The sequence below is a fragment of the Meleagris gallopavo genome, chromosome 3, assembly GCF_000146605.3.
Source record: "Meleagris gallopavo isolate NT-WF06-2002-E0010 breed Aviagen turkey brand Nicholas breeding stock chromosome 3, Turkey_5.1, whole genome shotgun sequence".
Classification (NCBI taxonomy): Eukaryota; Metazoa; Chordata; class Aves; order Galliformes; family Phasianidae; genus Meleagris; species Meleagris gallopavo.
In genome coordinates this window covers 48669372-48721838 of record NC_015013.2, presented here as the reverse complement: position 1 = coordinate 48721838, position 52467 = coordinate 48669372, and the positions used below count along the sequence as shown (strand labels likewise).

Here is a 52467-nt window from a genome sequence, read left to right as displayed (position 1 = left end):
AGAGGAGAGGAGAGGAGAGGAGAGGAGAGGAGAGGAGAGGAGGATAGTTCTGTTCAATAGAAAGAGATCTACAGAGCTGATCAAGTTCAACTGCCTGACCTCCTCAGAAATAACCCTGAAGATCAGTGTGAAGAGGGAATGATTTTTATTCGCTCCCATGAATTGTACCACACGGTCAGAGATACCCAACTTTGAAAAAGTAGTCTGGAAGCCTTTATTCCTTTTACATTTTGTTCCTGATCAGAATGAATATACATTAGACTAGCCCTTAGCATCTACTGTCCCTCAGGACTGGAGCTAATAGAAACAGCTAAATCCATTGAAAATGGAGACTTCAGAAAGGAAAAGAGATAAGCTATCCATATCGCTTATCTAAAGGAAGTGGTTGGAACATGCCTATTTTAAGCTAAATCCAGTTTCTAGTAGTATCTCCTCCATCAAATGGGAAATAATCTGTCTAAAATTATCTATTTGAGCACATGTAGGTGTAAAACAGATAAGTCACCTGCTTGTCCCAGGGACCTACTAAGACAGCAAGGCTGACAGGGCAAGGGTTCTTCCTGATCCTAAGGAAATCTCAGATCCTGTCAGCAGAGAAGTCAGTGCTCTAGCACCTCATGTCCTCCAGAAAATCTTCTAGCTGCATTGAAAATCTTCTCAAACAAAGTCTCAAATGACATTCCTGACATTTTAAATAGTCCAAAGAGCAGAACTAAGGAAATTAAAATGATTCTTGCCTCACTCAGGATTGCCAGGTCTGGCACCTGCAGTTCAGAGAGCCCTGCTTGAGGTACCTGTCAGTTGACTCGCATGGTCTCTGCGAGGGTGAAATGATGAGTGGTCAGCCTAGCCAGATAGGACCATCAAAGTCTATCATGGAATTCAGAGAATATGAGATAGTGTAAAGATTCAGCTAAGTCAGTGCGCTAAGGCAGCAGGGAAATCAGCCAACTGCATAAAATAAAGTAGCTTCTCAACTTCTCAACTAAGAAAAGAGTCCACTAATTTCCCTTGGCTAACTCAACCAGTGTCCATAAAAGCCCTTCAGATTTTAGCTCCATGATCCAGAGGATCCAAGAGAAAAGAAATTCGTAAAACGCTTGTTTATACCATCAAAATCCAAAAATCTTTAAAACTATCAGCTTTTTTTTTCTTTTCTTTTTTTTTTTTTCTCAAAGATCTTTTTCTTGAAACTATAAGCATTCATCTCCTTTCTTCAAGCACATTTCTTCATGAATAACCAGTTACTGAGGGAATTCCCTATGGGGCTAATCATCCTGCTTACAAAAGGGACCATGCTTCATGGTTAGCTGACCCTTCGCAACTGCAAAAGAAATGCAGCTTCAGCTCTAAGATGATTGTCCCTCCCTCTCATCAGCTCCACTCACACATGAACCTCTCCTCATATCAGTGCATTCTGCGTATTTTTCCTTATAGATTACCTCCTCCATGGGGCAGGGGTTATGTCTTAATATGTCTTTTTAAAGTTCATACAATCAGAAAGCTCTGATCCTGACTGAAGCCTCTTGGCCCTCCTGTAATATAAATACTATAGAATAGTTGAGGAAATTTCACGTCCTTGCTTTGAGGAAATCTTTTTCACCTCCCTCTGTACTCAATACCTTACTACTTATGTTCTCAGAGGTGGTTGCTACTGCATTTTATATATACAAACACATGTGCAGAACAGCAAGACAGAGGCATTTTGCCTTGAAAACTCTTTTTTGAAAGCATTGTTTGAAGCTGTTACATTTTGCCCAGAGAGATATAAATTAGTGGACAACATGTGGATGAAAGAATGAAGGGATGTAATAAATGCCACTGGTCGACATCTAACCATAGCTTGTGTTATGTATATTTATACTGCATCCAAAAACATCTATTAAAAGAACATTAAGGTTGAAAAGAAAGCACTGAAAAGTCAGGAAATGAAAAAATTAAGTTTGTCTTCATCCAGTGCTCTGAAGAATTTACATTATGAAGTAAAACATGGAACTTGAGGGGAACGGAAAAAGGAGGAGCATCTATCATTTTTGGACTTGGTATTTTTGAACTATGCCAAGAATGTCACAGCCCTACCACTTCTAACCCATCACAGTGACCATCACAAGACAGTTCTCCTGCCTTATCAGTTGCTTCCCACCTCTAAGCAGCCAGGCATTGGTTTCTCCCTTAAAACTGAGAAATAGTACCAACTGAGATTCTTTCTATCCGGCCCCATCCACATGTGGTTCTTGTTACCACTATGCCCATAAAAACCTTTTGCTCTTTCTCCAGCAGTTCATATTTCCTCCCTCTCCCTGCCTTTCTTCTGAAACCACTCTCTTCATTAGTTTCTTTCTTCTGTAAATACCCAACCAGAAGTGAAAGCACATAGGCATGGGATCTGCAGCATTTATTGCCTGGGAGGTAGTTCTGGAGGCCCAGTGCAGTGTTGGGTCAAGTAAACTGTATAGTGAGGAGGAAGAGTGCCAAGAAACAGCTAGGACACTGCAGTGGGAATCAGGCCACCAGGAGGCCTGAATTTCCCCACGTGGTTCCCCATAGAAACCATTGAAACCACACAAGACCAAATGATCAGAGCCAGAATTAGAGCTGTATGCGAAGATGGCTGTGAGGTATAAAGGTGAGAATATGGAAGTAACATTTCCTTTTTGTCCTACTGTAAGAAAACAGTGGGAATAGAGGGCTTGCATTAAATAACAACTGAAACCTGGAACAAATGGCCCTGTCCTGAATGAGGTAGGATAAGAGAAAGAGAAGAAGACAGATGTCTACATTCTCTGCCCCCGTATAAGCTTTGGACACTTTTAATGCTAATTTAATTTAATAATTTAATTTAATAAAATTAAATCAAATAAGACATTATTGAAAGAGTTTAATGGATGTAAAGAAATGTCTCTAACTAGTAAAGACACAGGGAAAGTGTAGAGATAAAAGGTGCCCCACATGTAGAACAAGCCTGCCATGCCAAAAGAGCTCAGCAGTCAGCTTCCTCTCATCCAAGCAGAGGTCTTCTAGAGACCAGTCCCAGCAGCGCCTGCTCTCTAGCAGTAGTGAGAGTGAGATCCTTCCCACAAACACCAGGAGCATACTCCCTATGAAGATCTCAGGGTCCTAGCTCTTTCCTCCAATGCCCTAGGTTTTCCTGCAGTGTGCACAACAACAGCAGCACTACCCCTGTGCACAGGAAGTGTTCACATGACTGCCGCTTTCTGTTTCTTCCTCTGTGCTGCACATATTCTCCTGCTGACTACAAAGCTGGCAAACCACCACAGTTTCTCGAGATTTCTTGCACCTTCTCCCACCTGCTGGTCCTTATTTTGGTGCATGCTGTTAGCCCAGTATGGGCAGTGTCCTGTACTCTTCTGTTTCTGACCCTGAATATAGCAATTCTGTGTCTCTTTGTATCCTGCCCAGTGTGCCATAGGACAGTCGATCCTTGGCAAGCTTCATTCTGATGAATCCCAGTGTTTTCTTAAAGGATTAATTTGAAATCTGCCAGTAATTACCTCCAGGTTGTTTTGATCACTGTCACAATCTTTTCAGCCCTCAGGTAGCCTCCAGAATTGCCAGACCTACTCTTCAGCCTGAGCCTAACCACAAGCACCCCTGTGATATTTCCTTCCTTTTCATTTTATTTAATAACATTCCTTCCCCATGTTTCATATTTACATGAAGCACCAGAACTGCTCGGTTTCTAAAATACAGTCTAACAATCAGTCTTTGCTGTCCAACACATTGGCAATCTGGTAGACACACCAGTTAATGATAGAAATAAGACTGCCTTCTGATTGTCCTCACTGCCTGCAGATACAGAAAGAAGCACCCTTCACACCTTCTCCAGTTGTGTTCCACATTCCCTGTTTCACACTCAGGCACAGAATGGACATAGTGTTACTTCTAAGGCTCTTCTGTTGTTCATTGCTTAACCCCAGATGACTGCATCTAACAGTAAAGCCTTCCACAATGCCCATCTGGACTTCCTCATGTGGGAACCTTGGCTCCTCCAAGGCATAATCTTCTGCATTGCTCAGTGTACTGCAAACACGTAAGCAGAAAAGGTTCTTCTAAACAAAACACAGGTTGTTTTTACTTTAAATGCTGACTTTAAACAGCAAATAATTTAGCCAAAAATAGACAGATTTATGTAGGGCACAACAAAAGCAACTCTAATTACGTGTTTTCAAGATTTTTTGATGGTCTGCCTTGGAATAACTTCTGGATTCTGTTTTGGATCATAAAGTGTTAGTAAGTGAATGTGGAGACCATTTCTGCAGCCTTCTTGAACCACCTTTCTGTGATTAATTATGGACAACACTGAATGATCGTACCTCTCCACCAACCTCTATGTTTCCACAGTGACTAACATGGTGATGTCAGTTCTCACTAATGTGTTTGCCAATTAGGAAGATTTAGTGTGGTGACTGAGGACAGTAGAGCGTTGGTGGCAAATCTGTAATTGTTCGAGTCAAATATCTGACAACCAGGTGTTAGAACAAGTGCTTTAGGTTTTATCCTTATGTGCATCTTCCTGCAGCACTTTGGTTTGGATGGCATCAGGACACATCAGTCACATCTTATTATGTCCCAGCAAATCACTTTCTGTCTCGTCATTATACTTAATCAACAAATCCAATGCCATGTGCCACACTCCAAAACATCAGTCAAGCTAATGCCACCAAGGGAGAGTCCTGATTTTCTTTGAATGGATGCAATGGACTGCTTCATCAAGACATGTGAGACCCCTATAAATGTCATAGGAATCTCTCTCCCCTAAAAAACTTGCAAACAGGAAGCAAAACAATTTGACCATGCAGACCCCTGACCCACATTGATGAAGAACAGATCTCCATCAACCTGACAGGCACACAAACGTCCAGTCCACCAAACCAGCCTGAGATATGTGCACCTCTGCTGGTGTGTGAAATACTTCAAATGCTACTCATAGGCAGCAGACTTCAGCTGTCGATGTCAAGGCAGTAACCCTGTAGCTTGCGTAATTGCCTCTGTACAGGAGTTCGTGTTCAGCCGTACCTCCCTCTGTGAAAAAGTTGAGCTGCAGGATAAGAGCTTTCACACAACCAGCTGCTGCCAAGCAGCAGATTAGCAGGTAATCAGTTGGCTGGTAGTAACTTCGTCAGCTCCCAGAGTCTTGCTGTGTGTTGAGGGCGAATGGTGAAGTGTCAAGGTAGGTGCGCAAGGGACAGAAGAAGATGGCTAAGGTGTGAGATTATGTTGGTTGTGGGTGAGAGAAGCAGATGCAGGATGGCCATGGGTCACTGGCTTTGGAGAGCAGTAGTGGGCAGAGGGTCTAGGAGGTAATGCAGCAGCCCTGATGTGAGGGGCTATCATCTTCACCAGAAAGTGTACAGAAGTTCTGACATGCCTCAGCCTTGTGCTGCTGCTACTCAAACATATGTGAAAGGATGAAAAATGGCAATTTCCATGAGTTCAGGATAATGCCAGGTAACCCATGCAAGCACCACACACTGCAAGCTATCAGCAAGCTGTCTGCGTCTCCAGCATGGATAAAAACAACAGCATCCCAGGCTGGCAAGCGATCAGGAAGCAATGCCAAGTCCAAGTGGCTTAATAAAGAATCAGCCGTATCAAAGCCATTGTGGAAGTTTTACTTCACTGCTTTTTAAAGTTCATGATTTTATTTTCATCCTGTGGAAGACTGCTACTGGGTTTCCTATTTGGAGTAAACCTAAATCCTAAAGTAAGAGATAGAGAGCCCTGCCTTATTCATTTCTATACGCACTGTGCTCACTGTACACACAATCACTCTGATGAGAGACAGTCGTATGCTTTGGCCACTTTATGCCAGCTACACAGACACAAAGAAACCATCCAGGGAAATAACTTTGACAGAGAGGGGTTTATCTGGCAGCATTTATCTAGCGCTGCTTCTGCATTCCCTTTTCAGGACCTCCCCTCCTCCTCCACCCCCAGCATGATGGTGGAGGAAGGGATTAGGGAATAGAGGGAGAAGACCAGAAAGGAAACATCACCGGGGAATACTAAGTCTTCAGCTTTTCTCTGCCTGACAGCAGTCCCTCAGCACTGGGGATGCAAGCTACAGCAGCCCTGTGAAAAGGATAAACCAGCCCCTACGAGGACCTGAGAGCAGAAAAATAGACCGACAACACCCAGTACTTCTGTGACATTCCTGAGCTGTACAAATCACTTGCCCAAGTCCTCACATATTGTCTCCCTCCTCCCAGCTCTGCAGCACTGCCACAGCAAATCCACAGCGCCTGGACAGCTGGTGATGGCTGGGATTTGGCCCGGGATGTGGATGTTATTTGGGGGGTTTGTTGCATTTTTATGTTGACTCACTGCATACAATGGGCCAATGTTGCTATCACCACATAACTGTCACACAACTTTTTTTTTTTTTTTCTCACTATTATTTTATTTATTCCTTTCTTCCCTTGCCACCCCGTAACAAAGAAAAGAAAATCCAGAATAGGACATGTGTTATTTAATATCTGTGTCAATGTCAGAATGCAGGCATGCTTTTATTCTTTTGCCTTTTGCAATGAATGTGTGATACCTGATATATTAGGTATTAATAAAGCAGACTGCTTTATACTGTTTATATTGGTAATATGATTCGCAATCATATCCCCAGCTGAGGGGGGTAGGAATGTAGATTTTTCCTTGTATATTATTGCCCAGCCATGGCTAATCAAGTATACGATATGTTCTGATTTTTGTGTATTGTTTTATTTTTGCTTGACTTTAATTAGAACCAGCTCTCTATATAGTAAGTAGATATATGAAAAAAAGAAAGGAGAGAGCAATAGCTAAAAGGCATAGAGAATGAAAAAAAAAAGAATAAAAAAGAGAACTCTATGGAATTTTGTAGCCTTGCACATCACAAAAATTTTACAACATTTAACCTATAATTGCCACTGCTTATGCCACCCATGCCTGCAACAGCAATCAGTCCCAGACATCTGCACAAGAGGCATCAGTACCACCCAGGGTGGAAGGTACACATCTGCATTAACCAAGGGGTAACAGCAGAAGGGAAATAACAAGGCCACGATAGCATGGAGTGGCAAGCATTGTCTTCTCTTGACTGTGGGTAAACACTGAGATTTAGAGACCATGAAATTTAGAGTTCAGACAAAATAAGCTTCTCCTGAAGCTCTGATACACATCTCAGAATTATGTGTAAGAAGTTTTGTGCTTCCCTTCGTCTTTCCTTATATACATACTTCCCGCAAGTTTTTTCCTGGATTATATTCAAATTCCTGCTGTGGCTAATGTCAGTGACAAAACTCAGATGTCATCAAGCACCTTCCCAGCAAGAGAAAATCCTCTTTGTCTGAATGTCCAGTGCCTCCCAAGGAACAACTAATGCTTCCATTAATTCAGTCAGCACTGACCCTAATTTGCTTGCTCCTGGATAGAAGATCTGCTCACATAAACCACTTGCACTAACTCCTAGGTTTATCCTGCTGAGGAAAATAGTGGCTGGCCTGCCTAGTATCACAGCATTTGATGCCTGTTCTGCAGGGCTTTTTGCATAACATCTGGGGAGCATCTACTTCTAAGGAAGTTTGAAAATGGTCCCTTTCATCAGCATCAGATCCCATTGTATTCAATGAGAGCTGCAGGTGTTCTGTACCACTTGGGGCCAGGCCCTTCATCATAATAAAAAGGCCAGATTTGAGCTGGAAGCTCTGTCTTTAAAACTGCCTGTAGTGTATTAGTAATCTGCTGAACCTCCTAGAGGCCCAGAGAAACCTTCTGCTGCGTTACTTTAACTCTTTGTGATTATTAGAACAGTGAGGATCTAAGAAGGGGCACATTAAATTCCTGTCACGTCATCTCTCTGAGTTGCCCAAAGACTAATAGACCCAACAAAACGTTTCTTGGGACCACAAAGTAAAAGGAGCTCTCTCTGTATGAGATTGCGTTGATTGTCAGAAGTGCCCGCAATGTTAAGATGACTGACAGTCTCTTCTTCCATTTTATTTTACAGTTTTTTTAATTTATCGAACACCTGGAGATGCTCATGAGACTATCCAAACCAGTTCTTAGCACCACTGAAGTGCACATTGAATGAATCCATTCCCTGACGATCTCTTCCCAATTCTGTGGATGGGGTTGGTGTTTAACACAAGGTTTGAGGCCATTTCTGTTCCAGCCATGGGAAATGCACTCAGTGTGCTTGCAATCCTGAAGGCACTGCAGTGACTTTTGTTATTCCTGGATAACAGGAAGTGAGCAGTGTCTGTGTGGAGACCACACAGGGAAGATGTGAGCTGACAACCAGACCCATTGATAGGCACCATTTGGGCATGGAGGTGTTTCTCTTGCAGAGCTCTCCTAACATCTCATAGTTGGATCATTTGCTACCAGCGATGTGTTGCGGACACAGATGAAGCTGGGGCATAACATCATCTGTACTACCAGCCAAGAAGTCATGTCACCCAGCATAGGTTGGAGTGGTACATTGGTGTGCTGGGATCAGCAGAAGGAACAGAGGCATAAAAAAGAGGCGAGGCTATTCAGGGAAGCCTAAATGCAATGTAGACTCTGTTCACATTGTATTTATTAAAAGCAAATTATTGGATCAGAGTGGTTGTTCAAAACAGTTCAGCTACATATTAGGATATGACCCAGGTCTTCTATCCAAATGAACATATGTATACACTTTTCTGAAGCTTGAAAGACGTAGGCAGTTAAGATTTAAGAAAGGGGAGAGATTTACTTTCCTGGGATAGGTAGCTGTTTATATTTTATTTCAGTATTCACATAAGTCTGTTCCTGTTGGATTCAGGAAAGACCAGAAACTGTAACCAACAGATCTGCATAGTGTCTTGGATAGTATGAAGATGAGGTTTGGAAAAGCTTCTGAGAAACTTCCAAATATCTATAGCCAAACTTTCTACAATTTGCCAATCTCTGTTATTGGAATATTTCTTCCTGTCAAAAGCTGTGACTTGCATAACTCAGAAGGATCCACAGAGTGATTTTCATTCCTTTTTCTCTTCCTTTTCCATCTCATGAGATTCTACATGTCATTTTATTATGAGCCAGAGGCCACATTACTGTGAGCTTAAGAAACAATTAGGGTTGTGGTCACAGCAACTTGCAGAGAGTGCAATGAATTAATAGCATCATGTTAGAACTTGATAATGATGCCATGTCACAGGTTTAGCACAGCATCACATTCAGTTTCTCTTATGCTAAAAATAGACCTGTAACAAAGCCTCCATACACTCCCAACCTTTGGGATTTGGCTCCCAGTATAACTTTTTGCAAAGCCAACCACTCTCTAACAGGCTGTGCCAAAATCCTGGATCAGAGGCCTATCTATTTTGGGATGATATCCTATTCAGATCCCAAACTTTTCCAACAGGGCCTTGTCTCTGTTTATAGAACAATAGCACTGACCTGGTGCCCACTGGCTGCAGGTCATGGATGTGCTGCGCTGCCTTGGGTTAGGTCTATTCCTCCAGAGGTCCAAAAGGAGCCTAAGACCTTGTAAGTCCGACTGACAAAGTCATCCACAGATCCACCAGAAATAAGATATAATGCAAGTTTTGCATCTTTGCATACTACTGGTTCTACTCCTTTAAAGAGTGGGAGAAGTCTTCAAGCTCAGAGTCTGGGTTGCTCATGGTTGAAGGCTTGAATGAGCTATCCCACTACAACAAGTACTACTGTTCATTCTGCCAACAACTCTTATTTAGCTTTATTGACAGAGCAGCTGCTTTTGCATCCAAGAGCTTCAGTCCAATATGAAGAAGGACAGAATTCTCATGGAGTTAATATGTTAAAGCATCCAAAAAAATCACCACACATGAAAACAAAGTCTTTTTTTTTTTGTTTTTTGTGGTTGTCATCTTTGGCATGAAAACATACTTTTTCCCCTTTACCCTTTGTGACTACAACTGAAAACTATTTTAAATGAAATTTTCAGGAATTTTTTCTCTTTATGTCACGCCTTCAGAAGTCTCAGAACCATGAGGTTAAGCTCATATTCCCTTCTTCTGCCCAGGTCTCAGAAGTTATTATGTGCTTTAGAAAGCACGTCTCTCTGCTATCCCTTTGTAGCTCAATGAGCTCTCACAGGAGATTCAGCTAGGCTGGGAACAATGCTCTGTCTGCCACTACCAAGAGAGGAAGGTACATTTTCAGGGACTGGGACATGGGAGCGCATTCTTCTCTTGTTGGTGTTACAGTTTTTTCTCCTCAAAGACACAGACAAACAGAGCATAGAAACTAGGTATGGCTCTGCATTAGGATATGCCTGACCTCCAGGGAAACCTGCACCTCCTTGGGGACTCAGCAGCAGCAATACCCCCCTCAGCACACCAATGCTTTGTCCCCACTCCCACCCCCTGCCCTCTCCTTGCTGCCTCGTGTTCTGCATGGCAGCCTCAGTATTTCAGAGCCGGTCCTCTGGTTGGACTTTTGTTTGTTAAGATGTATGTCCATTTCAAAACACATTGACAGAAGACATGAATTACAAATATTATGATGCATTAAGCTGTGAAAAGACAATGGTTAAATAAGAAAGCTGAGTGTTAAGGACCGCAGAAAATAACTGGAATTCCATCAAAAGGGAAGATGAATGAACAGAACTACACTGACATCTGCTGGCCCATACATCAGCGCTGGTATTGTTCGTGCCACCGAAAAATTGCCGCGGTGATAGGAATAAAAGAAAAAGACATGCTAAACTCAATAAATCCTTCAAACATACCTGTCACTTCAACCACACTTATCCACTACGTCCTGCCCTCCAGCACTCTCTGGTCATCCAGGCCATCATTTCAAAGAGAAGAAGTTTTTATAATTGCACAGGAATAGCATTTCTTTCTTTTTTCTTTTTCTTGTTTTGTTTTGAAGCAGACAAAATCCTTCATGTTACTGCAGCTCTGTGTGGACTGCTGGACTTGCAGCAATCCTGCACTGGCAGCCATTGTGTGCAAGGCTGGTTCTGTACAGCTTGCACATCAAATCCCATGCATATAGGACACCACACCCTGCAATGCTGCATCCCTGCAACCGCTAAGTTTGGTAACTGCAGCCCTCACTGAACTTGCTATATAAACACGATATGTTTAAGCACATAACAGAAGGTCATAGAATCATAGAATGGCATGAATTGGAAGGGACCTCAATGTTCATCTAGTTCCAACTCTACTTGTACCTGTCTGGGAGATCTTATAGAGAAATATGGAAGCAACCACACTTAAGAGTTCCGAATTTTGGCAGTTCAATTTATTAATTTATTTGTTTTGAATGAAGATGCACAATACTCAAATGTTCTAAAGTATAATTTTATATGTGGCAGAAATGCAGTCAATAGGGATGGATGCAATTATGTTTATCAGAAAACACATACAGAAGAGAACTGTGATCAGGCACATCTTGCTGCATGTTTATCCAATTTTACAAACTTTGTAGGGAGTTGTTTTACATGTGTGTTTTTTTTAATAATACTGAACCTTTGTCTTCTGAAGATGTAAAGAAAAAATCTTTGCGCCCCGTATCTTTTTTTTTTAATACTCATATATGTCAGAACACTTACATGTGGGAAGAAGAAGGCTATAAAGTCAATGATGAATCATTATTTTTCCTTTAATTTAGTGACTCCTCTATGTTTTGTACATATTGATAAGAGAACATAGTCATTTCTTAAAGCACAATCCTTACAGCTCAAATCAAAATATTGTCATATTTCAACGTATGAATAAATGTACACATTCTTTCTTCCCAGAAAGGTACCTTCACAAAACACTCTCCCTTAAAGAGTACGTTAACAATGATGTTCTATTGCTCTTACAGGGAAAAAAAAAAGTCTTTCAGAAAGCAGCTGATTCACTTAGAAATATGCAACCCTCACCCTCATTGTTTTAATCCTGATGATAAGGAGGTGGGGCTGGACGATCTGAAAAGGAGCACTTCGTTTCCCATCCAAATCATTGCTTTGGGATTTCTCTGGGTGGATTTTGATAGTTCCGCTTTTACTGCATGCAAAGCATCTTTTTTTGCACATTTAAACGAAGAGGCAAAAAGATCTCATTATTAAAAGAGCAGAGATAGGAAGAGACATACATTCATATATGAAAACATGAACATTTGTTCAAAGTTATTGTTCGTTAATCGCCACTGATGAATCAAAGGAAGCAGCTAGATGGAACAACCAAAATATGTTCTGAAAGACAGCTATAAATTGACTCGAATATTTTTGTTTTGAATATATTTTGCCATTTCCAACAGTAACAGAAATTTAGTGCATTCCTAAGAAAACATGTTTTAGGCTTACACTGCCTAAGCATATTCACTCCTCTCTGCTCTCTTCCTTATGGCTCCAAGTCAGAAGACCTGTGAGGTTTCAGTGACTTACCTTATCAAAGAGAAGGTAAATTGATCAAACGTTTTTTCTATCATAGAGTAACACGGAATTGCTGATAAGTTTTAGGTCCACTAGAGAGGTTAAACAAGAGCAGGAAAACATTATTAAGCTTGATACAAATAGAATCACTAACAGAGAAAAGGGTATGAATAGGAATGTCATCTCTCTTCCGACAGTGTTACGGTTTGAAGGGTTCTGAGTTTCTTTTCTTAATGAGAATACATTCTGTATTGTGCTAGACATACAAATTTTAAGGCTGGGGAAAGAGCACTTTGATTATCTGACATTTGGCATTTCTTTGCCAAAAAAACACACAAATGTTGTTTTCTAACTTGGAATCAAGAGCTGCTCTTGATTTGAACTATGCTGTTTTATAAAAGTTCAGTTGAGATTTGAAAACAGTAATGGAAATTGCACAAAAATAATACAAAACTGTTTCAATAATCAATTAGTCTTGCAGCTAAAAGTGCTCACCTTATCTCCAACATGATCTTGTCTCTTTTTCAGACTTATATTCTTCTTATTTCTTTGTCTGCCAGTCTATAGAGCCATCTATTATTGTGTTCCTGTCCCTTAAGAAATTGTTATCAGCCTATGGTAAAATTTTGGTTTTTTTCCATTGATAAGCTAAAAGGATCAAGTACCTTTGATCTTCCACTATAGATAGTGTATTTTGCATTTTTCATCATACCCACAAATTTCTTAGGAGATCTCTTCACATTTTCAATATTATTTTCAAGGTAATTTATTTTAGCAAGTAAATAATACAGAAGATTGGCATACAGAAGATCAGTCAGTGAAGGATAGCTAGATCAGCCACAATAACTTGACCATCACTAGGTAACCAACTCCACATAAGCCAGAAGTGAGCTATACTTTTAAAACAGTGTGACTTGTGCCATTATTTAGACAAGCAAAGTTAACCATCCAGACTTAACGAGTTATGGAGATATTATCAGTCTGGACAGATATTGTACAGATTGCGACTTAATCATCATAAATGAAAATAAATCATTATGCATTGAAGAATTTCTGGAGGTACACTACACCCAGCCATACAAATAAGAACTTGCACTGAAGTTATAGCAATGTATGGATTTTCAAAAATAAAGCAACACACCACACATCAGTTCTCAGATTATTATCTCAGATAATACATTATTTCAGATTAATGTGCCTTTACTGGCTCCAGAGAGAAATGTAGAGATAAATGCTGAAGTCTTGTTTGTTTGGAGTAGCTTAGTGATTCACTGTGCTTGGAAACTTCTTAACTTCTGTTAATGCAGATAATGGCCTTTGTTCTTTTGTTTGGCAAAGGTAGCCATGTCAAAAACACAACAGTTTCTGTCTATATTGCTCTGGTACTCCACATGCTTTCAGGTTTGTTTCAAGTAGTTTATTTTCATCCGCTGATGTCTGATCTCTTTTGACTGTAGTATTCCTAAAGATCTTGTGGTAGAGACATGGACTCCTGATAACAACATTCTTCATTTCTGTTTGAAGAACCACTAGTTGTGGCCCCTATGTGACCTTAGATGGTGGACTGAAAACCACTGTCTCCATGTTCTTAAAAATTGCAGGCAATGCCTATCCTTAAGATGCTATCTCAAATGCTGAGATCAAGAAGGCTGAAAGCCTGATGAAAACCTATTATAACCACTGAAGTTGTTCATTTCTTTCAACATAAGTGTCTCTTGACTTTCAAGGTGCCCCACATATACCATTACATAGTTCCTATTTGGTTGAAGGTTTGATCAAAAATAACCCTACACTAATTCTGCTATGTATTCTGCATTCCATTTAATTAAGACAATCGTGATTGTTAGCAGAGGGGAATTTCCCAGGACATTTGTACGTAGTTCACAATTAGCAAAAAACTGAAATGATGAATGTACTTGTGAATTTATGTGGTAGAATAGATCTTACATTTGCAGCTTTGGCATTTCTAATAATAGAAAGGAAAAAGAATCTCATGTCCTGTGTTGACTTCACAAGCGAAGAAATAACAGAGTTATGATTAGAAACGTTTCCTAGCTCATTTGGACACTTGTCTCCAACTCAGAGCAGCACCGCACCCACAGTTTCTGGGAATAAATCCATTAATGGATGAGTGAAAATGTTCAGCTTGTTGCAAATGTCTGCATTGAGTAAAAAAAAATGGCTAAGTTTGACCATGAAGAACCTCGTAATAGATTGGACACAGGTCCTGTCATGTAATAAAATTCAAAACACAATGCAAAATGCAGAAGAATGTGGACAGTGGATGAGGACAATGCTATTATTTACATTCATGCTCCCATGGTAAGTACAGAAGCTCTGTTTCCAGGGTTCCTGCTTCTTGTGTAGTTTCCCTGATGTATTTATATCTACAACAATGGCACACATCACTCCAGTGAAATCACCCGGATAGCATGTGGCAAGAGCCACAGTGCGGCTTCAGCTGGACTTCATTTCTCCCTGGACAATTGACCATGACACATAATACTGTATGCTGGGAGCTGACCTTATAACAGAGAATAAATCTAGTGCATCTGGGACACATCAACCATGTGGTATATATATGCAGATGCTGTGGAGCACGAGTGTAATATAGCTGACAGATGTTACATGGGATCAGCTACTTTTGTTCACTTTAGTGTCGTCTATTTGGACATGGTGATGTACACTGCCACAAGACTGATGAGCTGTATAACCATGCAAAGGAGAAAACCCACAATGCTTCAGTCACTGGGAAGGTGGGAATGCCACATGGTCTGGGAAAAGTCTTCTGGAAGGTAAGGCATGGTTTTGATAAAACCTTAGGGGTGCTTCAGGATGCTGAAATGCATCTATGGATGTGGCTGATGTCTCTGTGTCATCCAGTTAGGAGGATAAGCACATAACAAGCAATTATATTCTTCCAAACAAATCTAAACCACAGTGTAGTTCCAGTCTCTAATACACCCTGCAGCCATGGAATCCTAAATGTTTTCCAAAAAAACACCATTTGAATACCACATGTAAATCAATAGGTGGGTAAACCTATATCTGCCCACATCTCACTCAATAGCTGCCCCATACTGACAAAGAGACATTTAATGTCTCTTCTCTGATTTTGATACAGAAACAGTCCAGTTCTGATGCTGACACAGCGATCGAAGCGTGCACACCTCAGCCAACTAGTTTACGTGTGAAAACACATAGCAAAGTGGTTGCTGTCTTTGCCCTATGGTGTCTTACTTTTCACCCAAAACTAACCTAGTCAAAGCAAAAGCCTTGAAAAAGAAACAAATAAATAGCAAATAAATAAATAAATTAGAAAAGAAAAAGTTTCTCACATAAATAAATAGCAAACAAGAAAATAGTATTAATTCCATTGTTCTGAAGAAGCAGTTATTGCCAGCTTGCTACAATTGCCCTTCAAAAGATGACCAGCACAGCAGCAAAGAGAAGGGACAAAATACACCTGTCACCAGCCAAGTGGCATTCTGGTCCTGTACGTTCACTCCTCGCCCTCTGGCTTTTTCTTCCTCCAGGGTAGCAAAGCTTGATGATGCTCCAGGCTCCTAGTTCATGGGCCAGTGACTTTTCCTTCTATCACCCGCTGGGCCCCCATTATAATGAGAAGTTGCAGTTTTCAAGGGTAATACTTTGCATGCCATAGTTGTTACAGTTGAGGGGCAGGAAGGTCTGCATAAGAACACGCATGGCTAAGTGCAAATCTCAAATTATAAAAACACTGCTCCTAAAGTATTCATTTATTCCCGAAGAAAAACATATTGAAATTTGGAGATGAAAATAAAATAAGCTCAAAATTCATAAGAAGTATTTGGCTAATTCCTTTTTTATGAAAACCATACAGCGCAGATTTGCGGAACATTCACTTCTTCCATTGACATCAGTTGGAATTATTAGGTCAGTGCCTTTGGAAATCTTAAATCTGCAAAGAATATTTAACTTTCAATTAAACTGCTCACTCTAGTTAATTAAAAGGACAGTCTAGTCAAAACTTATGCTTAAAATATTTTCCATTCATCATGATGTGTCTTTAAATCTCATAAAACAGAGAAACAATCATTGTGAAAGTGACCACTCATGGAATTGTCAGCATTCCTGAAGTGTTTTATTAGTTTGCTGAAATTTTCCCTGATATTCTTCTTTGTTCTTTTCAGACATGAGAAAATGTATATCCAACACCTTTTTACAATTTTATTTTGTTTTAGTCCATTTTCCTCTCCCCTTTCTCTTCCATAGCAAAACAATAAAAAAGAAAGCAAACAAATGGAAAGGACAAGAAACTTAAAAAAAAAGAAAAACTGGAAAAAAAAGAATGAAAAAAGTTAAATATGAAAGTATTTTCATTTTGAAAGCAAATTAATAAAAAAACATCCTTATATAAGCAGGAATCTGAATGTTTGGAAAACAAGTCAATGATTTAATTTTTCAAATTTTCATAGATAATATCACTAATATTAACAGCATTTTGGAAAGATCACTTTCTTTTTTTTTTTTTTGCTTTCAATCAGCTTTCTGATCCTTGATGTGGATGTCATGAGTGACAGTATTCAGGAATTTTAACTGCATGCATTAACAAAAGGAAAGCTTATAAAGTAGCTAGCTTGCTTTTTACCTTTTTCTACTTTTCATAACTAAAAATAAAAAAATAGGAGTAAATTATTTCCCATGTTAAAAAGATGTCATTTTAAAAACCTGACCAAAATTCAGATTGAATCAAACATTATTGGATCATTAAAAACAATAGAAATAATGGATTCATCACAAGAATTCGTACATAGTGTTATATGCGTACAACACATTAATATTGAAGATTATATTAAAAAATAAAATAAACAAGCTAAAGTCTGGGTGCCTCTTCGAACCTGTCAGGAATGAACCTTCATTCATTGTTAAAGGTTAATTAAAATAACGCAGCCAGCTTGGTCCTGAGTTAAGAATACCTGCTCATCACCATCAGCAGATCTCGATTTCAGCTTCTTGTCTTCCATGGGTAGCATAATGTATTGTTTTTCCATGATTTATTTGTGTTGTGAGAGCTCCTAATGACCCCCTGGTGACACAGAAAGAGAGAAGGATTTGTCTATGACAGCAATGACTCTGAAATTCCAGATCTTCTGAGTTTTTGTCCAGTGTTCAGAGAGACAATGCTGTCAGTCTTAATTATTCTTGAAATGTTTGTTTCTGCTCCTATTTACAGGGTAGTATTAAAACAGCAATTAAAGGGATTTAAAGTAGAAGACTGGAGACTTGTGTGCTTCGAGAATTGCCACTCCAAATCCAGTTAGGAAAATTTCAGGTTCTGAGACAAATTGAGTGGGTCATTTTGCTGTTAATAATCCACAATGTTCAGCATGAAATTTGTTTCCCAAACTGCCAGCCTCCCTCATTCCTTTTCTCATTTCTTTCTTTCTTACCTTCCTTCTTTTTCCTCTTTTCTTCCTTTCTTCTTTCATTGCCTTTGGATTTTCTTTGTACAAACTTCTGCAATCAATTCCCTTTTGTCACCTGTTTTTTTTGTCCCTAACTCTCCCCCAGCATTGCTCCTCAGAGGCCATCCTCAGCAGGAGGATTTTTTTTCAGTCCACTTCCCACCACACCGTGTGATTTCCATTATATGTACAAATGTTTCAAAATAAGTTGTTTGACAGAAGAGTCAGAACAGCAAAAGGCTGCACGTTGCAGTCCTATGTAAAAATTCACTGCCAGAAGAAAAGTTTATTTGCAGCAACAAGATACGGAAGCTGCAGTGCACTCCTTTGGAGGATAGTCTGGCTCTTCTTCAGTAGCTTTGCCTTTACCTGGAGGGAGGAGTAACCTCACCAAGTTTTCTCATTCTGGCTCGGCTCCCCAGCACAGAGAAACTCACACCTAATTACTGGGACTTCAATCCTCCACTTGGCCAGCTGTGTCAAAGTAAGGCTGCCATGGGTTCCCAGGTGCTTGAAGATCTATAATTCAACCGCCATATAAAAAAGTCAATATTGGACAAAAGAGTGACATTTAAAAATCATAAAATAAGTAGCTTGGTATTTACCTAAGGTGCTCTTTTCTTCCCACAGTTTTATATAACATGTACTGGTGTGTTTATATTTCACTTGCTTTTTTCATGAGTGGAATAATTCTCCTTCAGCTTCAGAAGATACCTGCACAAGTATAGAAGTGTGGTCATCAAGGAGAGGCAACAGGGGATGGGCAACCTTGGAGAATACTGAATTTTTTATGTTCTGAAAGACATTAGGACTTCTGAAACTTGTGGTTTTCTCTATTTTAAAATAGAGTTTTGGTAGAAAATAATGGATCATTATCCAGGAAGTATAAAAACAAGATCACACTCTTGGTTTTAATGCATGAAGATACATTAGCTCTGTTGAAGGCAACACATGAATTCAGTGGGGCAAGGAAAAGTGGAACGGCTTCTTACTTGTTGGGCTCTGGTCCCATTGCTCTGTAAATATCAGCATTTTTTTTTCCACCTAAAACAACAAAGGATGCGTTAAGGCAAAATGATTAATTTAGTGAATATTGCATTCAATCATCTCTTTAGAAAAAATTGAAGTAATAGAGGAGTTGCTTATGAGTAAATCTAGTGGCACCTAACCAAATGTACATAAAATGGAGGCCAGTGGAGAGGTGCCGTGACACACCAGTTGGAACACTAAAGCAATGTGAAAAAAAAAGGAGGAAAATCAACCTGAATTTAGGGAAGGTCAGCTACTTTTCCTTCTTCTCCCATCTCTTTCTGCTGATCTTTTTTGCTTGTTTGTTTGCTTACATTCTCTTGTTTTTCCTTTCATTTCTTTCTACCATTTTATCTTCAGCTTCAATTATTTTCTATTGGACAACTAATTCTGATAAGCTGCTACCTGTACACTTTGATCATTATCTCTCTCATTTTCCTTTCATTTTTTCCTTTTAGCTGCTGAAATACCACAACTGAGGATATTGTTTTGCAGTGTACAAAGCATTGTTTTCTACAACTCCTGTTTCAAAGACCACTTACTTAACCAGCATGAGGACTCAAGCAGAGAGGAAAGAGATTGTATTTAGATTGTTACTTTAAAGATTTGATCTTTCACAGCTACTCAAAATACAAGGCCAGACTATTCAATTAGCAGCAAGCCATTTGCCATGGCTTGCTAATTAATTATTGAAACTGGAATCCGTCAGCAGTTCCTCATCTCTCCATACCTTTTGCTCATGATCCCAAAACAAATCTCAACAATAGAGCCAGGATCATGAGATTTCTCAGTCCTTGATCTGCCGACAAGGAGGAAGGGACAGAAACTTTCTTTATGTGAAAGCACTCAACCCAGACTAGGGAAAGCTTTTGCAGAAGGCAACTCCGAACTGGCCATGCAGAGGACAAAGACTATGGCAGCACTGTGATCTTCTCTCGCATCTCAAGTTCTAAATCACCACTCATTTCACCTGGGGATTATCAATCTTGAGAGAAAAGAAGGAATTTTCTAGGAAATGTCGAGGAAAGCTTTTTTCAAATAGTTATCCACTTCCTTTTCTGACACATGTTAGGAGTTTCCTGCTCCATTGAAAGGCTTCCATTCACTGATTGGAGCCTTCCAAATGGGCATCAGCCAGTACAGCACTGCCCGGCCAAGCAAACACTAGGCATGCTGACAGCCCTGACATGTCCTGTTGGTCAGCATTTGCATTTGTACTGCAGGCATCTCTCTGATCTGCATTACCATTCTGACCCCTCTTTCCTGTTCATATGCACTGCAACTGACCTTCACCAAGATACAAATTCCAGTTTACTTCACTTCAAATGCAAGAGTGTGAGTCAGCCCCCTGAGGGAATGGCAAGGAATTCATTATAGCAACACAAGAGAAAGATGTGGAGGAAGTAATGTGCTTTCTTTACACAAAAGGGAAAAGAAATAGATGGCGAGATCACCAAGAAAAGCCCAAGAAATCATGAGATGTAATCTGACAAACTGGCACTGAACTCAGTGCTTTTTGTCTGTAGGTGTACGACCTTATTAGGGCTTAAAAAATAAGCCAAGCCTTGTCTGATCCACACTGCAGCCTGCCAAGCAAAGTAACCGGTGCCAGAAGTAGAAATCTTCATGATCAAAATAAAGTCACCAGTAGTACAACACTATTGTGAGTGATATCTTTCAGAGAGAGAGAAAAAAAAGTCACAATTCTTGAGTCATAGAAATTAGAAGAGGGAAAGACTTATTCTATTATCTTGTCTGCCCCCTATCAGTGTTCCTTGGCCATATCTGCCACATGCTTTATCAGCATGATTGCTTTTCAAGAGTCCTAAAAAAAGAGGTCTCCATGTGAGTATAGGACCTTCCTGAAACCACACAGACATTATCAATCCCATTATCTTTTCCACAGGGACAAGGTATCAACCCTGCTTCTGGCTTCATCTGACTTAGTCACATTCCAGTTTTTCAAATTCCTTCCAAAACTATTTTACCACTCTCATATCCTCCCCTCTGCTTTCCTCAATAAAATGCCAGGAAGTGCAACACTGAGCTAAAAATCTGTCCACTTCCACCATAGATGAGGCTGTGTTTAGAAAAGTGCTCTGCAACCGAGGTTCTTAGCTACACAAGGGCTAGTTTTAACTGCCATCTCCTCAAAATGTAGCTGGAGAAGGGCGAAGAAAAAACAACATGGTGAGGCACTTGGCACAGGTTGCCCAGAGAGATGGTGGATCCCCCTCCTTGGAGACACTCAAGGTCAGGCTGGGTGGGGCACTGAGCGACCTGATGTAGCTGTAGGCGTCCTTGTTCATTGCAGGGGAGTTGAATGAGATGGACTTTAAGGGACTCCAACTCAAACAATCCTGTGATCTTATACTGGTGTGCTGGGCAGGGTGAAAGTGAATCCGGATTACCTTCATCAGGAATCCAGAAATCTGTATTAGTGCATAGAGCAATGTATCCCCTCATATTCATTTATATTATTAGCAATGAGAAATGCATGTTAATTTTTTTTTTTTAAAAAAAAGCTTTTTCGGTTTTTCTATCTCTTATGAGTCAACAAAAGGACGAAATGGGAAAACAGGACTGACAGACCTAAGTAGCAGTAATTATGTCCCTGCTAATTTTATTTACAATCCAAAGGAAAATAATCTTTAAAATATTTTATGCTTTTAACATAGTCAATATTTTTGTTTGTATAATTATTAACTTAGGGATATTATGATCCCAAATGTTTTGAGAAATAACTTGGAAATAGTTGTAGCATTGCACATTTTTACTGTTCATTATAATTTTTCTCTACAAAGTATGTCCAAACACTCACTTTCATTCTATAAGAATGATTACACCAGCCTAGAATATTCAAAAAGAATATTCCACTGACTACAAAGTGCTAAATTATGGCTAAATTCATTGCACAGAAAGACATTGTACAAAGGTTTTTTTTTTCAGAAACAGGATTCACAATGAGGAGCTAAATTCACAGTACAGCGCTCAGATGGTGGTTAAAAACTCTGCTAAGATCTGGAAAAGACCAATATCCATTATTAAACTGGCTCAGAGTTCGTATTTCTCAGAAATTAGGTGGTTTCTTCCCAGCATGGAACTTGGATTAAATTTTGTTTAAATTGTTTTAACTACTTTTCTACTGCTTGATTTTAGGACAGTTGTTCTTTAACATGTTGGTTTCAGGAGCGTGCAGATTTTTACACAGCAGATTGAAGCTGTGTTTTTATCTGTTGAGATCCTACTTTCAATTCCTTAGTACTTCAACCTATTTACCAGCATCTGAATAAATGGAAGAAAATACCAGAATTTTTGGCAGCTAGAAGTATCCCATTCCTTGCCAATACAGAAACAGGTATCACAGAACATAATTCATAAAATCAAATAAGGTGGGACTGGAAAAGATCTTACCGTGTCCTGACTGCTTTGGCCACTTTCCCAAGCATACACTCTGCCATGTTGTTCTCTACTCTTACCTGAACCTGAGGAGGTATGTTCTGCTATGTATACTATAGCTTGCTGATCTTTCAGATTTTTCAACTCCTTGATGGGAGTTTAGACCTGGACAAATTTGTTTCAACCAGACTTTACCAAATTTTGGATAACTTGAGAAATGTGGTTCCACCGAACTCAACAAACCATAGTCTTAGTTCTTTCTCTGCTTCCCTTTTTCTGGGAGATATATTTGTTCTGTTCCTCTTTGGATTTACAGTAAAGATAAGCCCTTGTCTGGTATTCTCAGAGATGGATGCCCCTTTCTATCTGAGATGTGTGTGGAGAGAAGTCATCCTTTGCCATGTCTCAGTGAAGTGGGAGGTGGTTTGAGGCAACTCACCTGAACCTCCAAGGACAAAAGCCTATGTATGCTTCCCAATCCTCAAGCAGATCTCAAACATTGCCTGCAAGATGCACGCAGTGGCATGACCAGTGTCAAGGATGTCATAGCAGAAGTGCCAAAAGGCACTTCATTTGAACTGGTAGGAGCTTTAAGCCCCCCAAGTTTGAACCACTCTGCTCAGGTCAAGGGGCTGGGAAGCACAGGTGGCTTCACAGTCATCTCCGTAGTACCTACCACAACTAATTGCATGTGCAGCTGAAAGCAATCATGACACTGGTTTCTATGTGTTATCCTCTCCCCAGGGCATGTGGGGGTTGCTTCCCACAGAGGTATGCCCCAATGGGAGTATTCCTTGGAGGAGTCACCCCTAAGGGCAGACTATAGTGTGGTTACCCGTAAAATCCCTGGCCTACCAACTAAAGAGATCAAACCGAAGGTCGTTTGTACTCTGGCAACAATGTTATGGACAGAGGACTGCTAGAAAGCAGCTTAGATTATTTCATTTTATATACACTACAGAACAAACAGCACATGCTTGCAGCTTTCAGAAGTCACTGGAGAACTGGGTCAGATTCAAATCAGCAACCTAGAGGTGAAAGTCTCCCTATCCCATTACCAAACCCTGAGACATCCAGTCCCCCATGCACATATTAATAGTTGATCATTATGAATTCCATGTTGGGATAATTAATTACTGCATCTGAACTCTGCCTTAGGAATTATTAGATCATTTGGGGCCTGTAATTTATTTTATTTAGCACTGTATGAAAATTGCCACTTTTTTTTTAAATCTCGATATTTTAGGCTTTGAGAACCACACAGTGTTTTCTGCAAAACGCAAACCACAAAACAAATATCTCTCTTATTGGGCCTGGAGTTAGTCCTGCAGGATTTGTTAGCAGGCTCAGATGATCGACGGGAGCAGCCATGCATCCAGATAATGAGCTGGCTCAAGGGATAAGGAACACACCAAGCCACTAGCAATGGATGTGGAAAAAGAGTCAGGGGAACGCCAGAGCATGTAGCCAAATGATGAGTCTTAAAGGTGGCTTCCCATATGAAATTAAAGGTTTTTGCAAAAGCAAATGCTATTTTTCTCTCTCAAAAATAAAATAAAATAAAATAAAATGGAAAACAAGGCACATTCTTTCCCAAAATGGATGTTCTCTTTGACTCCTTTATTTTATTAATAAGTCAAGATCACTTAGAAAAAGTGAAATTCTTCAGAAATGATTTAACCTACACTTTTGGGAAGCAGTGGTAGGTCTTGTGTAATGAGTCCTGAACTGCAATTGAGTACTGCAAAAATTTGATCCTTCATGCACAGGAGTGAGAATTCCAAAGAAGTTGTAAGAAGCCTATTCTATGCATAGAAAGGCAAGGAAAAGCACCTCCACCCTGATTCTACAGACCATTTGGTATTCTGTTCTTCGCTGCAGGGATTTGCCTTAGCTAGGTCTGAAATTCTCTTCAATCTAAGGGCCAGATTCTGACTCTCGGTACATTTGTGGAATTTATTCCTTGAAATATATATTTTATTTTCAGTGCAGTAGACTGAAATACTGTCTATTGATTTTTTGCAGCAGATGGAATACTTTGTGCTGTTTTCACTTGTGTCAACAATTGGTAGATATCTAACTATTGGATGAAAAAGTGTCTCAAGAGATAGAAAAATACAATCCAAGTTTGTTAACGATTGTAAGCCTCTACAAAGCTTCAACCTGGGCAAGATACGTCTGCTTTATAATAATGTTAAATGCAACTAATTTTATTTCCCAAAAATGCCTCAGGAAAATTATCTGCATGAAGCAGAAAACAGAAATACTGTCAGTTTTGTTTTCTACAGATATCCTTCTTCCACTATCATTCAATCACCTGCTAATAACTGACCCTACAGTTCTAGAAAATTCCCAGGAAACTTACAATATGTAATGCTTTCTCAGGGTTACATGCAAGATAATACTTGAGAAAATCCCGGTTTGTGCAAAAGATTCTGGAAGAAGACCTTGATTTGATCATAATTTGTTGGCTTTGGGTATTCTTACCATGTATCTCCATGTCATGTGGAATTAGGCCTCAGCTCTCATGCACGTTAAGCTTGTTGTGTAGGTTTGCAACCATGAAAGAACCACCAAATGCTGCGATGTCAAGTGCAAGTGGCACATCAACGGATACAAGTGTTTCCGCTAGTGCTCTTTTACTTGAGGATGCACGTTTTGTGTTTTCTGGGCAGATACTTGGGATTTTGAGATTATCTTTTCCTGAAAGAGACTCCTGGAAATATCCTCCTACATCTCTATTTTATTAAGGTGGTTTATTGTATTAAGATTTTGGCATGCAGAGCACCATACTGATAAACGGAAGGACAATCAAACACAACAAGCCTTGGCTAATTGGAACACCAAGTGACCAGCAAGACTCTGTCTCCCAATTTCAAGTCTTGTAAAGCACATCATAAAAGCTTCAGTAGAATCATTGTACTTCATTTTAACCCATTTGATAATACTTCCTGGAATACTATGGGATCTCTTCTGCAAACAATGAATCCGCAGTCACCCAAAGCTGTCCAGCAACACTGTCTAATACTGTACTACTGACGATAAGTGAGATGAGATTAAGTTTCTGTTGCATGGGAACATGCAGATCACTGAGCTGTTGATGTGCTTTCTTTCAACGGAAGGAAGCTACCTACTATGCCTCTGTGATGGGATTTGTACAGCTTTGGTATCAGAGTCAGATACATGGTCATGTTATGAAATCTTTTCTCAGTAGATTTCAACCTGTTACACAAGAGATAAGTTGTCATCGCTATTACTAAGCTGCTGAAAGCATATTTTGTCTAACTTCACCCATCTATCTCAATTACATTCCCATCAATTACTGATTCAATTTCCATCATCTTTGTGGTGTCTTCATGCTTTCATGTTTCTCATTTTAAGTGTTTTGGACTCTCTCATGCAGCTTTAAGACCTCTTATCACCCTCTGGGATTAATTCAGGCTTCCTTTTGTAAGGTTTTTCAAAGTTTATGGTGACATACAGGCGAACCAGAAGTTTAGACTACATGTAGCCAAAAATTCTCAATATTCTTTCAACTTTAAAAATCAAGCTTGAAATCCAAAGATGACAAACTGTAGCACATTCATGCTGATTTCTTCAAGCAAGTCTCAGAAAAAAATATATAGATACGTATATATACATATATATCAGTTTTTGAGTGTGGTAGCTATCATGGCTGTTTGTTGTAGAACTAGAAAACTCACAGGAGTTTTGGCAACATTGTGAACATTAACTTAATAGTCTCAGTAGTCTCAAATCCTGCAAAAGGGAAAGAGGTTAAACATACTGAAGGTTCATGTTTATGTTATTTAACAAAGAGGACCCCATCCTGTAACTCTGTTCTTTGATATTCAGTCACCTCTATCATGATTTTAGAATGAAGAACAATGCTCCAACTAGTCACGACCATTAATCCAGATGGGGTGTCCTGATCGTGCAGCCCAGAAGCTGTTGAGCCTAACAGAGTTTCTCTTAAGTGAAGTAGAGACTTTCTGAGTGCACAAGGGGGAGTCGTGGTTTCTGAGCTGGAAGTCTACTCTGAATCCCATATGCCATCAGTGTCGAGTTATATAAATCGATTTTTCAGGCAAGGTGATACTCCAGAGCCAGGTGACAGGCCAGAACAGCGGCTGGACTATGGGATGCTTAGGGAGGCTAGCATGGGTTTATAGAGCTCCAGGGTAGAGTGCTGAATAATACTCTTCAAGCCAGTAGGACATAAGCGCTAAATTATTTTTCCACTTCCCATACTGACAGGTCTCTGGAATCTGCAGGAATTCCCCACTCATCAAAGGATATCAGAGCACACAGTATGCAGCTTTCAGGGGTTGGCAACCTCACTTTTGTGATCTCTTGTAATGAAATTTAACCATAATGCTGTAAGAATAAGGAAATACAGCACTCACAGACAGTAAAACAGCAGATCCCTGCCCAGTGCCTGCACCACTCCTTCATCTGGCCAAAGATAATCACACAGACTTCGTTAAATTAAAACACTTTGCTGATTTATACATCGACTTGTGAGGAGGCATTTCCAATTACTTTGGCATTTGTATCTTGGACAAGCTGTTCTCTCAAATCACTCTGGCACATCATAGACTGCGCTACTGGTATGTTGCATGACCCTGGCACTATCAGCCCAGCCTGGCTAGTGTTTCGATTCAACATGGCACTAATGGTCTGGAAGTTCTTGTTTTCCAGATTAATGAGTGTCCTAAAAAACACTCAAAACTGGAAATGAAAGAATGTTTTTGAAGGGGAAAAAATCAGCAGAGTTAGACCTGCCCTTGTCTTTTCTTTGCATTTTCCTCATCTGCCTTTTCTCCAGCTGCTTATACAGAGTACTACTGTAGCGCAGAATATGACCCTTGGCTCAGGGAGCTCGCCACTGACATCTGACCCCTAGAAAGCCCTGCGGGGACCCCCAGGAGAGAATCCTGCCTGCCAGCCCACTGCTGTGAGCAAGGAGAAATGATTGAAATGGGAAAGGCCTCATTTGCACATCCATTGTGTGAGACAGTGAAGACTTTCAGTCAAAATTCAATTGAAGGTCAGAGTCGCTTAACCAACATTGCCCTCATCAGGAGCTGAGAGCTGCACCCACATGCTCTTGGTTCCCCTCCAGCTAAGCCTTCATGTTCCCTGACTGGGCATGAAATGCAGCGCAGCAAAGGTGAGAGCAAGGACTCACTCAGTCCACCTGAGCTGCTGAATGCTAGTGGTTCATCCTTGATGGTTCAGCAGCTCAGGTGGGTGCCTCAACCCCCACAGATGGTACATCTGAGTCCTCTGAGCAACTTCAGGAAGTGGCAAGCAACCTAGCCCCATTTCCATCTTCACCAACCCTAGGCTCCCCCCAGAGTGAAGTGGGGGACTGCAGCAGAGGATACTACAGGTCCATTCTGTCTTATTAGACATTAGACAGTGTGTGAGAGGGATGAATTTTAATGCAATTGTCAAGGCTGCATAGCAGGTCGGACTTTTTGTCTCGCTTACATATAAATGTCCAGTTATGATGGGCATATCTAAATTTACTGCAAACCCCATCCTTGGTTTCTTCAAGGCTTTGTTCCTTGCTTTTTAGAAGCAAAGCCTATCCTCCCTTTTTTAATCAGGGAGAGAGAGAGAAAGAGGAGTGAGATAGAGGGAGGGAGAGAATATCACCCAGGCCCTGCAGAAAGGTTTTAGAAGATTTTTACATCTCAGCATTTTTTAGCTTCACTATGCATTTTCCATTTTACTCAATCATTGGTTCAATATGTATACTGTGCTATTTAAATGTAGGGGGGGAAACTGACTAGCAGTTATGGGAGAAGGCAGAGCTGTCACAACATATTCCTGTAAAGCCATGATTTGTTTTGTGTTCAGTCACACATTGTTTGGATTTCAGCTCTTATTTCAGCCCTGGCCTTAGGGTTTTCCAAGCAGCGTTGAAAATCAGATACATAGAGTGCTACACTGAATCTGGCATTCTGTATTTCTACTGCAGAAGATGGAAGAAGAGTTTTGTAGATGGAGGGAGGGAAGGAGAGAGGACAAGTCAGTGCCTTATTATTTACAGACAGGTAATCAGAAATCAGTTTGTAGCTATGCAAAATGCCCACACATGTATGTCTGAGAGGCCATATGTTTGCCTTTCAGAAAGCTGATACCCCTCCCCAGCTGTTACAGCTCCCATCTTGCAGTCAGAAATGCTTAGAAAAAAAACTTTTGCCCACAGAATCAGGCAGAAAAGAACAGGAGCCTAGAAAGGAGATGGTTGCCTCATGTAGGTCTCACTCTTCCTACTGTAGAACAGCTGCAGCTGTCCTTGAAACACAAAGTCCTTACATGCTCCAATCAGGTGTTTGTGTCGCACCTCAGGCCCCAGAATTAGAATTCAGTAAGTATATACGCATTCACCGTAAACAAAAAGACTGCCAAGTCTGATGAGCTGAGCCATCTTAATGCTCAGATTTTGCTGGAGTCTTTTTTTGGTCCTTCTATACAGAAGAGTATCTACCACCAAGTCTACACAGACATGGTCTGGCAGAGGAACATTGTCCAACCGTACAGTTACTGTTAGCCTATTATGTTTATGAAACACACTTATATTTGGTCATTATGTGAGTCGTTCTCAGAATCCACAAGCAAAACCATTCTCCAGAGCAGTGATGAGACAAAAATGTCAACTGAGCTGCAGCGCTCCCGAGGGATCTGCTGCATTATGTCTTCTCAACATATTGACAATTTACAGTGCATTGTTTCTGTTCATAAAGAAAAGTGGTAAGAAGCAGGAATGAAAGACAAACACAAAAATAATTTTGAGACAGAGAGGAGGAAATGGGGTGGGAGGTGATACCTTGGCCTTTCAGTACTCCCTCATCAGCTTTTTTTCTTTTGGGATGGAGGTGGAGCATCATCCTTGAGAAGCACACAGAAGCCTTTACCAAAAGTACCGTGATTGTACCAAAATTAAGCTTTGTCTGTTTTTACCTTCCTCCTTTGTTCTAAGCAGAACTCAGAGTCTTCTGCCTTCTATTTACAGATGACTAGTCACTGCCCCACCTAACAGCTAATCAAAAACAGGAGAAGATCACAGCATCTTCCTTCTCCTCCCATCCCCTTTAAGCATACACAAATGCTGCGACTTTCCTTCTGACATTTTTGGAAAAGCCAAGGCAATAATAGATGTATCTTAAATGTTCTTCTCTCATTCTTTTTAGCTGTTGCCATTTAGACTTACTGCCAGCCTGCAAGGACACGGTCTCTAAGTGATTATTTTTTATTGCCACCGTCAATGAAATAGAGTAGCTAGGAAAGAAGATGCTGTGGTAGTTATTAATTCTGCAGAGAATCATTTTCATTGCCAGTGTCTTTTCTTGTCTTTTAATATTATTTTATTCAGGTGGCACCTTCTGGGGAACAAAAGCCTTTTGGAAAAGGAATGATCTGGAAATGTAATCATAATATTATAGCAAGGTGACCTCCAATGGTCTGTGCCAGGGCATCAATGTGAGGAAATCTGATCTTCTGGAAAAGCAGCAAAGAGCTTCCCAGCACTGTAAAGCACTATTCAAAGCCTCACCTTGTGACACTTGATATTGCTGCAGTCAATTAAGGCACAGGAATCTTCCCAGAAGACACTGAGTTGGCACAGGTAGTCTTATCCGTGACTTCAGCGGATTGTGGTTTTTTGTCAAATTTATTGAACATTATTAATGTTAGAAAATTATTTACCTGTCACAAAACTGTAAACTTACATAAAACTGTGTAAGCTTACCCAAAATCCATTCTCAAACTAAATCCAATCTCAAACTAAAGGATGCACACAATAATAATCTGTATTTCTATAGCATAAAATTACGTCACAAGTAAAATCTAAGTAATAAAAGGCTCCCATAGGCATAAAAATCATTTTCAAATAATAACTGATAGCCAGATCAGGTTATTTATCAGTTAGTTGAAGAGCAGCCTGTTGTGAAATGAAGCCAAAATAACCATCTAAATGATAGGTGGATTTGCTCTAGGCATTTTCAAATCTAAACAAATGTATTTGCTTTGGGTATTTGTAGAGGAAAATTTGAATTCTAAAGTTGAACTTTTTATTTAAAATTAGTCAGGAAACCTTAGTGACACAGACTAATTTTTGTGAATCTGAATCTCCTTGCTCTGCCAGGAGGAATTAAAAGTTAGCTGAGTCAGAAGATTCTCAATCCAAGTTAAATGAGGAAATACACTGGTATAGAAAAATCTTACCACTGCAACACTTCATATGCGTTGGATCTAACCATTATCTTTTGAGTGCAATGGTAAACGCACCATTAACCAAATGGGAAAGCTATTCCAATCAATTGGGACAATGGGAAGAGAATGAGCTTTTCATCCTGATAAGTGTTCAACAAAGTCTGAGTAGCACAAAGACCATGACTCATGGCTTGGTCCTCCAGTGAAGCTTTCATCTCTCAATCACTGTTCCTTTATGACATTCATACAAATGTATACAAACTGATGGAGAGATCTCAGTGCATTTCATCACACACACAAAAAAAGAACATGAAGGCGGTGATCCCTCATAGGACAAGGGGAAATGGCTTTAAGCTGTGTGTAAGCTAAAATGGAGAGGAAAAATACTGGCTACCAGTCATATTTCACTTTTCTATAATGCAGTTCATCCCAGAGTATAATACAAAATTTGCTCAGGCAGCCTCCAAAAGCAAAGTCCCTTGTCTGAAATACTTAGTTAGATTAGAGGTCTGTTTCAGTCATTAATTTAGCTGTAATTGTCTCTCTAGCTTTTAACCATATTCCGCAAGCTCTTTCAGGCCATCAAAAAGACACTTACAACAGGCTTCACAGTGAACTGATAGAAGCCCACTGCAATGCAGTCATCTCTGCAGAGCAGTGAAGGAAGCAACAAGTGGCATTTTGCACAGCTGAGTAGGAAAAAGTACTCCTCAAGGGCATCAGGGCAACCTCAGCTCTCAAACTACTGTAGGACTTCAGAGAGCACACAGGGTGAAAAAATATGATAGTAAGGCTGCTACTGGCTTAAGACAAAGAAAAAATTTCATCCAGCTGTAGATCCAGATCATCTAAAAATCTGATAGCAAGTGAAATGAATTGTATTTTGTCTGTGTAAAAGGAATGCAGACCTCAACAGATTTTACTATGAACTGAGCCTATGTTTCCAACTAATCAAATTATTTCTAACCTGTTCCTTACATCTTAGTATCACTTCTGCTGAAAAACAGTGATTGCTCTGTTTTTATAATGCATTCATCCCAAGGTTCACTTGTCCATCTGTTAAGTACTTACAAGTGTTTGTTTTAGAGGACTGTGTGTGTGCAGGTGATGAGAGAATTTCTACTGGTAGCTGGTAGTTTTATTGATGTTTCATCAGGTAATTATCTTTTCCTTAAAACTCCTGGCATGAAATATTGCAAAGATTGTTTTGTTTATTAATGAGTATCCATAACAGCAAGGCTTGATGTTCTTTTTTTTTCTTCTTTTTTTTTCCCCAGCATATCAAGGTCTGATTTAATTGCTATTAACAGCCAAAACCACATTCATATTAATGGATAAAAATCATGAGATGATGGGTTACTACTTACTAATGAACTCATGGTCCTACGAATCAGATAACAAGGCCTTAGGAGCTTGAGAAAGCTGCTTAGATAACACAAATAAGCACAGAATATGCTTCAGATTTTGAGCATTCTTACAAAGAAACCCAGTTCATAGGACTGCAACCACATGCTAAAACACAACAGTAATTCCAGGCTGACCTTATCTTTGGCCAAAAAAGTCCCATGAAGGCCTTGGGAATACCTGCACAGTAGTAGGGTGAGGAGGGAAAGAAGGTTTGGCTGTTGAAGCATAAGGAAATCTTCTTCTCAGTCTTGAAGCAAATAGGATACTTGCCATTAGAGAATGTGGGAAGACAGAAGAAGGATGTCTGGCACAGATGACCACATTCTGGTTTTGAAGTTATTCTTCTTGCATGAGAAACTCTGTGCAGTTTAAGGGGAAATCTCAAACCCTATAATATTGAGAACCACTTAGTATCAGCACAGTCATGCCAGCAGATGAGAAACTCGTTCCTTCCAGTGCCTTGGGATGAGCTGCCTTAGCAAGTTCTCCAGCACTGCTGAGTCTGGTTTTCTGCAGAGACAGCTCTAGCACTACAGGGACAGGACACAATAAACTTTCCCATGAAAAAACTGAGGAGCTTCACAGGAAACCAAGAAAAGGATCAGGAGCTTGGGAGTTGAATGGATGAAGCAGGAGCAGTGCTCTTTCTCAGCAAGAAAAGGAAATGAAGGGAGCACAGGAAAGCTCTGTGATCCTCTCGACAGAGCAGTGAATCAAAGCTAACAAGCGAAGACAGAATTCAATCAAAACACATGCTGGTGCCTGCATCATTATTGTCCTGTTACCTCATGATTTGCCAAAACCCTTTACCCTCATCTTTAGGAGCTTTGTTCACACAGATAGCAGATAAATAAAATTCCCGGATAGACAAATACCCACGCTGTCCTTGGGTGACTTTTAAAATATACCTTTTGTGCAAAGACACCAACATTTCTAAAGCTTTTGGACCCGTTCTTTCTGCAAACACAGAATACCTACTATGCTTTGTAGTTCCACTAGGTTGGTTAATGTTTTTTCATAAGGAATTCTAGCAGGAACCACCATTAGAGAAGGAACTTATTTCTTTGAACTGCTCTAAATAATATAAGTTTCACTTTCATCCCAAGAAGTGTTAAGGATGCACAAAAACACACGGGGAATTTTGTGCCAGCACCACTGATTATATTAGTTTCAAAAGAGAAATAAAATCTTACCCTGAAGCTTAGAATTATTAGAGTGAACAGCCAGAATCTATTATACTATAGAAATATCACACAGAGAGCATTCATGAAAGAATTCGCCAGACAACTTGCTATGATACAAAATTGTTCATTTTGTACACAGTCTCATTACTTACTTTCTTCCTTATTAATGAAGTCATAATATGTGGGTAAATTAAAAGTCTTTCTACTGTAACAGAGGAAAAAAATCCCCAAATTGTCTGCTGGGTTTTAGTTACATCACACTTTCACAACAGAGTTGAGTTGGTGTGGGTACAGGTCCCTGGTAGAAGGCAATCTCCTTCCTTCCTGATAGCATTAGCTTCCAAACAGCCATGGCATGAGCCAAATCAAGAAACTGACCTAGTTGGAAACTGGTTTTTGTCCCCAGCTTTCTTTTCCTGGATTAGTTTGCAGCCAGTAGGTTCCTTCACTCATTCCCTGTCAGCACAAGGGATGCCATAGGAAACGTGCAGTCTGGGAGGATCCTTTTAGTGGGAGCCCACAGCTGGGTATGTTGGCAACAAGGGATCGGGAAACTAAAGTTTCCCAAGGATGTGGAAATCAGCAAAGGAACCTACTCATACCACTGCAACTCGAAGAGTGTCCTATGAGCATCAGCCCCACTGCCTCCATCACAACATGCCAACGCTCCCTTTGAAGAGGCAGCACCAGACCTCCCCAAGGCACCAAGGCACACTCCAGCACTTCCAAGATCTCACCCATTTTCAAGCATTACGTGCATTGTGTGCCCTCTTTAGTCACCTTAAACCCTTTTCATTCAGTCAGATCTATCACTTCCTTGCATAACGCTGTTAATTTTATTTTTTAATAAGTTGCATTAAAAATGTTACAGCCAGCTTGAAATGTGCCTTACCATCAGTCTCTCCGGGCAGTTCTGCCCTAAGGACTCTGTATCACTCTGCTCTGAGTTCCTCATCACATATCAAAGGAACATTTTCATTAGTTCCTGGGTGACTCAGGAACCTAATTCCTGTTTTAAAAGCAACTTGGGAACTAAAATTTCTGCTAAAGTCCCAGGAAATTGACTCTCAGTCACTTTGACACTTCTCCATGCATTCCCCCATGGTTTTGTTCTTAATTTGTCTGGAATATAATAGAAGCAAATGAGGCACTAAGGAATTGTGCCTGATAGAGACACACATTCTTATGGAAACCGTGAAAAACAAAACAGGTTTCAAATTTTGTATTCCTCTAGGAAAAAATAAATCCTACACAACACCCTGAGGGAGTCCTTTTAAACTCAGCCTAAGAAAGGCAGTGTCTTTATCCATGCTTTAGGAACTGAGAGCACCTGCTAGGCAAAAGTGTATGTCTTGGATCCACAGCTGGACACAATGTGCAAAGGCAGTTTCCCTCTATTTTAATGGTAGTGAAATCAGGCTGAAAGTGAACCCCCAAACCCTCTGGTCAGCACTCCAGGCATGGCTCACCTCTACTTTAAAGCACAGATACAGCTTTGGCAAATGTGGAACAGAAATATATTTGAACCTAGGAGTAAATCTTCCTATTGTCAACTGTGTTTTTAAAGCATGAAAAAAATACCTCTACCTCTTTTTTCAGTCCACCTTATTCTTTGGTCATTTTACTATTTGCATATCTCATTGTTCAAAGAACTTGGATCTAAAGAAAAACACACCAAAAAAAAAATATTCTGAATATGAAGTGTTCCTTCTTCTTATCTCTATTTAGTGCATGGCAGTTAACACCCTTTTCTGGTAATTAGCAGAATATGCATCAAGTGCTCCAAAGGCTACTGAAGTCAGTGGATTTTTTTGCACCAACTTTGAAGGGTTCAGATCAGCCTCAGAGCACTTAAATTCACGTTGTATTTTCAATTCTCTCCTGCCCAGGCTGCTTCTCATGTGGAGACAACCTGAAATAGAAGTCAGCCTATTAACTGTTCTTCTTCCAGACCTCCTCAATACAGTCAGGATTTGTCATGATTTTAAATACCACATTTGTGGCCCTGATCTACTTTTTTGTTCTTATTTAACCTTTTGGATGTGCCTGAGTTCACACAGTCAGGGAGCTGCTCTTCAAAGATAAACAAATTGTTGGAGAACGAAGCAATGCAGGAAATTCACGTGCTTTGCTACTGAATTTAAGGGTGGTAGGCCGAAAAAGTCATTTCTTTTAGTGACCACAGTGGGTTTTATATAGAAGAAAGGTTTCATTCCCTAAATTGGCTCACATGTCATTGCTAATGAATGTCTAACAAAGATTCTTCTCTATAAAATGTGATCATTTTACACAGAAGATTTATCAGTCGAGTTCTTGGAGAGATTGAGGCATTGGAGTCTTTTAAAAGTCCATTTTTTAAGTCTCTACTCCACATATCGCTTTTATGACCTAAAAAGCAAAGGGACTCCACATGCTGTAGGGTTCAATTGAAATTATTGTTGGAACATAGGAATACAACAGTAGGACTGTATTCATCACAAGAGTTACACTTTTTGTAGCAAGAGCTCAAGAAAAGTCCACAAGGATCAGAGTTGTGAGCCAGCTCTTTCATTTGCTGGCTCTTTGTGCCATACTTTGTCTCTCCCTCTCAGCCGGCAAGAGGGTCACCTTGTGCAGACAGCCTTCTCCCACACTTGCCCTGCTAAAAGTTTTCTGGCAATTTGTTCAAAGGTTTCCCAGTCTTGTTAAAACACAAGCACTGGTACAGCCAGGCTGCCGGCTGTGAGCTGTGCAAGCCATGAGGCAGGGGAATTCACTTCACCCACTTGTGGCATTTAGTGTGGATGGGGTCAGGCATCGATGGTCAAGGCTCTCGGAACCTCCCTGCTCAGCAGAGGGGTGGGCAGCTCTAAAGTGCAGTTAGCCAAGAAAACTATCCATTTCACATTAAAAAAGGGTTGGAAATCTTTTCCTTGACTGGAGACCAAACAAGCCTTTCAAAACCCCCCTTGGCAGGCCACACCAGTGCACGCTGCAGCATTATCCAACAACAATAAACACACACATACACACGCATAAAAGAGAGACCTTGTGGCCACAAGCCATATGAAATGAAGCACTAGACCATGTCAGACCTCCCGCTGTATGTTTTGTGTTGAGGCAGGAGAGGTATAAATACCTTACTCCTCATGCAGTGTATTACAGCACTCTGGCAAAGGAGTCTTGGGTATTAACAAAAGCTTTATGCTACCATTGATAATAGTGGCAGAGTGAGAAAAGAGGAAAAATAGTAGACAAAAAAACTATACTTGGATGCCAAGTATAGCTGTGCAGTTGTGATCATTCAGAACTAGAACTTCTGTAACTTCAATGCTACCCTTCAGAAAGCAACAGTTTGCAATTGCTGCAGTTATTAGGCAAAAGGCATTGAGGTGTAGGATTTCTGATCCTTGGGGCACTGAGATTAAATTTGAGTACAAGCATAATCTTTAACAGCAATCTCATCAACCGCTCAGCATCCCAACCCTAGTCCCAACACACAGAATCATCTGTGTGTAGAAGCAGAGGGGCCACTGGCTGGGAGCTGCAAGGGATGATCAGGCAGCTCTCTGCAATGCAGGTCAGGACAATATGGAACAAGCATAACCCTCAATTACGTGAGATGATGAGAAGTACCTGCAGCTGGGAGGATACCTTTCAGCATTACTCTAGTGCACGTGAACCATTGAGGAGGGAGTAGCAACTTCCACCTTAAGCCTTTAGCTGCCAGTGAGCTACTCTGTATTTCACTTGCCCCCAAACCCAAGGAAGGAATGGTTACATCATGTCACTCATACAATGCCCAATTGCATTCAGCAAAGATGATGAGAACTGGTCTTACATACACAAAGACCAGGTATGTAAGTATGTAAGGAACTGATCGGAGAAATAAGAGATATTCTATATGGGCATAATTCCTGTTTTTGTTTGTTCCCCTTCATTTTGAGTGATACTAGTACTTGTGCATTGCACGTAAAAAGTCTCACAAAACAACAACAACAAAGAAAATTAATACAGAAGACATTCAGATTATTTGACTGTTATTGCTGTAATCTTCAGCTATGCTGCTGCTAGCAGCAGACACATGCTTAGGAACCATAACGTTTGATAAATAAATTACTATCATAAGCAAAGAAAAAGCAGTCTTCACCAAGTGATAGCTCATCTTAACCTGCTGCTGTCTGCTGCGGGATTGTAAGTTTTGTTGGATACCGTTAACAAAGCCTTTGGATTATAGGAAGAGAGGATAAGAGCAGAAGGCTGTTGAGTTTCAGAAACCTGCTCCAGACTGCATCCATTAAGACCCTAAGACAGAAGACAAAAGCGGCTGTTGCTCGTGAACACATTCTAAACACTTCGATTTTTTGAAAAAACTTACTTTGCATTCATTATCTTGGCTCTGATCCTCTCTTATTTAACCTCATCTGCCTGACTTTATATTCATGGAATGGATTTGTACTGCCTTGGACTCCATGCAGTTGGCTGCTGAAGTATTCTTGGACTTAAAAAAAAAAATAAAAAAGAAAGCATTTGATACCATTAATCATATTGCCATATGTAATAAATTGGCTGCCTGTGGTACATTGCCTCCAAGTGTCACATGGTTCCAATCGCAACTCTGCCAACTGAAAGTGGTTGCTGGAAACTCTGATTCTTCCTCTCAGGCACTCCTACGCAGGGTCCCGTCCCGCTTGTACTGTACATTAATGACCTGCTGGCTGCCTAGCAGCACCCAGGCCAAGAGTTACAAGTATGCACATGTTTGCAAGTGCTGCTGTACATAAGCAATAACCTGCTTGATATCAAAGTCACATAATTACAAAGCCAGCTTTTTGACAGCATTTGCAAGGTTCGAAGCCTAATTCAGTACATCTCTAATTTGCAGCTTAACTATCTGCCAGAATGAAAGGTAGAAAATCAGGGGGAAAAGTATTAAATTTAGCTGCATAAAATAATTCAGGGAACAAGAGCACTGCTCTTACTATTCAGCTTTTGTGACTGTCAGGGCTCTTGTCAAGTCACAGCTGGAATTCTGCAGATTTATAAGAACAATAGAATTATTCGGGGGAGAAGGTGGGGAGAAGGGAATAACATGCTATTCGTAGCACTTCAGCTAACACTTTGACACAGGTTCTTTGGATCTTTTTAAGTAGGCATGGACATTGGCTTAAGTAAATAAATAAAAAGCCCTTTTGATCCTTTACCAAAGTTTGCCTTGAATCTTTTCTCAGAGCAGCAAAAATAATCTATTGACTTTAGAACTGGGCCCAGAAAAACAGTATTGGTTTTGACCATTGTGAAGTGTCTCTATACATGAATGTTGGATGTGGTGAAGGAAAATGAGGCTACTGTAATGAAATAATTGATGACAATTTGCATTGTATTAGAGCCCTAGTTTGGAGCAGGGCCCCTCTGCATTAATTACAGTGAAAAGGCAGAACAAAATTCCTGTGTTCACATCTCCATCTGGTCTCTAGCCTTCTGGACTCAGTTCTTCTCTCTCAAATCTTTTTATTACTTCCTACCCTTAGTTGAAGAAAATACACATATAATGCTGCAGATGTAGGAAAGGAGTAAAAGAACACAACAGGGACATCATTCTCACAGGCTCTTGATCTGACCAGGGAAAGTAAGCTCTGTAAGACTACAGAGAGAAATGAAAATAATACTTGCAGAGGGCTAAGCCTTCTTCGTTGTCCAGATACTCAGAGCATAAACAAAGGACAGGTGCCAGTATGACTGATTACATTACATGCAGATGCAGTAATGTCAGAGTTAGCATACACTAGTAGCAAGGGCTGATGCATTCATATACTGAGTGCTAGCCTACACTGTACTACTTTGACTTATCTCATTATTCATCCTAGCTAGATTAATACTGCATCATTTTGTTGTCGTGCACATATAATGCAGAGGAGACATTACAACACCTACACTGGAAGACAACAGTGAACTAAAGCTCAACAGCACGAGAAACTTTGGTCTTGTGATATCTGCTGTTCCATCACTGGACTTTGGTCCTCGTGTCCTTGGCTGTGACCACAATGGGTTATATATAGAAGAAACTATAAACTGAGATTTAAAACTGAGGGCCAAACTAGAAAGAAGCACAGGAATTCAAGTTCACAAACAAATATTAATGACCCTTGTCTACTTACTTCAAGAGAAAGATGAGATTATTTTCCTGATTTTTCCTCAGCTTTGTTTGATCTGTTTTTCTTAGAAGACATTTCAAGTTAATACCTCACAGGCTTTTCTTTCCCAGGAAGTTTATCTGAAAGAATTTTTTCCTCAAAGGTCTTGATCTTTCAGGCCTTTATGCCTGTGTTTAACTCAACATGTGATAAAAATCCCAGTTGTAGGATCATTTGTGAGAAGAGACAGGCGTGCACAAAAATGCTTACAGGATCTCAGATGCACAAGAAAAAACTGTATAGTTGTCAAGTTGAAAATGCACGTTACTGAATCATGCTGTCAGGAAGCTGACACCTCTACAATGCTTGGTATCTTACTACCCACTGGTGACATTTCTGACTTTTTTTTTTCAAAGTTCCATGAGCCTCTCTCACAGACAGAAGCTCTTGAAAGAAGACTATGTGAATCCATGTCAGCTGACTTCACAAACATGTCACTTTCTGAAATGTATATAATCAAAGGCAAATTTATAGATGAATCCATAGGTACCTTACAGTATTTCAACTATAACAACCATACAACGTTATTTCTGCATTGCACCCAGTTGTACCTTTATAGGGCAAGCTTGTCAGATGAACTGAGCTATCCATGTTTACAATATTGTTTTGTTGTAATTTATACCAAACAGAAGATAACATTAACTTCAAATGAGAAAGAGCTTCCATTTTTTCAGTCTAGACTCATAGGCCTGATGGGATTTGGGTGCATGAGATCTGAGTATTGCTGGAAACCCCTAATTTACAAAGAAATGCAACTGGTACGTCAGCTTTTATTCGTTTCTCTTTGCCTGCTAAATACCTCACTAGCAGGTATACATAAAGTCTCACTCTAGCTCAGTGAGTAGCCTTTGAAAAAATGAAGGAAAAAAAGAGGGAAAAACAGCTTATAAGGCTGCGCAAGTATCACTCAAAAGGAATGAGTCTTAATTGGGAAGGTCTGGTGTAAGAGGAAAAGCTCTATCTACTATTCCTACTTTCGCCATTCTCAAGAACAAACACATAGGATTAGCACTGTTTGGGTTGTTTGTTTTCACAGACCTCTTGAGAAGAAGCTTTAATTTACAAACTCCGCAAGATCTGACTAATGCAGCAGCCCATTCGCAATTTGGGTATATGCGTGAATCATAGCAGAAGCTGCTTGGATGCACTCCAGTAAAATTTCATGCTGTTGATAAAATCCCTCACAGTCTCTGCTCTGAGGACATTGACTCAGCAAATAAGTTTAAAGATATGTTTAATTTTAAGCTCATGGGCAGGTTCAGAGAAGTCAACAAACCTTCCCTAAAAGTTAAGTGTTTTGATTTATTTATTATATTGGATTAAGACAAGTGTCTGCAATGCCTTGGTAATGCAGATTGATTCTCTGCAACAGCACCTGGAAGAGTAAGGCAGCATGTCTGGTCCTGTGTGATCAACAAGACAGACAGCCACCACCACCATATTCCTCCCTTATTATCCAAAGCAGAAGAGGCACACTTTTGTTGCAGTTCAACCATGCAAGAAGCACTACAGAGTAAGTACATAACATCATTAAGTGGATCAGTATAATAAAAGCTACAACCACCCCTCTCTCCTCCCCCCCCCCCCAAAAAAAAAAAAAAAAAGAGTTACTTCATGAGGTAGAAAGGAAGGAAAAAAGAAAGCAGCACCAAAAAATTTATAATTATTTATTACTTATAAATTTATCTACTACATCAAGTCTATTCCTTGTAAAGAGTACTATCTTTGAGATGTAACAGAACTTTGCCAATGGGATGCGTTTTTAGATTAACATGAAGGCTTACCAGTCAGGTTCTCAGTAATGACACACTGTAGTTATACAGCTTGGCCTAATATTATCTGAAAAGTTCACCTACTGACTACATGGGAAACAGAGAAATCTAGATCTTGAGTTGCTTTCAACTACATATTCTTTCACAAACAAAAGAGAAAAATTCAATGTCTTTAGATCAAAACAAATTTTTTAAAAATTGTTTATTTCACATTATCAATTATCCCCAACTAGAGAATGGTTGGGCTTTTCACCCGTTGTTTATCACAGGATGTATCCTAGCTGTCTCATACTGCCTTACACAGCTGTTTACGTATATACGAACAAATATATGCAGTGAATTATAATTTTTAGATCAAGAAAAACACAAAACAAACAGTAAACCCTCTAGGCTTCTGTAGAAGAAATTAAAGCACTTACTGAAAGGAAATAGTGGCATATACAAGGGCTTTGAATTTCAAATATCCTTCAAGAAGTTATTAAAAAAGAGACTATACTACTGAGAAAAAGACAAAATACAATGATATTTCTTGGTATATCCATTACAACTGCAAAAGAAATAGTCATTATATTAGCTTAGACTCAGTCATATTTCCATTTTTAACACCTTATGATTATTACAGGATTCTAAACTCCCAAAGAAGGCAACTCATATGAAGGATTTATTTTCACTCCAGTTTTGTCTTTCCTTGCTGCTGAAAATCTAAGAGAAATGTGCTGGGCTTCACCCCATTTGAACCTTCATGAGTTTAAAGTAGACTTCAGCCTGCATTTCTATAAACATGAAGATTGTCATTCATATCTCAAAAAAATCTGTATCTTAAATTCTAAACAGATGTGCTGAAGCTCAGAGCCTTTTAAAACATCTTTCTACTAGCAAGTCAAAATTCAAAGCAGAGTATTTCCTTTGCATATTTAAGGGAACTAGTGAAAAGTCTTCTGCCAAGCTTCTGGGAGCATCATTGCTGACAACATCTGCCTGGGAGCTGGCTGTTCCCAAATCATCATAGTCTTCATCCCTTGAGAAAAGTTCCTCTCTTAACACAGATCTCAGGCTGTCTTCCTCAGCTTGGAGATTGGCTTTTATCAGATGTCTTCTGGGACCATGATCTGCTGAACAGGCCAGTCCAGTACAGTCTTTGACCCAACACAGTACAGGTTCAAGACGCACCCAAGGGCTGGCAGACCTAGCCAGTGTTTTCACAGTCTTTCCACTGTTTCTCGGCACAGGAATACTAGACAGCCCCAGAGCTTCTTCACCAGTGGAGTGCACGCTGATAGCTGGGGGACGACTCATAAATTTGTAAACTATGGAGAAAGAAACAGCAATAGACAATGCTAAACATAATAATAATAATAATCAAAAAAATCAAGGAAGAGTTTGAGTCTGGATGTGCTTGCAACTCTCCTTCATTAAATACTTCAAGTCTCTTATACTGTTTCCAGGCCAAGCCTTTGAAAAGGCATATTGGTTACTTCGAGAATAATATGATTTTTCCAAGTTCACAAAGTTGTACTTTAAAGGAATTAGAAATTGCACTGTACTCCATTTCAACAGCCTCTACTGTTGTGAAAATAACTCTTAATTTTTTCCTAGGAAATGCAGAAAAAAAAAATCTATGCTCCAGAAAACATGGCCCAGAGCTAAACCCAGGGAATCAGGATCATTAAACTTTACTTGCATGGTTTGAGAGAACGTGTTATCCTCCCACTACACAGATATTATTTCCACTTCTGCAGCTGGTGAACAACGCCGCTCATAGCACAGGGAGCCCCCACTGATGCTATAGTAAGTGCTTTAACTCAGGCTTCCAGATCATACACATCTTATAGGAAAAATATCTATACTGAAAAATCTAAAAACATGTTCATCTGTTTACAACATGAAAAATTGTTTTTATTTTCTGTTGTTTAAGCAAAAAAAAAAAAATTGAGACCAAGTAATACAAGCATTTTGTGCACATCAGAAAGTGGTAGCACTTAGAGACAGGACAGCCACTGGAGTACCACCTGAAGATCTTGTACTTTTCTGAAGCCTTAATTCACTTTAATTATGTATGTATCCATGGGCAGGACGCACAAGGAATTATTTCACAGAAGCACAGTATTGTAGGGGCTGGAAGAAACTTTCAGAGATCACTGAGCCCAACCCCCTGCTAATCAGCTCCCTACAGCAGGCTACACAGGTAGGCATCCAGGCAGGTCTTGAATATCTCCAGAGAAGGAGAATCCACAGCCTCCCTGAGCAGCCTGCTCCATTGCTCCATTGTTTCAATAGCAGTCATACGCAGTTGAGGTCATATTAGAATTATTTCCCCCTACAAACATCCTCTTCTTGCTGATTACCTTGCAAAACCCTAGTTTCTTCTCCCCCTGGCCGTGCTGAATGCAGCTGCTTGCATTTTCTTCTCCGAAATCTAGCTTGCCGTGGTCTAGCACCCTGCTGGCCCTGGTTTCCTGCTGCATCATTCTCCTCCATAGGGACATGGAAATGCCCTAAGTTGTCTTGATGAGCCATTTCAGTGTGTTCCACCTAAAGCTAATAGCAAAGTTGCATTGAAAACACAGAACTAGCCAGGAACTCTTAGAGGACAACAGGAAAGAGGCTTCAAGAGCATCAAAAGCCAGATTTATTTTATATCTGGCAAGATAAAAGAAGCCAGAATAGTAAGTCAACACCAAAAGCCCTTTCCAAATACAACAGCAGCTTACCTTGTTCTCTAGCCTTAACTCTTTGTAAAAGAGCCTTCTTTTCTTATTCTTAGACAGAAACAAAAAGATAACCCCACTGACTTAGGGAAATAGAGGGGACAGGGACTAGAAGAAGGAAAAGGACCACTGGAGGAGGAGCTAGCACAGCATCTGATCATTTGTAATTAGCACAGCCTTACAGCTTTTCTGGCCTAATGAGATGAGGATAGCTTACAAAAGCGGTGTGTGATAATTGTGTTTTAAAGGAATATTGGATGAAAAATCTTCTTTGGTCCTTGAAGCAGGAGAGAAGGGTGATTTTTTTTTTTTTCCTGCTTGGAGCAGGGATAAGGAAGATGAAATAAATAATTTTTATTTCCTTATAATATGTAAGCATGTTCTATTATATTGTTTTTTAAGGTTTTCCTCTCAGTTTTTATCGTTCTGTGTGTCTGCTGCAACTACTACCTGAGTAGTTACTCCTTCTCTAACAGCGCTATTTGCTAGATTTTTGTCTGTTTTTCTGGAGCATTAGAGCCTAGTACAGCCTCTCTTAAGTCCAACTGGGCAGTAGATTTTCACTAGTTTGAATGTTTCTTAAGCTTCTTCTAGCACTTAGCGAATTCCTCTACTGTGTTTTACAACCCTCTGAGGGCTGTGACGTGTAACTAGAAGAAAAAAAAAGAAAAGATCTAACAAAAAGAAGACGCAAAGGATTTTTGCACTATCTTCTATGTCCTATGTATGAAGGGAAAAGGCAGTTCTGAAAAAAAGAAAGAAATTAGGCTGATCTGATTTTTTTTTTTTTTTAAGATGTCACATGTTTGCTAGCATTTGCAAATGGCAACTTGTTTGCATGAGGACCCACAGTCTATTATATCATCCAAAACACATGCGAGTGGGTATGCTTTCTAAAAGTACTGAAAGCTTGATGAGCTTCTAGCCAGTTACTGGTCATTTTGATATTTGTGATTATGATCAACAACTTGAAGAAAAACAATGTTAAACCCTATGTTAGAAATGTAACTACACTGGTAAATATTGTGTTTTCTCCTTGCTGTGTTTCAGAAGTAGCAAATTAAATGCAGACTTATTAAATGACTTGCACCAGACCACAGCAAGCTTGCTCAATTTCTGGCTTCTGCTATGTACGTGTTCAGCAGTAAAATGCTTTTTCCCTCCCCAGTCTGTCAAAGGCAGGAGCATTGTATCATGACTTACCACTGGGGAAAGTGGGGGTGAGCAAGGAATAGCAGCCACGAATTGAGGTGGGCGAATACTAGATGATCCAGTTCATATGACCTAATAGACTGTGTCACTGCCTTTGGGAGATACAAGCCTCTTGACACATGCCCTTGGCTGGAAGGTCAGAACAGAAAAGCCCAAGCTCAGAAAATGAAGCCCTCTAGCTGAGAAAAATTATCCAACCATGAATTGGCAAAAGCACATTTTTTCTTCCCCACCTTTTTTTTATTCCCAAATTTTCTGACTTGACATGTTGCTGTAGTGCACTTCACATTTGATTAAATTAGTCACATTGCATTATGCTGTATCAAATGTGACAAGTTGCAATGGAATGTGAGTGTTGTATAAAGATGCACAGGCATCAAATAGCTGCTACCTGCTTCTGACTAGCATTGATGTGTTAGCAGCAGGTAAGGGAGGCACACAAGGTCCAAATCCTTCCTTGTTATTAAATCACTCTTCTGCAGCTCATCACTAGGTTTTCTGTGGTTAATAACTATGCATCAAATGAGTAATCTGTTACTCTTACACCAAGAAACTCTTAATTATTTCTTCTGCATTTCCCCTACACCTGCTTGTGATAATAAAGAAGGAGGTATCTGGTCAGGATTCAGCCTGTCTCATACAAGCACACTGGCTACTGTAACTGAAACAGTATTAGCAAGATGCTGAATGTATAAGTAATTACAGCCTACAGAGAACAAGGCAGAGGCACCCTGTTTTTGCTTATGTAAATGCAGTCACTATTAGTCTTGGGCTAAAGGAATTACACCATCAGGAAATCCTAAGCATCCCCTGTTAATCTTTTCAGCTCAGCTCTCATTGGGTTCTGCAAGGAGTTAAAGCCACAACATGTACGTAGAGCATGAAGAAACTGTTAACGTTACTCTTCACCTTTCTTGGGGTAAATGCCCGTTCCCATGCATGGCAAAGTAGACAAATGGATTAGAGAAAGCTCTAGTTAATTTAATCTGATCTGTGCTTGTACAAATAGATTTGTTATCCACTGTCAATTTGATGTTTTATCTGGAATTCTTGCAGGACCTCTTGAGAAAGGTAAAAACAGCTCTATGAAGAGGGCTGGTTGAACTATTTACCTGCTCAACAGCCCCTAGCTCATCACTGTTCTTCTTCCATGTTCTCCAGATGTCAGTAACAGTGCCTAATATAGAGCAAATGGTTGACTCTTCCTCTGAAAATATTGCCTAAGCAGTTAGTAAAGCCTTATGGTTGAGTAATCCACACTAAAAGACCAGAAATAGGACGTACAGAGTAGGGAAGAACATCTATATTGTTGTCTCCACACATAACCTGGACTACAAGTTAAGACAGAGCAGTCAAATCAATTACACTAAGTCTTCTGATATCCTCCTGGCTACATGGCTTGCTCTATGCATCATTTTTTTGTATATTATATATGAAATATGTCTGATAAACTATGGAGATCTATCTTTGTCTTAATCATCTGAAGATGTAACTTTTTCTGCCATGTTTACAAGTGACATTTTCCCTCAAGTAGTACTGTGTTTGCCTTACAGTCCTGGAGGTCCTTCACTCCAAAGTTCTGGGTAGCCATAGTGTAGCAGAAAGCTCTCCCTGCTTGGACAATTTGCAATGAAAAGATTTTAACTAAATGGATGCAATGGGGACTCAAGAACTCAAGACTAGGAAGCCGAAGTATGTTAGTATAGCTGGAAGTGTCCAGGATCTCACTGTCAGTTAGTATGATCACAATGCACAATGCACCTTGTGTTTCTTCAGGAAGCCATGTCTTGTTGTTGTTGTTTTTTTTTTTCCTCACATCTTTGCTCTTTCTTGTCCTGAGAAGAGAACTGACTGTTTTTGATAGCATTTATGATGTGTGTCTTACAGTGGAAGCCCAATAGCCCAAGGTTTTTGGGCGCCACATTGTCAAACAAGTACACAGTTACCGTACAGTTGTGAGAAGAATGGTATGCAAGCTTTAATAATGAAAATTATATTCAAATCTCTTAGCCACAACTTATTTTTTCTGCTTTTTAGAGTCTGTCATATCCAAAAATATTCAATCCAAACAAGAATTTAAAAGCACATTCTGAATGTCCTGTGATACTGTTCAGAATTCCTTTTCTCCTAATTTCTAGCATTAATTTAAGCTAGATACCCACACTAAGTGAGTAAGTGAAAAAAAAAAAAAAAAGTAATGATGCTCAATAACAGATTTGTTGAACCATTTAAAACTTTGACTTTGTTTCAGGAGCATGGCTCTCCAGCTAAGAAGTCCTACTGACCTTACATAGGAAAATACCAATCAGTCTTCAAAGAGTTGAGCCCAGTAAGCAATTCTAGATCTGGACTTGGCTGTGTCAGACATAGGATATGTTTCTCTTTACTTCTCCCATACCCTGTCTAGTTTTGAATCACTTCCAGTGTGAGATCCAGAAAAGCAGAACCAATCCCATTCATAGTTTGCCCTGGCTTTCCTTTTCTGTCTATCATTTCTTCTTATTCAAATTCATACATATTTAACAGGTGAAATGAATAGCAAAGGTCTACTCTGCTGTAATTAATGCACATACGTAAAATCAGTGCCTGCATTGCTGACCTTTCCATTTGTCTAAACTTGGCTGAGTATAAAAGCCGTTTTACAATTTTCCATTGGTAATGACGTGTTTATGACTGTACTGGACTGTAGCACCTTCTATTTTCTGATGGATAAATGAAGTAAGGAGGGTGGTGATGGCCAAAGCAGCTCTGGATCTGAGCTAATCCAGGGCAGTACATTTACAGAGGTTTGAGTCTGTTCCACGATAGCTAAGTTGTGCCTTCAGCACTCCCTGGATTCAGCTGCTCAGGCAGTCCCAATTCTGGACTCTGGAAAGTCAAAGAAATACATCAAATATTTGGCTGTATGCTTGCACCTGCAGTATGTCTGGTGGGAGACAGAGGGCTGATGTTTGAAGCAAATTGAGGAGGATATGTCCCTGGAAGGGCAGCTTTGGAGAAGATTTGTTACACAAAAATGCTCTTGGTTTTAGAAAACATTGTCATCAGCTCCCTGTGAAGAGCAAGATCCATCTTAAGGCTGCTGAAAAGGAGCAATCTGGAGCTGCAAAGCACTGCTGCTATAATTTGCTGTCCAGCTTAGACATGAACTTCTTCTAAACCATGCAGAGCTTGCACTGAAGTTGTGAACAGTACAAAATGCAACACAAGATGGAGAGCATATCTCAGGTTGGTTCTGAACTAGAAACACTATTGCCTTCCCTCTAATCCGTGAATGAACTTACAGCATCATCAGGATGGACTAACTCCCTACTTACCCCCTTTCCTGCTTACTCTTTTCCTATGTACATCCGTGCAAGGAATTAGTCCAGTTGGACTTTAGCTAGTTTTGACTGCACAGGAACCTGGCATTTGAGCAGCAGCAGTCTGAACTGGTTTGGAGTTGCTGTAATGTATACCAGACTCCATGCTGATTCCAATCAAGGCCAAAATTTGTGAGGAGCACATCTGAGATGCAGCCTCTATTATTCTCCTTCTTGATGAGACACATCCATATTCACTGGCCAGGCAGCAAAGATGAGGGAATTTGACACTGCACTAGCAGCAAAACTCAGATTTTAAATGCCATTCAGCCATCTGATTTGCCAAGAGACGAGTATGAGTATCTCAGCACTGGGGAAAACAGAAGGGATGAGCTGCTGGAGAGGAGCTCTGCAGAGAGGGACCTGGGCGTCCTGGTGGACGACAGGTTGGCCATGAGCCAGCAGTGTGCCCTCGTGGCCAAAAAGGCCAATGGCATTCTGGGGTGCATTAAGAAGAGCGTGTCCAGCAGGTCGAGGGAGGTGATCCTCCCCCTCTACTCTGCCCTGGTAAGGCCTCATCTGCAGTACTGTGTCCAGTTCTGGGCTCCCCAGTACAAAAAAGACAGGGATCTCCTGGAAAGAGTCCAGTGGAGGGCCACAAAGATGGTGAAGGGCCTGGAGCATCTCCCCTATGAAGAAAGGCTAAGTGAACTGGGTCTGTTTAGCCTTGAGAAAAGACGACTGAGAGGGGACCTGATCCAGGTTTATAAATATCTGAGGTGTGGCGGCCATAGTGGTGAGGCCAGACTCTTTTCAGTGGTACGTGGAGACAGGATGAGGGGAAACGGACATAAGCTGCAGCATAGGAAGTTTCGCACGAATGTGCGTAAGAACTTCTTCACGGTGAGGGTGACGGAGCACTGGAACAGGCTGCCCAGGGAGGTTGTGGAGTCTCCTTCTCTGGAGATATTCAAGTCTCGCCTGGACACCTACCTGTGCGACCTGGTGTAGGGAACCTGCTTTGGCAGGGGCGTTGGTCTCAATGATCTCTAGAGGTCTCTTCCAACCCCTACAATACTGTGATTCTGTGATTAAACTTTTTCAACAGAAAATGGATTTGGGCAGATGAATTTATTTTCAGAATGCAGCCAAAAATTACAACAAATGCTGAAATTGCCAGAATGGAAAGCTGTGATATCCCCCTTCTTCACCCACTTGGTGTAGTCTGATAAGAAAGATGTTCCCCGAATGCTTCCAGAAACACATAATCTCACCAAACCTGAGGCTATTTGAGTGTTTTCAGGTACCAACGAACCTTGAGTGGCAGAGGTGTATCTGGGTGGACACACTAGGGAGAAGGTCCCACTGCCTTGGGAAGAAGAGTGGAAGGATTTCAGAAAATGTGTGAATTTGAATGGTTATAAAAATGGATAGGGAAGCTAGCATTTTGTCATTCCTAGGCTAGGAGTGTGGCTGCTAGAGTGCTGGGCTGCACGGGTAGTAATTAAGCATAGTTCATATAGGCCAGAAATTGAGTGCAGGCATAGAATCATGGAATCATTAAGACTGGAAAAAACCTCATCTAGTCCAATCATCCCTACCATGCTCAATAATCATCCCTCAGTGCCACATCTCCACGTTTCTTGAACACCTCCAGGGACAGTGACTTTACCACCTCCCTGGACAGCCTGTGCCACTGCCTCACTGCTCTTTTGGAGAATAAACTTTTTCTAGCATCCAATCTGAAGTTCCCCTGGCATAACTTAAGGCCATTACCCCTCATCCAATTGTTGTTATCTGGGAGAAGACGCTGACCCCCACTCAACACAACCTACTTTCAGAAAGTTCTAAAGAGAGATAAAGCCTCCCCTGAGCCTTACCTTCTCCAGACTGAACAACCTCTTTTCCCTCAGCCACTCACAGTAAGACTTGTACTCCAGACTCTTCACAGCTTTTTGCCAGTCTCTGAATGCTTTCCATGGCCTCAATGTTTTTTTTTTTGACGTGAGGGGCCCAAAACTGGACACAGTACTCAACCTCACTAGTGCTGAGTACAGAGGAACAATCACCTCCCTGCTTCTGCTGACTGCACACTACTTTCTGATACAAGCCAGGATGCTGCTGGTCTTCTTGACCACCTGAGCACACTGCTGGATCATGTTCAGCTGAATATCAACCAACACCCCCCAGATCCTTTTCCTCAGTGCAGCTTTCCAGCCACTCTTCTCCTGGCGTGTAGCAATGCATGGAGTTGTTGTGAATGAAGTGCAGGACCTCACACTTGGTTTTGTTGAAGCTCATACAATTGGTCTAGCCCATCAATCCATCCTGGGCTTCCTGCAGTCAAGAACAAAAGAAGGAGAGAGCAGATCTTCCAGGAAGCCCTTCAAGACCACTAAGGTGTGGGTCACTCACTGGGGGCTCTCTCTCCACCCCCTGCTCCACACTAGTGGCTGGGGTATCACAAGTTTGGTGGATCCAAGCCTTTGGGTTCAAATATACTAACAAGTTACTGTAAGGTAAGGAGGGACTACAGGGAAATAGTCTTGGCGAGTTTATGCTTCAGAAAGATTACCAAATTTCTCTGCATGTACTTCTAACGCTCATCTCTGTTGGGGACTACTACCACCAATGTGTGCCCATCCGAGTCCATGGGACAGAAATCCAGGATACCTCCAAAAATAGATCCAAAAAGGAGCCAAACACACAAGACCTCAGTGTCTTAGCATAGACACTTTCCTAAAGCAAAGGAGAGGAAATCTGGGTCAGAAGAGTTTCTTCCAGTGCTTAGCAAAGCCCCTCTCAACTGCCTCTGCATGCCAGCAGCCCTTCACCTGTTATTTTACACTTCATACCCATGAAGTAGATAACAGATTTGCTGGTAGATATTCAGCCAGTATGTGGGGAAGTTCTCCAATTTCTTACAGCTAGGCATCGAAACAGAATGCAAGCTAATCTGCCGGATATGGAATTTACATATACATGGACTTTAATATCAAGTGAGATGCACTTTGTGTGAACTCTGTAGCTCTTAAACAGCATTTTCAATTAATATCTGTTCAGTGGTTTTAATAGTTTTTTCCCATGATGTTTACAAGACTGTATGGCCTCTCTCTTTTGACTAATTAACACATTCTTAAATTCCTTTGACTACAGCTTTTCCTAGTCTGGTGAGTAATACTTTGATTTATCAGCTTCAGATCCAACTATTTGCGGGGAGGAGTCATATGCTCATTAAAAGTTATCTTTAATATTCTGTCCTTACATAGTAAGGCTACGCAGCAAGTCTTCGCTAAGTCAATTTATATTTTAAAAGCTGCCATTTTATTTGTGCTTTAATTTTACTGGTACCACTTCATGTGGGGAAACAGAGATAAATAATTCTGTCAAAAAGATGATGTCTCAGAAGACTTCAACTTTACTCCAACAGTCTAATTCTGCTGACAAGAAACAAATAGGACCATGAAAACATAGTTACCTTTTTCTCAGTAGACTCAGCATTACTTTGTGATGAAAACAACCATACAATCATAGAATAGCTTGTGTTGGAAAGAAGCTCAAAGCCCATCCAGTTTCAATCTCCTGCCATGGGCAGGGTTGCTACCCTCCAGATCAGGCAGCCCAGGGCCCCACCCAACCTTGTCCCTAACACCTTTAGGAATGGGGCAGGCACAGCTTGCTGGGCAAAACCATTGCATGAAACCTACTGGGAAAAAAAAAGACAAAAACCAGGATAACACTCTGTACCATCTACCACAGCTTTTGTCAGCAGAATTGTGAAGAAGACTTAGAGACCCAGTTTTCCATATTGGAAAAGCTAATCACAACCTTTACAAAAACACTAGATTAACAGCTGATGCCTTCAAAACAAAGCTTCCCAAATTCACAGTTATAGAGGGAAACAGTGTCTGATTCTCCTCACAAGGCATCCTCAATACTGACTGCAACTCTGAGTTTCTCAAGGTGCAACCTGTACCTTCATCACAGTGTATGTTCTGGGGCCATGTTGTCAGCCATGAACTTCTGGCTCTTTTAAATTCTTCATTTCATTGCCCCTCTATTATGTTTAAAAGTTTATCCAAAAGAGTAGTCAATTAAAGTTCTATTAAATCATAGAATAATCAATGTTGGAAAGACCACTAAGATTATCTAGTTCAACCATCACACTCAGTGCAACATCTACCCTTGAAGTAGAACTACTATGTAAGAGGAGATCTTTGCTTTATGGAGGAAAA

The 52467-nt window shown here is 40.3% G+C and overlaps 1 protein-coding gene and 1 long non-coding RNA gene across 3 annotated transcripts; both read right to left on the bottom strand.

Annotated features, from left to right (window-relative positions):
- Window positions 1-15722: 15722 nt before the first annotated feature.
- Window positions 15723-22871, bottom strand: LOC109366990. Of its 2 annotated transcripts, XR_002113714.1 has the most exons (6): window positions 22688-22871; window positions 18813-18864; window positions 18426-18534; window positions 17806-18339; window positions 17332-17441; window positions 15723-16063 (listed from the first exon to the last, which is right to left on the bottom strand). It is a non-coding gene; the product is annotated as an uncharacterized LOC109366990 (long non-coding RNA). The 2 variants fall into 2 exon arrangements; XR_002113713.1 differs by lacking the exon at window positions 15723-16063 and having other exon boundaries at window positions 16903-17441.
- An 18042-nt stretch (window positions 22872-40913) lies between these two features.
- On the bottom strand, window positions 40914-43873 carry LOC104910297. Its single transcript, XM_010708843.2, has 3 exons — window positions 43722-43873; window positions 43356-43548; window positions 40914-42317 (listed from the first exon to the last, which is right to left on the bottom strand). The coding sequence occupies exons 2-3, from the start codon at window positions 43525-43527 to the stop codon at window positions 41857-41859; spliced, it is 633 nt and encodes a 210-aa protein (XP_010707145.1). The 5' UTR covers window positions 43528-43548; window positions 43722-43873; the 3' UTR covers window positions 40914-41856.
- Between the last annotated feature and the right edge of the window lie 8594 nt (window positions 43874-52467).

What these genes read in the sequence shown, in the direction of transcription:
- LOC104910297 (XM_010708843.2), bottom strand. Translation starts at nt 43,527, where the DNA reads ATGGCTCATCAAGACAACTTAGGGCATTTCCATGTCCCTATGGAGGAG. An exon ending in AGAAACTAGGGTTTTGCAAG is followed by an intron (nt 42,318 to 43,355) that starts GTAATCAGCAAG and finishes CTTTCTCCATAG; the next exon opens with TTTACAAATTTATGAGTCGT.